This window comes from Nicotiana tabacum, chromosome 24 (genome assembly GCF_000715075.1).
Source record: "Nicotiana tabacum cultivar K326 chromosome 24, ASM71507v2, whole genome shotgun sequence".
Classification (NCBI taxonomy): Eukaryota; Viridiplantae; Streptophyta; class Magnoliopsida; order Solanales; family Solanaceae; genus Nicotiana; species Nicotiana tabacum.
Window position 1 is genome coordinate 61,965,935 of NC_134103.1, and position 59,473 is coordinate 62,025,407.

Here is a 59,473-nt window from a genome sequence, read left to right on the forward strand (position 1 = left end):
ACCATCCAAGAAATAAAGTTCCATGTGATTAAGGGTGACATGAAGTACAATGCCATACTCGGAAGGCCGTGGATCCATAACATGAGGGCAGTACCCTCGACCCTTCACCATGTTCTGAAGTTTCCGACATCGGAGGGAGTCAAAATAGTGTACGGGGAACAACCCGTCGCCAAGGAGATGTTTGCAGTCGATGAAGTGATACCGGTATTGGCGCTCTCATCAATGAAGGGATCAGATTTGAAGGGAAAACATGAGGCCAAATAGCAACCACAGATACCGGCCTCGACCCAATTAAAGAAGCAAGGGATCGACGAGGATGACGACTACTGGATCCCTCGATCCTTTATAATTCCCGATGACTTCGATGCCACCAAATCGACGGTCGAAGAGCTGGAACAAGTCACACTGGACAAGCATAAACCCGAATGAAAGGTATACCTGCGCACGAGGCTAACCCCCAAGCTCAGGAAAAAACTTATTCATTTCCTTAAAGCTGACATGGATTGCTTTGCTCGGTCCCACCTCGATATGACAGGGATCCCACCAGAAATTACCACTCACAAACTGAGCCTGGACCCTAAATTTAGCCCGGTGAAGCAAAAAAGAAGGCCCCAGTCTGAGGTCAAACATGCCTTCATCAAGGACGAGGTAACCAAACTTCTCAAAATAGGATCCATTCGGAAAGTAAAGTATCTCGAATGGTTACCAAACGTAGTGGTAGTCCATAAGAAGGGAAACAAACTTAGAATGCGTGTAGATTATAAAGACCTGAATAAAGCATGCCCCAAGGATTCTTTTCCTTTGCCTAATATCGATTGTATGATCGATGCCACAACTGTCCACGAGACTCTCAGTTTTCTTGATGCCTACTCCGGGTACAACCGAATACAGATGAACCCGGAAGATTAGGAAAAGACCTCGTTTATCATAAAGTACGGTACCTACTGTTATAACGTAATGCCATTCGGTCTAAAAAATGTTGGTGCAACTTATCAATGCCTAGTAAACCGAATGTTCGAAGAACAAATAGGAAAATCAATGAAAGTTTATATTGATGATATGTTAGCTAAGTCTTTGTGAGCAGAGGACCATTTAAAGCATTTACAAGAGACTTTTGATATACTGAGGAAGTACAATATGAAGCTCAACCCCGAAAAGTGTGCATGGGTTGGCTCGGGCAAGTTTCTTAGTTTCATGGTGTCCAATCGGGAAATCGAGATCAACCCCGATAAAATCAAAGCTATCGAGGATATCACGGTAGTAGATATGTAAAGGCCGTGCAGAGGCCGACAGGGCGGATAGCCGCCCTAGGACGATTCATTTCGAGATCCTCAGATAGGAGCCACCGATTCTTCTCGCTGCTTAAGAAGAAGAGCAATTTTGCATGGACTCCGGAATGCCAGCAGGCCTTGGAGTAACTAAAGCGGTATTTATCGAGCCCGCCGCTACTTCACACCCCGTAAGTGGACGAACAACTTTACATGTACTTGGCAGTCTCGGAGATAGCGGTAAGTGGAGTCCTGGTCCGAGAAGAACAAGGTACGCAATTCCCTGTCTATTATATTAGTCGGACCTTAGGTGAGGTGGAAACTAGATATCCACACTTAGAAAAATTAGTGTTTGCTTTAATAAGCGCCTCAAGGAAACTAAAACCATAATTCCAATGTCATCCAATATGTGTTGTATCAACTTATCCTCTTCGAAATATTTTGCACAAACCCGAGCTTTCGGGTCGATTGGCCAAATGGGCCGTAGAAATCAGTGGGTACGATATTGAGTATCGACCCCGAACTGCCATCAAGTCTCAAATCTTGGCGAACTTCGTGGCTGAATTTACGCCGGCCCTCGTACCCGAGGTTGAAAAAGAACTAGTGATAAAATCGGATACATCTTCAGGAGTCTGGACCCTCTTTACGGATGGTGCTTCGAACACGAAGGGGTCCGGATTAGGCATCGTACTTAAATCACCCACAAGTAATGTAGTTAGACAGTCTATCAAAACTACAAAACTGACTAACAATGAGGCAGAGTATGAGGCCATGATTGCAGGTCTCGAACTAGCCAGAAGCTTAGGGGCGGAGGTCATAGAGTCTAAGTGTGATTCTTTCTCTTCTTCTTCTTCTTCTTCTTCTTCTTCTTCTTCTTCTTCTTCTTCTTCTTCCCTTAGTCTTTGGACTGACTCCATAGTCAGCGAGATTGTGTTCCCCTTGGGTTTACGGGCTGTTCTCTTCTTGGGTTTTTGACCCTCGGAGTTCGAGGCCCTTTTCCTCTTATTCTCCTCGCCTGTTTCGAGATAGGTGGTGAAACTTCTTCATCACCGGGCGGGGGTCTCATAGTCACATCCTTTCCGAGACCTACAAAAGGAGAAAGTAAGTAAACTCATGTTTGAAAAGATGCTTGAACGATAGGCAAATCGGTAAGTCAGAAAGAAGGCTTACCATGAGTACGAGCCTCCCACCAGCCCTTTGACAAATCGCTCCATGCGCGCTCGGCATATGTTAACGTCGAAACCAGGATCCTAACCCAGTTCTCGAGGTGGGGAACCGCACCCGTCATCCAAGCAACGGTTGCCTCGAGAAAAACACTAATAAGAAAGGGTGAAGAAGTAAAAACAATGAACAGAAATTAAAGACGGAATCATGCTTACGCTTCATATTCCATTTCTCAGAAAATGGCATGCTCTCAGCCGGGATTATGTCCGTGGTCTTCACCTGAACGAACCGGCCCATCCAGCACCGACCTTTGTCTTCATCTATACTCGAGATGAGCGCCTTGGTGGCCCGACGTTGAAGATTTATCAGCCCACCTCGATATAGTCGAGAGCTATATAATCTTACGAGGTGGTCAAGGGTGAAGGGAAGCCCGTATATTTTGCTTACGAAGAAACGGAACAGTATCACGATCCTCCAAAAAGGGGTGAATTTGGCCAAGGGTCACCTGGTATTTCTTGCAGAAGTCTACGATGATCGGATCGAGGGGACCCATAATGAAAGGATAAGTGTAAACACTCAGGAACTCTTCCACGTGGGTGGTGATCGCTTCTTCTGGTGCCGGTATCACAACCTTTTTGTTTCCCCAGTTGCAATCTTTCTTCACCTGGTCGAGGAGGCTTTTGGGTATCGAGCATATATATCTCGATATCGACTCGCATCGACCAGGAACCGATGAGGTTTTCTCGACCTTAAAGTCGGAATCTATGACACACCCCCTGAGAATAAGTTCTTCAGGGCGTGGCTTCACCACTAGTTTTTCGCCGACCGACTGAGATGAGAAAGCAGCCTCTTTCTGCGGAACAATTTTAGATGTTTTAGCCATTTAGTTTTTGTGGGCAAAGAAGAATGGAGACTGAAGTATTTGGTGTTTTAGGAAGAACAAGTAAAGAAACTCAAAGATTCGAAGATAGGAAGCTTTGAAGAAGGCAAAGAACTATGGAGATTGGAATGAAAAATATTTGAAAGTAAAGTTTGAAATAATGAAGAAGGGAGCTATTTATCGTTTTCACAACGACGATTCAAAACTGGTAGTGGTCGACCGTCGAGTGACGCGCATTAAATACCTGGGAAACTGTACCGACGAGACGTTTCTGTCACTTCTACTGCTTATGTCACGACGATTACGTCATGATCGAAAGCTCAAATCGTTTCTTGTCACTACTCTCCAAAAAACTAGGGGACTATCTGTATACGGTCGAAATCGTACTTGCCCGATTTTGTATAATTAATCGAGACCGAGGTGGCAGACCGAGGTTCAATCCTAAGTTATATTGGATCGTTACATGAATAAATATTGCCTAGCTCGTGATTCAGGGATCAATCGAGATCGAGACTAGCTAAGGTCGAGACCGAGAAGGATAGGGATCTAGCGAGAATGAAGGAAGCCTGCTAAGTCGAATAACAGAAAGCCAAAGAATCTGTGACCAAGCGAGGATTGTGGCAGAGATTTCGGCATATATCAAGTCAAGACCGGTTGATTATCCAATCAGAAGACTTCCTTCTGTATTTAGAATTGTACCATATGTAGAACTCCTCTACTATATAAAGGGGGTTCCAATAATTTTGTAAAGGGATTCATACATAACAAAGCAATATATTACGTTTTTCTCTTAAGCTCTCTTATTCAGTTATTCAGTTCTTGCTTTTCAATAATATACTCAGTTGGTTCAAGGGCGACCTAGCTCAAGGGCCAAAGTTGCGCGTTACATTGGTTTGCTTCATTTTACAATTAATTTCTAACTTCAATTCTTATATTTCTCAGTTTGTGCCAAGTGAAATCACATATCCTTAAAACCACTTATAAATTTAATTGTTATCCAATTTTAAGGGTAAACATCCCCGAAGAGTGACTTTATTATTTTTATAAAATTGGCATGCATTTATGATTCGAGGTTACTGTTACCACAGTGTACGTTCCTTGGTAGCTTGCCTTCGGTACTCAAGTTTAAGTTGTATACTCGTATCTTCCATGTTATGTTGTCGGTTTACATGTATATTATCAGCTTTACATACTCAGTCCATTTTCCGTACTGACGCCTTCTTTTGGGCATTGTGTTCATTCCCACAGGTGCAGATAGACTCGGTGATGTCCCTCCTTAGTAGGGTGTTTGTTCCACCCGTTAGTCGTTGCACTCCACTTCTTCGGAGTAGCTGTTCAAAAGTCAATATGTACCGAAGCGTGCGTTCCATTTATAATGGGTATGGTGGGGCCCTGTCCCGACCAAGTTATGTGTTAAGGTACAGTTAGAGACTTGCGGACCAGTTTTTGGAAGTATATAAATATAGTAACGACCATGTTGGCAAACAGTTGTCTATGTATATATCTAATGCTAAGGTTCTCCCACAGTCAATGGTGTTCGTTTGAATATTTATTCGGAGGCCTTATTGGCCCAGATTTTATGTTGCAAGGTCTAAGTATGAATGTCGGTTCACACGGGCCTTCGGGCGTCGTGTGCCGGTCGCACCCCGAGGTTGGGTGTGACAAAAACCATCTAACAAAGGCACGGCTTGCACAATAAATAGCTTTTGGAACTCAGTACTGGCGACAAGTGGATAATTTTCAGATTTTACTTATTGCCATCATTGGCCCGAACAAATTAAGATAAGAGGACTAAAAAGGAAAATAAAATGCTTGACTTTCCTTTCACCATCAACTGGCTAAATGCACAAGGATTTCCACAAAGAAGTTTTGCCATTATATTCAAAATGATAGTCAACAAATATGTCCTTTCTGTTGGCTAGAAAAAAAAGTCTGGCTTATTCACACAGCTATATTTGGATCAACTGTTCCGCTGGCATTTCCTTGGCCTGTTAGAACGTGATTCGGATCCTGCACAAACAGAAGAGTGCCTTTGTGCTGCTGCTACACATGAATTATAAAGCAAATGGAACCAGTCTAGTACTTACCTCCATTCCCCACTGGATGTAATCCGGGGACTCACAGGCTTTGTACTCATCAACAAGACTCTCAATCACATCTCTAGATTCATCAAATTCTGATAGATCATTATCCTGTCAAATTACCAATTTTGTACAGACTATAAAAGTTAGGGGAATTAGAAATATATATGTTTACAATCCTACCAACAAAAGTTTAATAAAGTCTAGACAGTGAATGCTGCTAAAAGCTTGGGGGTTATAGTTATAGACCCGTCATTGACAATGCAATTCCTTTTGAGCCAGGATAAAAGGAGCTAAATTTTGAACAAATAAACAAAAAAAATACAACGAGAGATCTTAAAGAGTGTACATTCATTCATGATCTCCATATGGAATATTGACTGACTGATGCAGTCTGTTGTCTCGAGCTTTTCCCTGTTAACAGAGCTCAATTCTGATTTTGACCTTCAAAGAGACATAATTTTTGAAGTTCAAGCTTGCATCCCATCTCTCTTAGTCAAAAGGCATGACTTGAGATAAAATTTAAAAAGAGAAGTGAAATCAGTATGCCCATGTAGAATATTGACTGAATGATGCAGTCTTTGTCTCAAAACGTTTCGCCTGTTAAGAGAGCTTACAGATGATTATGACCCTCAAAGAAACATGATTTTTATATCTCAACTTTATATCGCATCCCGAGAAGTCAAAAATATGGTGTTTAAGTCACAACTTACTCCAAAAGAAAAAAATGAAACTTCAAAAGAAAACTTCAAAGTCACAACTTCTTGTTGTTACTCCACAAGAAAAAAATAAAACTTCTACTTCATTACACCTCATTATAGTACTTTTGAATTAAGTTCCTCTCACTATAATGCATACAGTTGCTTTTATTCTTTCAAGCGAATGTTATCTGATGACAAAGTCTGACAACTAGGAAATTTTACAGAAAACAGACCCATGTAATGCTTTCTCAACATGTGTGTTTGTATGCCTCATCGGATATATTTTATAATTGAATTTTTTTTTATAAGGTCATATATTTAATAAACCAACTGCTCCCTTTCGTTTTTCAAATGGCATTAATTGAGGCAGCACAAGTAAAGATAGGTTGTCATTAATAATCTTGTAACCTGCCTTGGCAATCAGTAGTCTTTGTTAGTTTATAGATATGTATAGTGTAGTCTTGTCCCACATTGGAAGAGGAGTAATATCTCCTTATAGTGTATAGCTATAAATAGGGACCTCTTGTATTGTATTTATCATCTAATATCAAAAACATATTTTCTCCCGTGCCTTTCTCACATGGTATCAGAGCATTAGTGAGAAAAGATCGATGTGCGTCATTCCAGCGTTAACCGGGAAGAAAGAACTTAGTCATCGTGCAATTTTTCCGGTGACCTAAGGCTTGTCTAAGTGAAAGTCACTTTCTGTCGGTGTTGTGCTAAAACCAACACCACCACGAGGTAGATCACCCTCCGACAACCAACCCCTAAAATTTTATACGGCAGAAAAGCCGCCACGCTCCTCCATGCGCCGGCAACAACTTTTCCGGCGAGGGTTCGGACCATTTTTTCGCGAAGCTTCTTCAGGACAGTGTGCTCTCCTCAAAATTCCGAGCCTACCCATCTAATTCAAATCAAATTCCGGTCACTTTTATATTTTTCCGGTGTGAACAGTGACCTTTCTGGCCATTTTTTGAAAATATTTTTTCAGGAGAGCTTGCTCGCAAAGGAATTCCGAGTCTATCCATCCTGGTTACAATAAATTCCGACAACTTTGGAATTTTCCGGCGTGAACAGTGTTTCCGGCACAGAACAATGTTCTGTTTTCCTGCTGTAAACAGTGTTTTTCAAGCTATTTCTTCAGTTTTCTCACAGGAGTTACTTATTTCCACTATTTCAAGTTAATCCTACTACTACAAATTGTAGCGACATGGGAACCGATGCTTTGAATAGTCGGATGGTTTCTTTAGCAGAGTATATTGAGTTCCTTCAGTATAAAGCATGTAAGCAGACATCTTCTGAGATAGCTTCTGTTGTTCAAACAGGTAATAGCGTGACTTGTTTCTCCCAATCTTCATCCTCTGAGTCTTGGGTCATTGATTCAGGTGCATCAGATCATATTTCTGATAACAAATCTCTTTTCACTACAATTTCGTATTCTCAATCTCTTCCAAAAGTCATAATGGCCAATGAGTCTCAAACCATGACAACTGCAATAGGTCAAGCAAGCCCACTTCCTTCCTTACCTTTAGATTCAGTCATTTATGTTCCCAATAGTCCTTTTAATCTCATAGCTGTTAGTCGCTTAGCCAAATCACTTAAATGCGCTGTTTTATTTCTTGATGACCATGTTTTTATACAGGAACGCAGTACGGGGCGGATCATTGGTACCGGGCGTGAATCAAACGGACTTTATTACCTTATCCTTGCTAAATCACATGGACTCACATCTTGTCTTCCTTCTACAACTTGTCCTATTACTGATTCACCAGATTTATTACATAAACGGTTGGGACATCCCACTTTGTCAAAATTTCAGAAAATGGTATCTGGTCTATCTCACTTGTCAGCTCTAGAGTGTGAGTCATGTCAGCTCGGTAAGCATACCCGCTCCCATTTCCCTCGGCGTCTTGATAATCGAGCAGAGTCACATTTTACTTTAGTCCATTCAGATGTTTGGGGTCCTAGTCGGGTCAGTTCCACCTTGGGATTCCGCTACTTTGTCAGTTTCATTGATGATTATTCCAGGTGCACTTGGATATTTTTGATAAAAAATCGATCTGAGCTGTTTTCTATTTTCCCGACCTTCCACGCTGAAATTCAAAATCAATTTGGGGTTTTTATTCGCACATTTCGTAGTGATAATGCCCGAGAGTATTTGTCTTCCCCATTTCAGCAGTTTATGAAATCTCATGGGATTATTCATCAAACATCTTGTCCGTACACATCTCAACAAAATGGGGTAGCTGAAAGAAAGAATAGACATCTTATTGAAACTGCTCGTACCCTACTCATACAATCTCATGCTCCGTTGCGTTTTTGGGGGATGCCGTTCTTACATCTTGCTATCTTATTAATCGTATGCCATCTTCAGCTATCCAGAACCAAGTTCCATTCTCTGTCATGTTTCCCCACTTACCTTTGTTCTCTCTTCCACCCCGTATCTTTGGAAGCACTTGTTTTGTCCATAACCTTACTCCAGGAATAGATAAGTTAGCTACTCGTGCTCTTAAGTGCGTATTTTGGGTTTCTCGAGAACACAAAAGGGGTATCGATGCTACTCACCTGACCTCCAGCGGTACCTTATGTCCGCTGATGTTACCTTCTTTGAAACCCTATCATACTTCACAGGTTCAGGTCATCACTTAGATATTTCTGAGGTACTACCAGTTTCATCTTTTGGAGATTCAGTCACTCCAGCTCCACCACCTACAGCTCCAGTTGTAGCTCCACCACCTATAGCTCCAGTTGTAGCTCTACCACCTATAGCTCCAGTTCCACCACCTACAGCTCCGGTTGTAGCTCCACCACCTATAGCTCCAGTTACTCCACATAATCCAGTTCAACCTTCTGTAGCTCTACCACTCTTGACTTATCATCGTCGTCCATATCCAGTATCAGGCCTAGGTGATTCACGCCCCGCATCAGATTCTGCACCTACTGCGGACGTGTCTCCTCTTAGTCAACCAATTGCACTCCGCAAAGGTGTACGATCCACACTTAATCCTAATCCCCACTATGTCGGTTTAAGTTATCATCGTTTGTCGTCACCACATTATGCTTTTATATCTTCTTTGTCCACTGTTTCTATCCCTAAGTCTACAGGTGAGGCACTATCTCATCCAGGATGGCGACATGCTATGATTGACGAGATGTCTGCTTTACATGCGAGTGACACTTGGGAGCTTGTTCCTCTTCCTGCAGGTAAGTCTACTGTTGGTTGTCGTTGGGTTTATGCAGTCAAAGTCGGCCCGGATGGCCAGGTTGATCGGCTTAAGGCTCGTCTTGTTGCAAAAGGATATACTCAGATTTTTGGGCTCGATTATAGTGATACTTTCTCTCCCGTGGCTAAAGTAGCATCTATTCGTCTCTTTTTGTCCATGGATGTTGTACGTCATTGGCCTCTTTATCAGTTAGACATTAAGAATACTTTTCTCCACGGTGATCTTGAGGAAGAAGTTTATATGGAGCAACCATCTGGTTTTGTTGCTCAGGGGGAGTTTAATGGTTGTGTGTGCAGATTGCGCAGGTCACTATATGGTTTGAAACAGTCCCCTCGAGCTTGGTTTGGTAAGTTCAGCACAATTATTCAGGAGTTCGGCATGACTCGTAGTGAGGCTGATCACTCTGTGTTTTATCGGCATTCTGCTCCTAATCTGTGTATTTATCTAGTGGTTTATGTTGATGATATTGTTATTACTGGTAATGATCAGGATGGTATTACTAATCTGAAGCAACATCTCTTTCAGCACTTCCAGACTAAGGATCTGGGCAGATTGAAGTATTTTCTAGGTATTGAGGTCGCTCAGTCTAGCTCAGGTATTGTTATTTCACAGCGGAAGTATGCCTTAGACATTCTTGAGGAGACAGGAATTATGGGTTGCAGATCTATTAACTCTCCTATGGATCCGAATGCTAAGCTTCTGTCTGGACAGGGGGAGCCTCTTAGAGGCCCTACGAGATATAGGAAGTTAGTTGACAAATTGAATTACCTCACAGTGACTAAACCTGACATTTCTTTTCCGGTGAGTGTTGTAAGTCAGTTTATGGATTCTCCCTGTGATAGTCACTGGGATGCAGTTGTTCGCATTCTTCGGTATATAAAGTCAGCTCCAGGCAAAGGATTACTATTCGAGGATCGAGGCAACGAGCAGATTGTTGGGTACACAGATGCTGATTGGGCAGGATCACCTTTTGATAGACGTTCTACGTCTGGATATTGTGTTCTAGTAGGAGGTAATTTGGTCTCGTGGAAGAGCAAGAAACAGAATGTAGTTGCTCGATCTAGCGTCGAAGCCGAATATCGGGCCATAGCTATGGCGACGTGTGAGTTAGTTTGGGTCAAGCAGTTGCTCAAGGAGTTAAAGTTCGGAGAAATCAGCAAGATGGAACTAGTGTGTGATAACCAAGCTGCTCTTCATATTGCGTCAAATCCGGTGTTCCATGAGAGGACTAAACACATTGAGATCGACTGTCACTTTGTCGGAGAAAAAATACTTTCAGGAGATATTGTTACAAAGTTTGTAAAGTCGAATGATCAACTAGCAGATATTTTCACTAAGTCTCTTACTGGTTCTCGTATTAGTTACATGTGTAACAAGCTCGGTACATATGATGTGTATGCACCGGCTTGAGGGAGAGTGTTAGTTTATAGATATGTATAGTGTAGTCTTGTCCCACATTGAAAGAGGAGTAATATCTCCTTGTAGTGTATAGCTATAAATAGGGACCTCTTGTATTATATTTATCATCTAATATCAATAATATATTTTCTCCCGTGCTTTCTCACAGTCTTAATCACTTTACATGTAGCCTCACTTATAAACATAGCAATTATTGTTGTAAACTGATTTCAAACATGTATTTTGATCCAGAATATTCTGGGTTTGAGCTTAGATTTTGTGGAAATGGCTAAGCAGAATGAGAATTGTCCAGTTTAGTTTACCCAACATTCTCGGCTACTCAAGCAGACAGTTGAGATGTAAAAACTTAACTCAAACCATGCACCATTTAATCTCTTTCCTGGGTAGGTTATATCTGAAAGGCAGAGCTGAGGACTTACAGCAAACATTGGATAATTCCTGTAGTTGTCAAGGAAGGCTTGTCTCTTTCTCAATTTATCCTACTGGCTCAAACACTTGGAAAATAAGTGGCGGATCCCCGTGTAGCTTGCCAGCATGAGACCACTAACCTGACCAATTGAAGCAGCACAAAATAATAAATTATACACCCAAAAATTTGAAGAATATACTATAGATGCAACATCACATGATTCAGATTTCTCCAATACAGACAAGAAAACAAACATTAAACTGAAAAGTTCCTAAGGCAAACCGATGTTGCTCAGCTTGCCTCAGCTGATATTTTATAATTCTCAAATCAGTTACTCATTGAAATATATTTGACAATAACAAGACATAGACGTTAGTCTCTAAAAGGTAGATGCTTGAGCTTAAGAAGCTTTTGGTCCACACCCTTCAAACATGAATAAATTACATTTTCAAAAACTTCTTGCAAATGTTCAATTCACCTTTTCAAAAGCTTCTTACAAATGTTCACCTCTTCAAAAACTTCTTATAAATTTCACCTTTTCAAAGTTCAAGTTATAAACCTTGTAGAACCTTTTACTGCAGCAACAATATCTAGTGGATAAGCATCAGCTTCTAGCTTTGGTTTTTACATACTGAGCCTATTTAATCTCAGCGAGTTGTTTAAGTATTTCCCATGCAGCACAACTAACAAAAAATCCTTGAAAGATGAACAGGTATTTTAAAAGTAAATCTCACCCTATGAGCTGTTTGGACGTATGGAGACTTTCTTGATAAAGCAACCTGCCAAGAATGTAGGAGTAAGAAAAATTTAACAGAAATAGCCTAAGCTGTGCGCTTATTATGGCGATTCAAGAAACAAAAAAGAAAAAAAAAACACATGCCTGAATGCTAGCAGGGCCCCATTCAATAAAATTAACAAGCTTTCTTTCCCGTATTCTCTGCAGGCTTTCATGGACCTGATTTCAGAAATATCAAATGAGTAAAAAAGGAGCTGATATGAGATCTTTTTTTCTGAAGTGAGACAATACTTGCATTTATGTATGCATATACTTCTGTTAGTGAGTACCGCAGGCTCAACAAAGTTGGAAGATACCCAACAGATCATCATTAGGTATGTTAGCAATCAAAATAGCTTTCTGCCAAATTGAAATGCCTCAACCAGTTCTTAGCACTCAAAGCAATTTGTTAAGCTATTGGCAACTTTTATTGCAGCAGCACTGAAGCAGCAAAGGGTAAAAAGGAAATACACTACAAAAGCTGTTAAGCTATTTTCAAGAATACCTGAGTAGGATCAACTTCTCCTTGAATAATGTTTAATATGGATATGTACTTTGCCTGACTGGATTCCTTCGTTCGGGTATAAGAAGATACCATGATATTCTTGGACTGCAAAGTGAAACATTTTTGAGTTATTCAGCGTATCTGAACGCACTTCCTACTTAACAATCTAAAGGAAAGTATTACTGACCGAAAGGAGTCTTCTCATCACATCAAGTACAGTTGTTTTCCGAATTACATTAGCCTGTAAAAAGGATTATCAGCACTTTGCATTAGTTTTCATTTCTTGTTTTCTTTTATTATATGAAACAAATGAAGTGGGCACCATTTCCTTTACAGGCTACATTTGCTCCTCCAATAAGTTTTAAATATAGAGCATAAATACAGGATGATAAAATCATAACTAGAAAGTTAAATTGAAAGAGCACTACTAAAATGAGGTCCCACTGCAATAGGATTCTAGAAAATAACAAGACCTAAAAACTGTGGAAGAACCAAAAAAAGTAGGATGGCTTGAACAAGTTTATCCAGTAACCTTACATTCTTAATGAGTTGACAGATATGATTTCACAATATGTTACAAATGCTAACAAGTTATCGGACAGGATTTACATGTAAACAGTACTTCTAAAACAAGTTAACAGATAGGATTTGGGATTTAATCCCTTAGTATCAGACATCAAACCTCACTAAAGTTCCTCCTATTTTTTTTTTCAAGTGATAGTTTTAGTATAATAACTCTAGCATGAAAATATAATTACTCCAGCATTAAATATGTCATAAATAATCAGCTGGCGGACAGCATGTCCATTGGCATTGGTTACTTAAGTCCATATTGGAATTGTTCTTCTTTCTTGAGAATAAACCAAATTCAGTTACTAAAAGAGCTTGTTCAAAGTATAATAATCAGCAACGACCAACAAGTTATATTTTCAATGCAACGCCAGCGAAATGTTACCACTTGATGAAATAGAAAGCTTACTTGGCACTCCACAGTGAGCGGTGTATATCCTGTCATCAGAAAATGGCATCTTGGTGTTGGAATTAAAGAAGCAAGGAGACCAACCAAGTCATTGTTCATGTATCCAGGATACCGTAGGGTAGTTGTACTAGCTGACATTACAGTAGAAACTAATGAATTTGTTTGAGCAAAGGTGGGAGTTGGAATATGCAGGCGATCCACAGCAATTCTGTTGAGTGCAGTATTGTCAAGGACAACTACACAATCCGCATTTAATGTCAGTCGCTTGAGTGTCAAAAGGGAATTGTAAGGCTGTACAACCACATCACTTGTCTCATTTTGGTTAGGAAACACACTGTATGTCTGAACAAGTTTTCTGCTGTAGCGATCATTCAGAGCCTCCAACAGATACGAGCCCATACCTGCACTAAAGACAGTCATTAGACAAACAAATAATTAGATATTCACACAAATTCTTACAGTTGGTCTCAGCAACCACTCATTTTTCGAACATTATCACATTTTTCACCAACTCAACAAAAAGAATCAACCTGAGCCTGTTCCACCAGCAATAGAATGACACAGAACAAAACCCTCAAGACTATCACTTCCATCTGCTTCCCTGTCAATCATGTCCATCAGATCCTCCTCATATTGCTTACCCTGATCAAACAAACGATTGTATCAAAACATTTAGAAACAACTATTCCAGGTCTTTTCGATCCAACTCTGAGATTAAGGTGCAGTTGTTGTTGATCCAAATCTTTTAGATGTAGGATAAAAGAAAGTTAATGCAAGCTTGGTATCCAAAAACAATAACTGCATCGGACAATTTCTTGCATTAATTAGTGTATATCCCAGTAAATGCATATTTTGAGTAATTCATACCCAAATACAGCAATAGGTAAAGTAGACACTTCTATTGCAATTTTCAGGTCTAAAAGATTTTAGGAGACAGAAAGAACTTCAAGAACATTTGCCGAACAGAGGTTGCTGGACACTGGAAGTACAGAACAAAAGAAGTATACTGAACCAGCAGAGAATTCAGAGCAGATTCTGAAGGTGGACAAAGAAAGAGGTCGATAACATCTACTGGCGTCTTCAATACAGTTTATCCAATTGAAAAATGTGAAGGCAGCGACATAAATGCATGTGTTTTTTTTCTTTTTTTTTGAAAAGAACATGGCTTCTGCATCTACTGACTTCTTTTTTTATCTGAGTGCCTTCACATTATTTATTTGCCGTGAGGTCATAAATGCATGTTCTATTAGTAAGATGTCATTATAATGAGGAATTGGAAGTACAAATTTTGATTCTAGAATCAATAAAGAGGCATTGCAGTTAAAAGAGCTAGATTTTTCTTTCATAAGCCAAAATCAATCCCGGTAATGATGTTAGGCTCCTTCATGCAGTTTGATAAGCCAGCCAATTGCAACCGAGAATTTAATCTGTTGCTTGAAACATTTATCGATCATCTATTGTCAAAGGCTCATTTAAGGCGCGCTTAAGCCTTGAAGCTCAGAAAAGCTCGGGGAGGGCGCTTTGCCTCACTTAAGTTGCGCTTCAGTGCAGGCAAGGCACTAAAGTGTAGGCACTCATTATCCATGAGTTCTATCTTGAATTTAGCGATACTAAACAACAAATATAATCAGCAAATAAGTATACTAGTTGTTAAGGAAAACATTATGAATGAGTTTGTTACTTTTTTCAAGTTACATAAATATTTTTTCATTTTTTCCTTCATTAAGCCTTTATTTACTAAAGCCCACACTTAAATTACGCTTCGTGCTTAAGCCCCAATAGACCTGGAGCGCTTTTCGCCTTTGACAAGGTAGAAATACTTAAGAAAGGTAACCTCAAAGCTGCAGAAGACTTGATACTTATGCAGTGGCATAGGATTCATGTCCATTCCAAAATAACTCCTTTTTCGCACATGCCATGTCTAAGATTTGGAAAGTAATGTGCTCACTACCAAACTTATTAAGAAAAAAAAAGAGCTAGCATGTGCGTGCATAATTATTTTGATAAAGTAATATGTGTGGTGTGTGTATACAAAATAACTGTCCAAAAGAAGTAACCTGATGATATCCGCTTGCCCAATTATTTCCAGCACCACCTCCATGATCAGCGATGAATACATTCTCGTGGTTATACAAATTCCTGTATTCACCATTTTGTATACCATTAATGACTCTAGGCTCTAGATCCATCAGTAAAGCTCGAGGTATATAGTGTTGGTCATCAGCTTGATAGAAAAACACATCTTTCCTATCACCTCCCTGAAGCAGTTGAAAGATAGAGAATAAGCACATTGAACCAATTTCAAACTTGTCTCTGTATGGCAAGAAGCTATCAATTTATTCATACATCACTTTTCCTCCATTCAAGTTTAGGTGCTTATTTTCAGCTGTTAAAATGAAAATATGGTTATTCATGCAAAATAAGAGACTGTAAAAATGCGAATACAAGCATGTAATCATAGACAAGCAAATCAACAACAACAACAACCCAGTATAATCCCACTAGTGGGGTATGGGGAGGGTAGTGTGTACGCAGACCTTACCCCTACCCTGGGGTAGAAAGGCTATTTCCGATAGACCCTCGGCTCCCCTCCCTCCAAGAACTCCCCACCTTGCTCTTGGGGTGACTCGAACTCACAACCTCTTGGTTGGAAGTGGAGGGTGCTTACCACTAGAGCAACCCACTCTTGTCTAATCATAGACAAGCAAATAACAATATAAAAGAGAATTTGAAACATTAAAAAATCTTCTTTTCTGAGTAGATGAGGGCAGTAGATCCAGACGTCATACACCATATACAAAGTGTTGCACCTTGGAATGTGAGTGTATATACACTATATTGACATCAGGAAACAACACTTCTATTATCTACAGAAATCCAGCACACAACAGAAATTCTAGTAACCGCCATGTGAATTTGCAAAAGTAACCAATCCTCACAAAACTCACTTATGAGCAAAGCAATAGCTGCTCAAAATAAGGGACGATCGCAATAGGTTGACGGCCACCGTAAATATAATCAGATTACGATAAGCCCATTGGATACAGAAGATTCATGTAGTTGAACGCCAACTGGCTTGGGATTGAGACACGGTTGATTGATTAATTGATTGAACCAATGTAACGACTCGACCGGTCGTTTCGAGCATTGGCATTTCGTTCGATGGTTTGAGATCTTGAAGAGCTTCTTATGATGTATTACGACTTGCGTGCATTGTGGATTTGGTTCCGGGAAGATTTCGGAGTGATTTAGAACACTTAGTTCCTAATTTGGAAGATTAAGTTACAAGTGTTGACCAAGTTTGACTTTAGCATATTTGATCTCGGATTGGAGTTTTGATGGTTCCGTTAGGTTCGGATGGTGATTTTGGACTTAGGCGTATGTCCGAATTTGGACTCGGAGGTTCCTAGGTTGATTTGGCTCAAATTGGCGAAAGTTGGAAGTTTGAGGGTTTAGAAGTTCATAGGTTTGACTCATAGTTGATTTGTGGTCATCGATGTCTGTCTGGGATTCCGAGCCTTGGAATAGATTCGTATGGTGATATATGACTTGTCTGTGAAATTTGGGGCCATTCCGAGTTGTTTAGGCATGTTCGGCGTAAGTTTGGAAGTTGAAATTTTGAAATAGTTCATTAAGCTTGAATTGGTGTATGATTCGTGGTTTTGATGTTATCTTGTGTGATTTGAGGCTTCGAATAGGTCTGTGTTATATTTTGAGATTGGTTGCTATGATTGGACGGGGTCCCCGGGGCCTCGGGTGTGTTTTGGATGGGTTTCAGACCATTTTCAGTCATAATGGAGTTGCTGATGTTCTAGCGTGCCGGTGTTCATCGAGATCGCGGATGTGGTATCATGATCGCGGAGGGTGTTCGGCGCTGGCATTCTTTTCTCCTTCGCGTTCGCGATAGGTGTGACGCGTTCTCGGCTTCGCATTCGCGACCTTGGAGTCACGTTCACATAGAAGGGGAGGTCGGGTAAGTTGCTATTCTTGTGGCCTTCGCGTTCGCGGGTGGTCAAACGCGTTCGCGTAGGCTAGCAGTGTTGAAGCACCGCGTTCGCGGGTCCCAGACCGCGTTCGCGAAGGGTATCTTTGAGGCCAGTCTCAGATTGTGCTTTGCGATCGCGAAGGGGACCACTGAGCAGTCATATTAAACATTTCATTTCGAGGGTTTTAGTTGTTTTATCACATTTTGAGATTGGGAGCTCGGATTTGGGTGATTTTGGAGGGAATTATCACGATTTGGATTGGGGTAAGTATTGTTTACTCGGATTTGGTTATTATTCATGATCTATACTTATTTTTAGCATTTAATTGATGAATCTAAGTGAGGGAAATTGGGAATTTTAGTAAAAACTTTTCTTAATGTAATTTAAGGATTTGAACTTCGATTCGGAGTCGGAATTGAATGAAACTTGTGTGGTTAGACTCGTATTGTGTTCAGAATTTGTGATTTTTGTCGGGTTTGGGGAGACGGGTCCGGGTTGACTTGTTGGATTGACTTTTTAATTTTTGTTCAAGATCAAAGCTTTATTGTTTAGAGTTGTTTCCTATGGCTTTTATTGATGTTATTAAGTTATCTTGGCTAGATTCGAGCCGTCCAGAGGTTGATTCACGTGGGAAGGGATTTTTAGAGTATTGATTTGGCTTGTTTGAGGTAAGTATCTTGCATAACCTTGTGTGAGGGAATACCCCTAGGATTTAGCCTTGATTGCTTATTCGTGTTATGTGAAAAACGACGTGTACATGAGGTGACGAGCGTGTACACAGGTGCTATGTGTAGCTTTGTGACAGGGTCGGACTGTAGGCTCTTAATATACCTTAATTTGATAAAGTAACTTATATGGAACATGCTTACACCACTTTGCGATTTCATGATCATGATAGCTACGCTTGACTTAGCCATGGTCATATTTTATTTGTTGAGCACCCCTCCGCACTTTTTTTTTTATTGTCATGTCCTTGTGCACCTTGTTGGAAAGTTGTGAGCTTATATCTTGATAAAACTTTGATATTATTGTTTTGTGATATTATGGCACATTTGAACATGTTGTGTAGATTGATTGTTGTTTGTGCGGATTGTTGATTGTGTAGAGCAATACGGGTGGCTATTGTGATATTGCCAGGGCGGAGTGATACGGGTGGCTATTGTGATATTGTCTGGGCGGAGCGATACGAGTGGCTATTATGATATTGTCAGGGCGAAATGATACGGGTGGCTATTATGATATTGTCAGGGCGGAGCGATACCGTGGCTATTATGACTTTGTCGGGGCGGAGTGATACAGGTGGCTATTGTTGTTGCGATAAAAATGTAGGCACAGGGTGCTATTTGTGTGAGTTTCTCTGTGATAACTTGTTAAAACCGAGCCTTTATTTGTATTGAACTGTTATCAGTTATCACTTATTCTGATGAGGTTATTGCTATTGGTTTTCTGCTATGCTTTTGTTGCCAGTCTTTGATCTATTGAACATGTTATTTTGACTAGTGAGTATCACATGACTTGAACCTTATCACTACTTCACCGAGGTTAGTCTTGATACTTACTGGGTACCGACCGTGGTGTACTCATACTACACTCCTGCACATTTTTGTACAGATCCAAGTGTTGGAGGTAGCGGACCCAGGCAGTGAAAGCTTCTTCGATCGCGAGGATTCAAGGTAGAGCTGTTTTGATCGTCGCAGTCCCTTGGAGTCTTTTCTTTATATTTATACTGTCAATTCACTATCCGAACAGTATTGTATTTTGAGATATTTCTATGTATTCAGTTAGAGCTCGTGACTCTGTACTACCTAGTTCTAAGGATATGTTTGTGGTTATTGCCGATTTGGCTTGTATTACCTTTATTTCTACAGTTGTGATAAACTCTGTTTCATTATACCATGTCTTTATTGATTTAAACTATTGTAAATGATCGGCTTACCTAGTTTTAGAGACTACGTGCCATCACGACCCCTATGGCGGGATTTGGGTCATGACAACCAATTCACACATTAAAGCATGAGGCATCACAAAAACAAATACCTCGACAATCAATAACATTAACTGCCAAAAACTGTAACCCGTTGAAGCTACCTTGCTAGACACTGTGATCTAATCATGTATCCTTGTGTTTTATTCTGATAAATGTGGTGTTCGAGTCAGCTTGTGTGCACCTCAATTACACCTCATAGTTTCCAATCCACTTCATTGAACTAACCACTTATACTGATTGCCACTTGCATATTATACGGAATGCAAAGTATATAGCACGTAAAAGTATTACAGAGCTTCAAAGGTCAACATTCCACAAAATTAGCCCAATTTAGAGCCAGATACTCAATTTTCAAGCAATATTATCATACAAACCCACTAATTCTACAGTCAAACCTCTCTTTAACAGCTTTATTTGTTCCGAATTTTTTTGGTTGTTATAGCGAATTGTTGTTATACAGAACATATATTATAACTTAGTATGAAAATTGGTTCCATAAAAAACTTAGCTTTTAAAGTGAATTGATGTTATATAGCGATGCTGTTATAGAGAAGTCTGATTGTACTTTATCTTATCAAAATAGGAGCTGAATCCAAAAACTTAACTCATGTCTTTCCTTCAAGAACATAAATTACAAAATTAACAAATGCACACAAAACGTGGAGAGCAGATTACTCTTAGTCCAGTCAGAGCAAAGTAGTAGTACCAATTTTAAGCAGTATGTATTAAGTCAAAATGTAGTACCTCATGCAGTAGTGATAGTACTTTGTAAAAAAAAAAGACAAAAGTTAGAAAACCTGAGTGGCAAAATCTTCGAGAATGCCGTCTTTACTGATACCATGTTCAAGGCATAGTTGTTTCCAGAACTCCATACCAATTTGATTCCCGCACTGTCCCACTTGCAATGTGATTATTTCTCGAGGCATCTTCCCTTTTTCCTTTGTCCCTTGTACTCTTACTTGCACAGTAATGGGAGTGAACTGCTAGAGAGAAGAAGAGTAATTGGTCTTTTGCTTTGATCTACGTGTGATTTTTTGTTGGCGCGAGGGGTTTTGAATTGAAAAAGAGAAGAGGGAAAAGGTGAGTCTTCGGAAATTATGAGCTCACTCTTTCTATAGTTGAAGTGGTGGGGCGCCCTGCCGGCTTAATTTTTGGATTTGATTTACATCTGCAGATAATGTAGAAAAACAACTTGTAATATCAGTTTAGTTTAAGGTGTTACTATCAAAAAACTTTTTACTTTATATTTTAAGCTATTATATAAATTTATTATAAATAATTACTTATTGTTGTAAATAATTTAACTTGATGATATAAAAACAATATACACTATTAGTACACATAAAATTGTTTAATTGAGGATAACATTTTTTAGAGAATTAATTTTCCTACATACCACACATAATAATTCTGAACATCTCTCTTCTTTACATTGTTCTGTTAGATAGCTTCCTTTTAATTCAGCAGTAGTTATTCTTTGTTTGGTTATATTTGTAAATACTTACATGTATCTAGTCAGTGACGAAACCAGTAAATTCAATAAGGATGTTCAAACATTTGTCAATGGGCTATGTAAGAGTGTTCAAAGTCTATTTTTAATCAATAACAAATAATATTTTACCTTATATATAGTATAATTTTTCCGACGAAAGGTGGTCAGTTGACCACCCTTGGTGGAACGTAGCTTCGCCCCTGTATCTAGTGCTTACACAAATCAATATATTTTACCATAGTTAAGTAATAAATGAAGTAGAAATGCACACTAAGTAACCATAGGAGTTAAGTGATAAAAAAGTATGCAAAAGACATATTTCATGTTATCTTTGATTTGATGTAAATATTTACTGCGAGAAAAAAATATTCATTTTTGAGAGTCCTGCAATACCTGTATTAAAACCAGCACGACTTATTTTTAATTGGTATATATTTGGATGTCCTATTTGAGGTATATATAGGTACCTTAATTGGAGTTGAGTTGGCTAGCTACAGTTGACATTGAAATGAAGACCAGCTCAAGATTCCTCTTCTAAACAAATACCATAACTGTTTTGCTTCTTTGAAGAAGCAAAGGCGTTTGACATTAATTCTAAGAGAAGCGATAGAACAGGACAATTGTATAAGTTGAAATTCAAAGGAGAGCACAATTTTGTTCGATGACAACTCCAATTATTAATTGCCGTGTCAAGACGCCATAAAATGGAAGCTGTAGATCTGTTTTTGGTGATATTCATGAGTTCTTTAGCTGCCATTTGCACCATAGTTGTCCAGCAGAATTCGCAACGCTTCTGTCTTAATGCATTTCTCCTAGTCCTCCTCTTGATTTTCTTTCTTACTTTTCCCGAGTCTCTCCTTGTCGTCCTTTACCACTGTTTTCTAATTACGGGCATTGCTATGTTTAAAATCTTGTGGACCGTCATGTTTTCTTGATTTTGGGTAATGCATTTTGCTGTGATTTTGTTTGAGAGTTAAAGGGAGGAAAGGGATGAGAAGAGGAAGTATTTGAAGATACACTTCAGCCTCCACTTGATCAACAAGGAGAAGACCGAAGACGCTAGCGTACGTTGTTTTTGTGTACGTTATTGTTTCCCTATTTCATTTGTGTTTTTGGTTTTTTTCTTCCCATGTATATCTCTTATTTCACTTTGTATAACGTATATACTGATCGCCTTTATTATATTTGAGACACCATTGAATATTTACAGAATCGAGGATACCATACATCTTCAGACATTATTGAGTGAATCAAAGTCAATTAAATTCTTACCATCGTCCCATTAAAGAGGAAATTGAGAGAAAATAGTATACGAGGGCCAAGACTCACCCCTATAGCTAGTAGATTTTGGTCATGTCTAGCTCGAAAAAGCCGCAAAGCAAGCAAAACGTGGGAACTTCAAAGGTACAACAAGCTCATGAGGAGAGTACTGACCTCGCATGCTAACTCATTCAGCACTTGAACATTACTTATCATAGTCAAAATTTAATGTTTACATCTAGTCAATAAATACATTTTAATCATGATTAATGAATATATATAGTTTTTCACCTTATTAAATGGCTTAACCATGGCAAGTAATTTGATATGATTTGTTGCAGCGGGTAAATTAATACTGAACATCTGATTTTGGATAAACCATCTGGAAATTGATACCATCTTAGCTTTATTTCATCTCCTTATTCCAAATTAAAACTTTACTGCCTTCTTTACTTTTTTTGCATTATTCTCCTTGTCCTATTTCTTGGTATTATCACGTTATTTTTGAATTATAATCAATTTATGTGCCGCTAGTGCCACACTCTCGTGATTATTGAATTTTCAAGGATTGAGCAACTTCGTTCGTATAATCGTTCTTTCTTTTTATTTTCAATTAAAATTTTAATTCTATTTGTTTAAAATATGGATAGTCCATTTTACTTTCAAGTGATAAAAACTATTATTCCCTCCATTTTAATTTGTTTAGACCTTTTCGGAGTATAATGGTCAAATTGGCTAAGTTGCAGCGTAAATTCGGACATAGATTCTTTAAGTTTTTTGAAATAAAATTTACATATTTAAAAATTACATAAAAAGTACTATAAGCCAGTAAGTCACAATAGTTAACTTTTCAAAATATTTAAAAATTATTTAAAAAAAATATGGTGAAAGAAAATCTTGTTTGACTACCACATTGTAATAGATTCATTCTTTTTTAACGGAGGGAATAGTAATTTTGTAACTTACTAGTAATAAATAAATTTTAGCGATCATGCGTAAAATTAACTTTTCTTTTATATTTTCAGACATGGACAATTGAATCGATTGTCAACCACAATTAGACCCATCGTCCAATTAAGAAAAAAAAGAGGAGAAAATTACGTTTGCTTGGGCCAAAGCTCACTCAGCGAACCAGAAAAGGTCAATTCCCCCCCCCCCCCCCCCCCCGAAAAAAAAAAACAAACACAACCAAAAGGAAAAAGGAAAATAATTAAAAAGGTTATACGGAAAAGTCCATACTCTTTCTTGTTTTCTTTTTTTTTGAACGTAGAGTTCTAGTTCCAGTTACATCAAAATGGAAATGCGAAGAAATAAAGGGTGGGGGTTTGTCAAAAAGTTGAACATCCTGAAGAGGAGATTGAGACATTGATTTGCCGTATTTCACTAGAGCATCTGCCACGCCGTTACCCTCCCGATACGTGTGGACAAGCTGTTGGACCTGGAGCTCATGTAGCATCGACCTGCATGCATTAAGTAAATGTGAGTGTTTGGGAGTGTCCCTATCAATGAGTTGGATCAATACTTGTGAGTCCGTTTCGACGAGTAATGGATGTAAATTTCGTATGAGTGCAATTGTGAGTCCATGGAAGAGGGCAAGAAGCTCTGCTTGAAGTACATCAGTGCTCTGAATATGTTTACTATACCTAGTGATACAGCTGCCCGTGTGATCTTGAAAGACCCCCCCCCCCCCCCAAGCTCCTCATGTGTTAGTCGCTGGATCGAAAGCACTATCAAGATTGAGCTTATAGCTCAGCGGTGGAGGGGGTGCCCAAGAGATTGTGTGAATACGTTTAGCACTTTTGATAGTGGGGACATATTTAAGTTAGTATATTTGGGTTGCTAGAGAGAGGAGTGAGGGAATGTGGACTGGGAGGTGGGTGTTGTCATAGACATTGCAATTTCTTGTTCGCAATATTTGCCAAAGAATGACAAGTATGAGTATAGAGAAGGGTAGGGAGATGTGAGAGGTTAGGTGAATTAATTTAGGAGAAATGCAATGAAGGTGCAACCAGGTTAAAAAATCATGGGAGGTGATTGGTATATTGAAATATTGCCATACTCTAGTAGCATTTTTACAGTATAGGAAGATATGCAGGATGTCTTCTAGTTGTTGGTGACATATTTTACAGGTAGTATCTAAAGGAATATTCCTATTGGCGAGCATGGAGGCTGTGGGTAATTTGGCATGAACTAGGAGCCATAAGAAGTATTGTATTTTTGGTAAAATGGTCAGTTTCCATAACGAGGAATGTTTGAAGTGGTTTGTAATATTTGATGATTGGCGGAGGAGGTTGAGAAGAATCCAGTTGGAGTATGATTCCAAAATGGCTGGTCGACGGTTTGAGGGGAGGCATGAAGTAATGTGTTATTGATAAGGTTGATTACGTGTGGGGGTAAGATGAAAGATAAATAAGATAGATCCCATTTATTGTTTCTGATGATGCGAGTGAGTGGTGAAAAAGTTTCATGGTGCGGTAAATACCCTTGAATGAGTTGGTGAAGGGAAGTGTTAGGAGCGATCCAATGGTCATGCCACATATGGATGGCGTGGCCCGTTGCAACATTCCAGCTTGTGCCTTGTGTACATAGTGTGGATACCTTTGTCATGCTCTTCCAAATATAAGAATCAGTGTTAGTTGAACGGATGTTATAAAGGAAGTATTGGGAATTAGTGAGATGAAAGTCATATTTGGAGGAAAGCAGTTGTGCCCAGAGGATATGTTGTGTGTATAACGCCATATGAGGTGGATAAGCACTGCTAAATTTTTACATTTTAATTTTGGTATACCTATCTCTCTTGTATGTTTTGGGGTAGTAACAGTAACCCAATTTATTAGATGAATTTTGCGTTTGTGTGGTGTAGTTCCCATAAGAAATTACATTGGATGCAATCTAGATGGTTGGTATTTTTGGTGGGATAAGATTAAGTTGCATAGCATAGACGGGGATTGAATTTAAGATAGAGTTAATAAGTGTTGATCGTCCAGCTAAAGTAAGAAATTTTGATCGCCATCCAGACAATTCAGTTTGAACTCTGTCTAGTAGATATTGGTAATCGGAGGATTTTGGGTGAAGGGTGGTAATGGGAAGACATAGGTATTTTCCAAAATTTTCTGCCTGAGGGATGTTTAGTAGATGGGTTATAAGGTGACGAGTAGTATTGTCTACATTTGCTAAAAAGTAAATTTTTTATTTTTGAAAATTTATACGTTGACCGCATTTGAAACTTAACTGGTTGACTATATTAATGATAGTGTGTGCAATTGTAGGAGTTTTCTTGGCTAATAAGATAAAGTCATCGGCAAAAAGTAAGTGGGAGAGTGGTGGTGTATTCCTAGTTATTTTAACTGGTGTCCAATAAGGATATCAACATGATATTCAATTAGTCGGGATAATGATTCCATGCATATAATAAAAAATACTAAGACGGTGGATTGCCTTGTCTTATACCTCTCGACGGTTTGAAGAAGGAGGTTGGTTTTCCATTGATGAGAATGGAAGTGGAGGTAGTTGTAACGCAAGACATTATTAGATTAATTAAGGGTTTTGAAAAATTTATCTGTTGGAGTGAAAGTCTGATGAAGGACCATTCTAAGCGGTCAAATGCTTTTTCTAAATCAATTTTGATTATGATGTTACCTAGTCTATCCGTATGTTTACGGAATAAATGAATTGTTTCTTGTACTAGGATGTCATTATCTACTGCTCTACGCCCAGGAATGAAGTTGCTTTGAGTGGGGTTTATGAGTTTAGGCAGGAGAGGTCTAATACGTTGAACAATAATTTTAGTAATGATTTTATAAATGGTGTTACAAAGACTGATAGGTCGATATTGGTGAATTGTTTCAGGGTGAGGTACTTTAATTATGAGGGTAATAAAAGTTGAATTGAGATTTTTCGAAATAGTAGATGTTGAAAAAGCAGTGTTACATATGTGGATTACGACATCTTTTGTTTGGTTACAAAATTTTGAAAAAAAATGGGGTGTAATCCATCTTGCCCTGGTGCCTTTAAAGATTTGAAAGATTTAACCGCGTTTAGAATTTTAGAATGAGACAGAGGTAGTTGAAGTTTTTGAAGATCTCCCTCAGTTAAAGTATTAGAATGTGTGGGGGGGTATGTTCTTGGGAGCTAGAGAGAAGTTGTGTTGTATACAAATTTTGGAAATGGGAAAAAATTATAGCATGAATGGTAGATGTATCAAAGGTCCAATTACCTACGTGTCATGGAGACCTAATATACGGTTTTGTCTATGCCTTTGAATAGTGAAAATTTAAAAGAATTTTGTATTAGCGTCCCCATCATTTAATCACTAGATCCTAAATTTTAATTTTCAGAATTCTTCTTCCTGTTGGAGGATTATATTAAAATCCGTAATGAGATTATTTTCTAAATATAGTGGAAAGAATTTTTCCGTGCATGATTCATACGTTGAAGTCCTTGTAGTCTAGATAGTAATACTTTTTTTATAGAATATATTGCCAAAAGTATTTAGATTCCAGTGTGTAATTGATTCAGTGAAACATTTTAGGCCAATAGGATAATTTGTTTGATTTAGCCATACTTCAATTACAATACGAGAAAAATCCGGATGTTGTAACCACATGGTTTCTAATTTGAATTTAGAATTAGATTTTTGAAAAGGTTTGGTAAGGTTGAGTAGTAACGGGCAATGATCTGAATGGGTACGTGGTAGGTGTCTGACATATGAATCTTGGAATAAATGTACCCACGCATTGTTTGCATAGAATTTATCCAAACGTTTGAATATTAAGGTATTTGTGGTGGAGTTGGATTAATGGAATTTAGGCTTATTTGTCCAAGTGAATCTACACAGCCAGAAAAACCTAAGTTCATCATATTGATATTATTAAGGCATTTATTAAAGGCTATATCATGATTTATTCGTATTGGTGATCCTCTAAATTTTTCGGAGGAGTGAGATGTTTCATTAAAGTGTCCACGGAGGAGCCATGCAGTGTTGATTTGTTTATTGAATTTCTCTAGGTTTTGCCAAAGAATTTTTCTATTTACGTAGGAAGTAATAGCATATATCAATGAAATAAACCAGGCCTGTGAGTTGTGTACCTGAACAGACGCATGGATCTCCTTGCTTGTGACAGCCACTGGATTAACCGTTAGATCATGTGATCGCCATAGCAGCACGATTCCTCCAGATTGGCTCCTTGCAGCAACTTGTATAAGATCAGTGGAATTGTAGTTATTGAGTAGGGAAGTATGGTCTTCCATTTTAGTTTCAGTTAAACATAAAATAAATGGGTTATTCCATGTTAGTAAAAAACTCAAATTCCGGCGGAACTCTTGACTGTTTGCTCCCCGACAGTTCCATAGCATGAACTTCATGAGGTTGTCATTGTGAGTTGTAGCCCCCCTGTGGCTAGTGCCAATTCCAAATGCATCAACATGTGTGGTGGATTGTAAAGAGCTGCAGGCAGTAGGTTGTCGTTGATGGTCTGTATCATGAGAATGACATACTTCTCCTCCAATAAGAAGGGGTCGTGGTAAATATTCAATGAAGTTTTCTTTAAGGTTAGTGGTATGAAGATCATATATTTTTTTTCTATATTTTTTGGCATGTATATCGTCAAAAAGTCGTTCAACACCATCGTCTCCATGAATGTTTTGGGAATGTCTTGTTCTTCTTCTTGCTGATCTATTTGAGGTGGGAGCTCCTGTGGTGGAGATAGTGGTGGTGAGAGCGGTGGTGGTATGCCTAACAGCTCCTGTGCTCCATCTTGTGGTGGTACTTGTGTTTGGAGTGCTTCCATCGGTTGGTTGTTGGTGGCATACCATTGCCAATTGTTTTGCCATGTGTGTGTATCCCATGCTAGTTGTTGTTGCTGGAGATTTGTTTGCCATTGTTGGTATTGTTGCAGATATATTTGAAGTTGAAGGGTGGTGATGTCTTGTTGATGGATCAACTGCATGACATTTTCCCGTTGAGCTGTGTTATGTAAGCCCTCCTGGATGAGCACCATCATTGCATCCATGGTATCCAGGAGCAGTGTGGTATGTTGCTGTAGCGTTGTGATGTCCAAGAACATTGGAGGTTGAGAGTGTGGATGTGGTAGTGGTTGCAGTGGGATTGGCTGGTAGTAATGGTTTGGATGTCGGTATACCAATGTTGCTGGTACTTGAGGAAGATGGTGGTGGGGATGATCATGGTGATAATGAGTTGGTGGGAAGTTGTAGTGGTTGATATGGATGGTGTTGTTGTATCGTCTCTGCCTGTGGTGATGGTGGTGATGATTTCTGGGATAATGGTTGTGATACATTTTGGGAAGCTGAGTTAGAGAAGTGGTTGAGTGAGTTGGTGTTATGTGATGGGGATATATTAGGGTTAGTAGTAGGAATATTTAAAGAGGAAATTGTGGGAGTAGAGATCATGTCGAAGTTAGTGTTGCATGGACTCAGACGATAATTATCAGTTTCAATCTGGTGCGGTTGAAGTATCAATATACATGCAATGTTGGTTGCGTGATTCAATGTGTTGGTTGCAGTGTTATGATGAGTTGAGGGTGAAGAATCGAAAGGGGATGTTATGCGATTTTTAGTGGCTATAGGGGTGGGAATGAGTGGTGTGGTTTGAGAAGGAAGGATATGGTGGTTTGTGATTGTGTGAGGTGGCTGCAGGGTAGACACATGTCATTGTTGAGGAAGTGATAACGTGTGTGGTGTTACTGGAGTGTCGTCCATAGAGTAGTCTAGGTTTTCAGGGTAGGCAGTAGTTATAAGCGATGGATGATGATGGCTAGGGTTTAGTGATGAGGTCCTAGGTGGTTCTTTCTTTACCAAATTTTTCTTTTGTTGTGCTTTACGGATTAGGGGATGTAAAGGTGGTGTAGTATTTTTATTTTTTGAAGATATAAAGGTGAAATCTGGTGAGTCATTGTAAGTAGGGAGCAGTGTTGGTGCACTGTGATTCGTTGTTAGTGACGGTGAGATGGAGCTATGTTGAGCGTTTGTAGTAGTAGATGTCAGTGTTGTGATAGTGGGGTATGCAATATCAGGTAGTGAATCATTAGTAGGGAAAGCAAATCTATTTTTTAGAGTGATATGATTTTGTGAAGGTTCTTTCATGTGGGTCCCATTTGTGTGAGTAGCGGCATGTTGTTGTTGCGTAGGAGTGGTTTGTGCTGTAGTGGTTTGGCCTTGGTTAGTGGTTTTAGAATTCTTTGGGTAGGACACTATTTTTCAAGGGCTTTGGGTTGATGTATGAGTAGTATTGTCTGCCACCAGTGTGGTATGGTGGGTTGATGTGGACGGAGTATTATTTTGCGGGCAATAGTGCAAATTATGCCCTAAACATCCGCACGTGGTACATAAATTGGAGGAGTCTTCGTATTGAATATATTGGTTATGAGTTCCTAATAGCACATTTGTTGGTAGTGGTTTACCTAGAGGAGCTAGAATACAAAGCCTTGCATACCGTCCTCTGGATTTATGAACAGTACATGTATCAATTTTCAGTAATATGCCTATGAAGTTTGCTATTTTACGTAGTATGTGGAGGTCATAGTATTTAGTAGGTAGTTTCTGGAGACGGATCCATACAGTAGAGTAATTCGTGTGTTCTTTAGAGGGGTTGAATTTAGGTTTCCATTGACGGACAGTGAGGTATTGAGATTCAATGAATCAAGGTTCTTTATGGAGCGCTTTGGTGTAATTATCAGTGTATAATAACGTAATAAGGTAATAATCAAATCCTAGATCGATAAGTTGTAATGTTTCATTTAGTTGCCATAAGGAGGTGAGTTTGGTCTTTAGGTTAGTATAAGATAATATTTTACCAAGTAACTTTATAATAATGGATTGGTCCCAATATTTGTATAATCTAGTTTTGTCATATGTAGAGATAGGAATAAAATGAGGATGATTTGATGGGTTATTTTTTTCATCCTCTAAAGATAACTTGCTTAAGAAATCACTTTCCAGTTCATTTGGTATGACGGACGGTAGGGGGATACTGTGTCATGAAAACTTACCTTGTTAGGCAGTGAAGGCTGCATTGGGATAGGTTCATCATTAGGCTTGTTTGTGCTGCAATCGAGTTGGTCTTGTTCCTGCTCAGTTAATTCCATTTTCGATGTAGTAGCCATAAAAAGTGGTGTTGGATTGGCTGGGTATGGCGGTTGTGTAAGGATTGTACTTTCTCACTCTTTCTTAGTGATAATGCTTGGAAGACTGAATCACAGTGTTGAGACATAATAATTAAATAATTAAAATTATATTTTTTTTCTTAACAATTTAAGTTTTTTAATAAAATGGATAATTTCATAGACTTCCCTTCATGTTTGATTTCGTAATACTAATATGTCCTGTGGTTTACGATATTACGCTTACGTCCCTTATTTTAATTTTGTAATAATTCTTTTAACCTATTTCTGTAAATTTTTTAAAACATGATAGGACTAATCTGCTCTTTTTAATATACACTTTTTGTTTAAATAATTTTGCAGACAAAAGAAATCATTTGTAATAATAGCAATAAGAAGCAGGAAAAAGGGAAAGAAAACGAGATGACGGGGAAATGTAATGAGGTAATAACTAAAGGAGAGAAAAGTATCCAGTAGAGAATAAGAACTGCTCCCCGAAGACAGCGGGTTTATCTGTTTGACAAGTCGGATTTAGGCCTCATTTGTTTGCACTTAATGGAGGTATGAATCTTAATCATTCAGATCTCAGACATTAGGTGTGTTTGATTTTTAAGTCTGAATCTTAATCATTAAGTGTATTTTTTTTACTTCACAACTACTTAATGAGTCTGAATAGGTCTAAGACTTAATTTTATTAAGATGTTGTCATCCACATTCATTACTAATTGCCACCACCGCCTACCATGATCAACTACCACTATCACCACACTCAACCACCACCACCACTACCATCCTCAACCATAGCCACCACCACTACCACCAAACACCATCCCCACCACCATCATCCTCAACTACAACCACACACTCACCCACCTCAACTACCACAACCAACTACCACATCGCCATCAATAATCATAGCCGGCACCGCCAACTAATATAAACTACCACCACCCACCATCACCTTCCTCAATCATAACCACAACCACCACCACCATCACCCACCATTATTAACTATTACCACCCACCACCACCATCATCAACCATAATCGCTATCGCTACCAATCACCACTATCTATCCAAAACCTCCAGCATCAACCAAAACCACCACCAACCACCGCCTCTAGTTGGCATTCATAAGCATATGCGTTAGCCATCATCGCCAACAACTATCATATTTTTAAATTTTATATATATATATATATATATATATATATATATATATATATATATATATATATATATATATTATTGATAGAATATTAGATTTATTTGAATTTTATGTTTAATAATTTTTAAATAAAGATAAATTTTATATATCCAAATGTTAAAAAAATAAATAATTTTATTCATTTAGTATTCAGATCTTAATACGCATTTTAATATTCACATGTGTATTCAAATTCAGATATCTTAATCTTAATACACATCTTGATATTCAGATTCATATGTCTTATTCTTAAAAAAAAACAAATGAGGCCTTACTGTCTTTCATTCAAATTTTTATTGTTGAAACTATTTAAATGTATACTTAGTAAATTCTTACTGATAATACAAAAGAATAATAACTATTAGTGGTGTTAAAGGGTGATCGTCTCATCTAAAAAGTTTAAGCAATTAGATAGAGTATGTATGGGGTAAATCTGGTTGATAACAAGTGGTCGAATGGTAAAATGACACGTGAAACCGAAAATAGGAAAGGATGAGTCGGGAAACAACTAATACCGAAATACGATGTGTGGGATTGGTACTAGATGGATTCCGAAAGGGACGTCGTTAGCAGTAGAAGTACAAAGGTTTACCACCGGACAACATTCAATGAGGAAATATTTGCTGGCGTTAAATAAGCAGCCGTTACAGAGAATATTTGTATCCAAGTCATGTCGTTATATATTCATCAATGACACTTTTATTCTCATTTAAGAGGAGCTTGATCCTAGGATCTTGTTTCCCTAGGTAGGGATATAAATAGCATGGTTAAAAGTCATTGTGGGGACATGAAATATTCTGCACACAAAAGCTAAACTTTACTATTTTACTCTCAATTTAACATCTTTATCATCGCATGATCACTATTTTCACTTCTGCTCTCGGAAAGGCTGAGTTCGGAACCAGACTTGTCTATAAACCACATAACAAATATAACTGTACTGTTTTACGGGTAAATAGTTTGGCGCCCAACGTAGGGCATAGACAGCTGCGTAATCACTTTGGTCCTTTCGTTTGGTACTAACAAGTTTAGGTTCTTTCCTTAGTAAAAACTAGATATGGCAGCCAATGACATCAACAACACGCACAATGCTGAAGCGCGCGTTGAACGGGAAGAATTGTCCCGGCGTGATGACTCAATCAGCATGACCCGCAATGAAGGGGACGAGACGACCCCAGTTTGTCAAGGTCAGTATCCTCGGCATGTGCAGGAACAAACTCCTGATAAGGCGGAGGAGGAACATGTCATGGAAACGGTCAAACTCCTGAGGGAACAACAGAAAGCAATCATGAATCCTCTCTTAAGGTAGGATCGGGTGATGACGGAGTTAAAACAAGCATTGTCAGGTGCCTCCAATAACGTGAACGGAAGGGGCTCAATTCTTCCCAGTGTTCCTACAAATTAAATGACTCACATAGTCGATAACAACACCCCAAGGGGTGAAGTCGGTTTCGACGAAGCCGGAGGGACCGATAGCAGATATGAGAATAATAATGGGAGTGATCCTTTCAAAGTCTAGCTCATGAGATTCATAAGAGAAATGAATGAACGGATGGATCAGAATGCGAAGGAGTTTCACGCACGGATGGATCAAATTCTGGGAGCACCTCCGGTGCTTATAAGTCTAGATTCAAAAAAGTACACACATTTGTCGTTTAATCCGAACGCAGTGCCAGAGTTAATTCCAAAGAGATTCAAGATGCTGGATATACCAAAATACGATGGGACTTCAGATCCACAGTAGAATATCACAACCTACACCGTGACAATGAAAGGAAATGATTTGGCTCAACATGAGATCGAGTCAGTTCTGTTGAAGAAGTTTGGGAAACCCTCACGAAAGGGGCTCTGACATGGTACTCCCTCATACCCGAGCATTCGATTGACTTTTTGAAATGCTTGCAGCTTCATTCTTTTAGGCCCATTCTGGAGCAAGAATGGTTCAGGCCAGAAAGGCAGACATATTCACAATTTCGCAGGGAGAATTTGAGATACTGCGAGAATTTGTGATCTGGTTCTATAAAGAAAGGATGCTGCTACCGGCGGTTCCAGATGAGTGGGCAGTGTAGGCATTCACGAAGGGTCTAAAACCACTGAGTTCCGATGCCTCCCGAAAACTGAAGGAGAGTTTGCTTGAGTTTCAGGAAACCACATGGGCGGATGTCCATAACCGCTATGAATCAAAAATAAGAATAGAAAACGATCATCTTGGATCATCGGTATCGACCAAGAGACGGGGTCAAGACAAAAGTCAGGACAGGTTTAAGAATGACTTTGATGCAGATCGGTGGTCCTCTAAAGGCCATTTTCGACCATATGAGAGGATCGATGTGCGTAACAACAAAGGTTTTCAGTCATTGGATAGGTCTGCTCCTGACAGAAGAGCCGATCGTGGCCGAAACAATAGATCATTGCAGGAGAAAGAAGTTTCAGTGGACTGAGACTCCGCATATCCCAAGTTATCAGAATATAACTTTAACATCAACCTGGCATGGTTGGTATCGGCAATGAGAAACATAAAAGAAGCACGGTTCTCGAAGCCAATTCGATTAGATCCAAGCTAGAGGAATCCCAGTTTATGGTGTGAATACCATGGGACTCACGGCCATAGAATTGAAGATAATGACATCTTCACGAAAAGGTGGTGAGATTGTTAAAGAATGGCCATCTTAGGGAGTATTTAAGTGACCGATCTAAAAATAATTATGGTCGAAGTCAGGATAATATTGTAATGACCCGGCCGGTCGTTTTGAGTGTTATAGTCACGTTCCCCCATTTACTGCTTATTCTTTGCTCAATTTATGTTATGTGACTTGCCGCGGTAGTTTGTTTGGTTCCGAGGACATTTCGAAATGAGTTGGTACGCTTAGTCCAATGGTTGGAATCTTAAGTTGAAAGAGATGATCGAATGTTGACTTATGTGTAAACGACTCTCGAATGGAGTTTTGATGGTCTGATAGCTCTGTAGGGTAATTTTGTACTTAAGAGTGTGTCTGGATATTGATTTAGAGGTCCGTAGGTGATTTTGGCTTGAAATGGCGAAAGTTGGAAAATTAGAAGTTTGGAGAGTTGAGAAGTTTGACCGAGAGTTGACTTCGTGGTTATCAGGCTCGGATTTTGGTTCTAGAAGTTGGAATAGGTCTGTTGTATCATTTATGACTTGTGTGCAAAATTTGAGGTCAATCAGAATTGATTTGATAGGTTTCAGCATCGATTGTAGGATTTGGAATTCATTAGTTTTCATTAGGCTTGAATTGGGATGTGTTTCGTGTTTTTGATATTGTTTGATGTGATTTGAGGCCTCAACTTAGTTCGTATCATGTTTTGGTATGTGTTGGTATGTTTGGTTGAGGTCCCGGGAGCCTAGGGTGTGATTCAGATTGAAATTGGATTAGAGTTTGGGCTTAATGTATGTTGTTACTGCTGATATCTGGTTCAATCGCACCTGCAGAGGATCGCAGAAGTGGCCAAGGGGTTGCAGATGCGGTTATAGGTGAGCTGGGGGATTTGTGCAGGTGCGAGAAGAGTTTCGCACCTGCGAGGTCGCACATGCGGAAGGAGCATCGCAGGAGCAAAGAGGAGGCTGGTGAGGCAGGTCCGTAAAAGCGGAAGTTTTCTCGTAGAAGCGCACCCGCAGGTGCGGGCTAGAGACCGCAAGTGCGCGAGGTCGGGTGTCAAGTGTAACTCCATAGATGCGGAGATTTGACCGCAAGAGCGGAACCGCAGAAGCAGCTAAAAGGTCCGCAGAAGAGAAAAGTTTGGCAATGTTTAAATTTGAAGGGTTCCGAGGTTTTAATCATTTTTGGACTTTACAAGCTCGGATTAAGGCAATTTTTTAGAGGGATTTTGTGAGGTAAGTCACTTTTGGTCATTTTTATTCAATAATGTTGATTACCCATTGAATTTCCCACCTAGTTTATGTATTTTTAAGGTGAAATTTTGAGAGTTTTGGGCTAAGGATTGGAGAGTGAAATTTGGGGATTTGACTGACGATTTGGTGTCGGAATTTGGTAAATTTGGTATGATTGGACTCGTGGTTGAATGGGTGTTGGGATTTTGTAACTTTTATTGGATTCCAAGACGTGGGCCTGGGGTTGACTCTTTAGGTCAACTTTTTGACTTTTTATTAAGAACATAGCATTTTCATATGGAATTGTTCCAATAGCTTGAGTTGATTGTATCGTATTGTTTGTGACTGGATTCGAGGCGTTCAGAGGTTGATTCGTGAGGCAAGGGCTCATTAGAGTAAGGATTCGCACGGTTTGAGGTATATAACACTCTAAACTTGGTTCTGAGGGTATGAATCCTTGAATTTCGTGTTATGTGATCAGTGTTAAGGTGACACACATGCTGGGTGACGGGCATGTGGGCGTGCACCCTAGTAATTATGACAAAGTTAATTTTGTGGGATTATTTAGTCACCTTATCTGAATATTATTACTGCACTCTATGTGTTAGAGTACTTGAGCTGTGAATTGTGTTAGAAATCATGTTTAGGCTATGAGATGGTACTATTGGGACCCATAATGGTCGTTCTTTAGAAGTTGAGATTATTTGCTTAATTTGCAGTTACGTACTTAGTCGCATTCATCATTGCATTTCATATCTGAGTCTCTGTATCATTTATTGTTACATCATGTATCATTGATTTAGGCTACTTAGCATGAGTGTGGTGAGCCCGAGAGACTGGATAGATTGATGACTGAGTTGGGGCCTGAGATCCGTGCTGTGAGTGAGATTTGTGGATTGGGTTGTTGCCGCAACAAGCCTTATGGCTATATGTGGACCGGGTTGTATGCCACAACAAGCCTTATGGCTATATGTTGAGCGGGTTGCACGCTACAACAAGCCTTATAGCTATATATGGACCGGGTTGCAAGCCACAACATGCCTTATGGCTATATGTGGATCGGGCTGCACGCCGCAATAGGTACTGTACAGTGTTGAGTGATTTAGTGTGACGAGCGAGAATTGGGACGGTCAGATTGAGTGCTCCGAGAGTGTGAGTACATGCTTTTAAATCTGGAAGCATGTCTACATTTTTTGTATTGTTAAACTCTGTATTCGTACTATATTAGTTGGGATCGTCAGTGCTTTTAGCTTAAAGGTTAGACTTGTTACTTATTGAGTTGGTTGTACTCATATTACACCATGCACTTCGTGTGCAGATCCAGGTGTTTTCAGGCACGGTGGTTACTAATCTTGGAGTTTTACCCATTCAGAGATCATCGAGGTAGCTACTTTGGCGTCTGCAGACCTTGACTCTCCTCCTCTCTCTTTTAGTTTTACTTATGTTGTTCTACCTTTCTAGATGGTATTTCAGACTATGTTATTGTATAGATGCTCATGTACTTAGTGACATCCGGATTTTGGAAAAAATTATATTCGAGTCGCAATTGTTTATATCGGCTATTTTTGAGAGTATTATTGTTAAACTTGCTTCATCTTATTTTTAATACAAAATGCCTAGTTTTATTGTGAATTTCGGCTTGCCTTGTTCTGTGATAGGCGCAATCACGACATGTCGAGTTTTGGGTCGTGACAAGTTGGTATCAGAGCCTAGGTTACATAGGTCTCACGAGTCATGAGCAAGTTTAGTAGAGTCTTGCTAATCGATACGGAGACGTCTATATTTATCTTAGAGAGGTTGTCGAACCCTTAGAAAAACTTCACTTTCTTGTATTCTTGTTATGCGAATTTGTTGCTTCTGGGAACTAAACTTATGTTATTCTATTCTCTCACAGATGGTGCTGACACATGCTACCGGATCGGGCGGACGGCTACTAGTGGGGTCTCATTTACTACTTTTCAGTTGATGGGGGCGGCCTTTAGATGGTGGGAGGCTTATGAGCGGAGCAAACCAGCCGATGTTGCATCACTTTCATGGTACGAGTTCTTTGTTTTCATCTTAGTGAAGTTTGTGCCACCGACCAGCATGGAGGAGTTGTGTAGGCGGTTTGAGCAGCTATGCCAGGAGGGTATTTCTATGACCCAGTACGAGATGAAATTTTCAAAGTTGGCTCATCACACGATCTGGTTGGTTCCCACAGAGAGGGAGAGGATTAGGAGGTTCACTGATGGCCTCAACTATCAGTTGCATTTTGTTAAGACTCGGGAGAATACATCAGGTGCTAGGTTCCACGAGGTGGTTGATATTGCTTGGCGGATAGAGTTGCCCTGTATTCAGGAGCAGGAGGAGAGAGAGGCTAAGAGGCCTCATGGTTCGGGTGATTTCAGCGGTGTTCTTTCTGGGGGTAGTCCTACCACAGTAGGGGTCGTCCTTATAGGCCCGCTCAGATGGCTTGTCAAGTTCATCGTGGTGCATTAGCTAGCCATGGTTTATACAATGCTCGCCCGGGGCAGTCATCTCTCAGTGCTCTCCCAACTCATAGTTTATCTTGTGGTCCTTCAGTTCAGGGTTCATCTGCACCAGGTTCTTCTAGCGGTTATTCTGGTTCTTGAGGTCCGATTCAGTCCCCACCACCATTGACGGATTGGGGTTGCTACGAGTGTGGGGAGCTTGGGCATATCAGGAGGCAGTGTCCCCATCTCTTGGGAGGTCCAGTTCAGCATAGGTGTCAGGCTATGACTTCTTCACCACTCACTTAACCACCCGCGCAGCCAGCTCGGGGTGGGGCTCAGGCAGCTAGAGGTCACCCTAGAGGGGGAGGTCGATCAGGTGGCGGTCAGGCTCGATTCTTTACTATTCCTGCCAGGCCAGAGGCCGTTGCTTCAGACACAGTGATCACAAGTATTGTCTCAGTATGCCACAAGGATGCTTCTATATTATTTGACCCCGGTTCCACTTATTCGTATGTATCATCATGTTTTGCTCATTATTTCCTGTGAGTTTTTAGTTTCACTTGTTCATGTATCTACACCGGTGGGTGATACTATTGTTATGGACCGCGTGTATCGGTCATGTGTAGTGACTATTGGGGGATTGGAGACTAGAGTTGACCTCTTATTACTTAGTATGGTTGAGTTCGACGTGATTTTGGGTATGGATTGGTTGTCTCCATGACATGCTATTTTGGATTGTCACGCTAAGATCGTGACATTGGCGATGCCGGGGTTGCCAAGCATCGATTGGAGAGGTTCTCTAGATTATGTTCCCAGCAGGGTAATTTCATATTTGAAGGCCCAACGGATGGTTGGGAAGGGGTGCCTGTCAAATTTGGCCTTTGTGAGGGATGTTGGTGTTGATACTCCTACTATTGATTCTGTCCCAATAGTGATAGCCTTTCCGGATGTGTTTCCTGTAGACTTGCCGGGAATGCCACCCGACAGGGATATTGATTTTGGTATTGACTTGGTGCCGGGCACTTAGCCCATTTCTATTCCTCCGTATCGCATGACACCATCAGAGTTGAAAGAGCTGAAGGAATTGAAGGAGCAACTTCAGGAGCTCCTTGATAATGGGTTTATTCGTCCTAGTGTGTCGCCTTGGGGTGCACCAATTCTGTTTGTGAAGAAGAAGGATGGTACTATACGGATGTGCATCGACTATAGGCAGTTGAACAATGTTACAATCAAGAACAAGTATCCTTTGTCACGCATTGATGATCTATTTGACCATCTTCTAGGAGCAAGGGTGTTCTCTAAGATCGATTTGAGGTCTGGGTATCACCAGTTGAAGATTCGGGACTCTAATATTCTAAAGACGGCATTCAGGACACGCTATGGACACTAAGAGTTCCTTGTGATGTATTTTGGGCATACTAACTCCCCAGCAACATTCATGCATCTGATGAACAATACATTTCAGCCATATCTTGATTCGTTTTTCATAGTATTCATTGATGATATCCTGGTGTACTCACGTATCCAGGAGGAGCATGCCCATCATTTGGGGATTATACTATAGAGGTTGAGGGAGGAGAAGCTTTATGCCAAGTTCTCTAAGTGTGAGTTTTGGCTTACTTCGGTGGCGTTCTTGTGGCATGTGGTGTCCAGTGAGGGATTAAGGTGGATCCAAAGAATACAGAGGCGGTTCAGAGTTGTTCCAGACCGTCTTCAACTACTGAGATTCAGAGTTTTCTCGGCTTGGCAGGATATTATCGTCGCTTTGTGGAGGGTTTCTCATCCATTGCAGCGCCTTTGACCAAATTGACCCAGAAGGGTTCTCCATTCAGGTGGTCGGATGAGTGTGAGGAGAGCGTTCAGAAGCTTAAGACTGCCTTAACCACAACTCTAGTTCTAGTTTTGCCTTCAGCGTCTGTCTCTTATGCAGTGTATTGTGATGCTTCTCGGATTAGTATTGGGTGTGTCTTGATGCAGGAGGGTAGAATGATTGCTTATGCTTCGCGCTAGTTGAAGCCCCATGAGAAGAACTACCATGTTCATTAGTTGGAGTTGGCAGCCATCATTCATGCATTGAAGATTTGGAGGCATTATCTCTACGGTGTGTCTTGTGAGATATTTACGAATCATCGGAGTCTCCAGCACTTGTTCAAACAAAAGATTCTAAATTTGAGGCAGTAGAGATGGTTGGAGCTGCTAAAGGACTATGATATTATCATTCTGTATCATCCCGGGAAGGCCAATGTGGTGGCCGATGCATTGAGTAGAAAGGCAGTGAGTATGGGTAGCATTGCATTCATTCCTGTTGGTGAGAGACCACTTGCGTCAGATGTTCAGGCCTTGGCCAACCAATTCATGATAATAGATGTTTCGGAGCCCAGTTGGGTTCTAGCTTGTGTGGTTTCTCGGTCTTCCTTATATGATCGCATCAGAGAGCATCGGTATAATGATCCCCATTTTCTTATCCTTAAGGACACGGTTCAACACAGTGATGCCAAGGATGTCACTATTGGAGATGATAGGGTGTTGCGGATATAGGGTCGGATTTGTGTGCCCAATGTAAATGGGCTACGTGAGTTGATTCTTGAGGAGGTCGACAGTTCGCAGTATTCCATTCATCCGGGTGAAGCAAAGATGTATCAGGACTTGAGGTAGCACTATTGGTGGAGGAGGATGAAGAAAGACATAGTTGGGTTTGTACCTTGGTGCCTAAATTGTCAACAAGTGAAGTATGATCATCAGAGACCGGGCACAATGCTTCAGAGTCTTGAGATTCTAGAGTGGAAATAGGAGCGTAAGACCATGGATTTAGTAGTTGGACTCCTACGGACTTCGAGGAAGTTTGATGCTATTTGTGTGATTGTGGATCGGTTGACCAAGTCTGTGCATTTCATTCCAGTTGGGACTACCTATTTTTCAGAGCGGTTAGCTGAGATTTACATCTGCGAGATTGTTCGCCTTCACGGTGTGCTTGTGTCTGTCATTTCAGATCGAGGCATGTAGTTTACATTGTAGTTTTGGAGAGCAGTACACCAAGAGTTGGGCACACGGGTTGAGTTGAGTACGTCATTCCACCCTCAGACGGACGGACAGTCTGAGTGCACTATTCAGATATTCGAGGATATGCTCCATGCTTGTGTCATAGATTTTGGGGGTTCTTGGGATCAGTTTCTGCCGCTTGCCGAGTTTGCATACAACAACTACCAATCGAGCATTCAGATGGCTCCGTATGAGGCTTTATATGGGAGGCGGTGCCGATCTATGATGGGTTAATTTGAGCCGGGCGAGGCTAGGCTATTGGGTACTGACTTGGTTCAGGATGCTTTGGACAAGGTTAAGTTGATTCAGGATCGGCTTTGCATGACGCAGTTTAGACAGAAGAGCTATGCCGATCGGAAGGTCCGGTATGCTGCTTACATGGTGGGCGAGGAGGTACTGCTCAGAGTTTCACCCATGAAGAGTGTTATAAGGTTCGGGAAGAAGGGCAAGTTGAACCCTCGGTATATTGGCCCGTTTGAGATGCTTGAGAGGATTGGGAAAGTGGCTTACAAGCTTTCATTGTCACCTAGTCTATCTAGTGTTCATCTAGTATTTCATGTATTCATGCTCCGGAAGTATATTAGTGATCCGTCTCATGTTTTGTATTTCATCACGGTTCACTTGGATTGTGATTTGACTTATGATGTAGAGCCAGTGGCCATTTTGGGTCGGCAGGTTCGAAAGTTGAGGTCAAAGAATAAAGCTTCAGTGAAGGTGCAGTGGAGAGGTCAGCAGGTCGAGGAGGCTACTTGGGAGACCGAACGGGAGATGTGGAGCAGATATCCACACCTGTTTGAGGCTTCAAGTATGATTCTAGGCTCGTTCGAGGATGAACGTTTGCTTAAGAGGGGGAGGATGTAACAACCTGGCCGGTCGTTTTGAGTGTTATAACCATGTTCCCCCATTTACTGCTTATTCTTTGCTCAATTGATGTTATATGATTTTCCGGGGTAGTTGGTTTGGTTCCGAGGACGTTTCGGAATGAGTTGGGACACTTAGTCCCAAGGTTGGAAGCTTATGTTAAAAGAATTGACTGGATGTTGACTTATGTGTAAATGACTTCGGAATGGAGTTTTGATGGTTCCGAACTTCCGATAGACCCGTAAGGTGATTTTGGAGTTAAGAGTGTGTCCGGATATTTATTTGGAGGTCCGTAGGTGATTTTGGTTTGACATGGCGAAAGATGGAAAATTAGAAGTTTGGAGAGTTGAGAAGTTTTACCGAGAGTTGACTTTGTGGTTATTGGGCTTAGATTTTGGTTCCGGAAGTTAGAATTGGTCCGTTGTGTCATTTATGACTTGTGTGAAAACTTTGAGGTCAATCGGAATTGATTTGATAGGTTTCAGCATCGATTGTAGGAGTTGGAATTTATTAGTTTTCATTCGCCTTGAATTGGGGAGCAATTAGTGTTTTCGATGTTGTTTGATGTGATTTGAGGCCTCGAATAAGTTCGTGTCATGTTTTGGGATGTGTTGGTATGTTTTGTTGAGGTCCCCGGGGCCTCAGGTGTGATTCAGATTGAAATCGGAATGGAGTTTGGACTTAGGTGTATGCTGTTACTATTGATATCTGGTTCAATCAAACCTGCGGAGGATTTGTCGCAGGTGCAGAGCCGCAGAAGTGGCCAAGGGGTCGCAGATGCAGTTAGAGGTGAGCTGGGGGATTTGCGCAGGTGCGAGGGGAGTTCCGCACCTGCGAGGTCGCAGATGCGGAAGGAGCATCGCAGGAGTGAAGAGGGGGCTGGTGAGGTAGGTCCATTAAAGCAGAAGTTTTCTCGTAGAAGCGCACCCGCATGTGCGGCCTAGAGACCGCAGGTGCACGAAGTCGGGTATCAAGTGTAACTCCACAGATGCAGATATTTTACTGCAAGAGCGGAACCGTAGAAGTGGCTAAAAGGTCCGCAGAAGCAAAAAGCCTGACAGTGTTTAAATTTGAAGGGTTCCGAGGTTTTAATCATTTTTGGACTTACAAGCTCGGATTAAGGCAATTTTGTGAGAGGGATTTCGAGTGATTTCTTGAGTTAAGTCACTTTTGATCATTTTTATTCAATAATGTTGATTACCCATTGTATTTCCCACCTAGTTTATGTGTTTTTAAGGTGGACTTTGGGAGTTTTGTGCTAGGGATTGGAAAGTGAGTTTTGGGGATTTGAGTGACGTTTTGGTATCGGAATTTGGTAAATTTGGTATGATTGGACTCGTGGTTGAATGGGTGTTCGGAATTTTTAACCTTTATTTTGATTCAGAGATGTGGGCCCGTGGTTGACTCTTTGGGTTGACTTTTTGACTTTTGATTAAGAACTTAGTATTTTCATATATATAATTAATTCCAATAGCTTGAGTTGATTGTATCGAAATTTTTGTGGCTAGATTCGAGGCCTTCAGAGGCTGATTCGCGAAGCAAGGGATTATTTGAGTAGAGATTCGCACGGTTTGAGGTAAGTAACACTTCTAAACTTGGTTCTAAAGGTATGAATCCCTTAATTTCGTGTTATGTGATCAGTGTTGAGGTGACACACATGCTAGGTGACGGGAATGTGGGCGTGCACTGTAGTAATTATTACATAGTCGATCTCGTGGGATTATGTAGTCACCTTATCTGAATATTATTACTGCACTCTATGTGTTAGAGCACTTGATTTGTGAATTGTGTTGGAAATCATGTTTAGGCTATGAGCTGGTACTATTGGGACCCATAATGGTCGTTCTTTTGCTGTTGAGATTATTTGCTTAATTTGCAGTTACGTACTCAGTCGCATTCATCATTGCATTTCATATCTGAGTCTCTGTATCATTTATTGTTACATTATGTATCATTGATTTGGGCTGCTTAGCATGAGTGTGGTGAGCCCGAGAGACTGGAGAGATTGATGACTGAGTTGGGGCCTGAGAGCCGTGCTATGAGTGGGATTTGTGGATTGGGTTGTATGTCGCAACAAGCCTTATGGCTATATGTGGATCCGGTTGCACGCCGCAACAAGCCTTATGGCTAATGTGGATCGGGTTGCATGCTACAACAAGCTTTATGGCTATATGCGGATCAGGTTGCGTTCCGCAACATGTCTTATGGCTATATATGGATCGAGCTACATGCCGCAGCAGGTACCGTACAGTGCTGAGTTACTGAGTGTGACAAGCGAGAATTAGGACAGTCAAATTGAGTGCTCTGAGAGTTGAGTACGTGAGGTTTTCATTATGTTGCATCACATACGGTATTCATATTGGCATATAGATATAGAGATATCATATTAATCATATCAGTCACACTTGGCATATTTTATCTGTGTTGAACTTAACATTTATACCTGGAAGCATGTCTACATTTTATGTATTGTTAAACTCTGTATTAGTACTATATTGGTTGGGCTAGTCACTACTTTCAGCCCAAAGGTTAGACTTATTACTTATTGAGTTGGTTATACTTACGCTACACCCTGCACTTCGTGTGCAAATCCAAGTGTTTCCGAGCACATTGGTTGCTGATCTTGGAGTTTTACCCGTTCGGAGATCATCGAGGTAGCTGCTTTGGCGTCCACAGACCTTGACTCTCCTTCTCTATCTCTTAGTGTTACTTATGATGTTCTACCTTTCTAGATGGTGTTTCAGACGATGTTATTGTATAGATACTCATGTACTCAGTGACACCCGAGTTTTGGAAAAAAGTTATATTCGAGTCACATTTGTTTATATTGGCTATTTGTGAGAGTATTACTGTTAAACTAGCTTTATCTTATTTTTAATACAAAATACCTAGTTTCATTGTGGATGTCAGCTTGCTTAGTTCTGTGATAGGCGCCATCACGACATGTCGAGTTTTGGGTCGTGACAAATGCGGAGCCTTTGAAGGTAGCAGAAGGGTCATCTCGGATGACTATCAACATGATCTTCGGAGAAAACAAAGTCAGTGGGGTAACCTTTTCAGTAGCGAATAAAATGAGGATATCGGTGACCCACATAAAGAGGTTACGGGAAGTCACGGATGATGATATTACCTTCACAGAGGAGGAAGCTGATGGATTTCTTCTGCCACACAATGCCGCGTTGGTAGTTCTCTCAATGTTTTAGATTTTAAAATTAAACATGTTTTGGTTGATCCAGGAAGTTCAGACAACATCATCCAATGGAGAGTTTTGGAGCAAGCGAAATTGACCGGGAATATCATTCTTGTAACAAAAGTCTTAGCTGGCTTCAAGTTGACAAGCATGACAACCCGAGGAGAGATTTTTCTTCCACAAATGCAGAAAGAGTAACGAATACCACTCAATTCGAAGTGGTTGATGGCGTTAGGTTACATTGTAATCCTCGGAAGGTCATGGATACATGAGATGAAGGTTGTACCCTCAAATATCACCAGTTGTTGAAATTTCCAACACCGGAAGGAATCAAGCAAATAAGAGGAGACCAACCGGCGGTGAAGGAGATGAACGCGGTAACTATTTCCAGTAGCTAGGGTAAAGAGTCTAACAAATAGCAATTACAGGAACCGATGCCTTTTCCCTTTCCGAATGAAGACGATAAAGGCGAGGAGCCATCAGAATCCTATCATGTTTTGAGATATTTTCAGGAACCAGAGGAGACGGATGCGACCAAGTCAACCACGAAAGAACTCGAGCAAGTGGCTTTGTTCGAAGAGTTTTCGGAAATGAAGTTTCATTTGGGAACATGGTTACATCCCGAGCTCAAGTTAGAATTTATAAATTTTCTTAAAGCTAACACTGACTGCTTTGCATGGTCGCACTCGGATAAGACAAGTATCCTATTGGAAGTAACGGTCCACAAGCTCAGTTTGGATCCGAACTTCCCACCGGTTAGGCAAAAGAAATGCCCGATAGTAGGGGTAACTCGACTACTCAATATCGGTTCAATCCGGGAGGTAAAGTATCCAAAATGGTTAGACAACGTAGTTGTAGTGCCTAAAAATAATAACAAATTTAGGATGTATTTAGACAATAAGGATTTAAATAAGGCGTGCCCTAAAGACTCATTCTCGTTGTCGTTGATCAAATGATTGATATTACGGCCGGGCACGAGCTAATGAGTTTCCTTGATTCTTTTTCCGGGTACAATCAGATCAAGATGAATCCGGAGGATCAACAGAAAAGTTCTTTCATAACTAACTTTGGCACATATTGCTATAATGTGATGCCTTTTGGGCTTAAGAACACCGGAGCCACTTATCAGAGGCTCGTTAATAAGATGCTCAAAAATTAGATAGGCAAAACAATGGAAGTATATATTGATGACATGTTAGTTAAGTCTTTAAATGCAGGAGATCATCTAAAACATCTCCAGGAAACTTTCAACATCTTGCGGAAGCACAACATGGAACTCAACCCGAAGAAGTGTGCATTCGGGGTTGGTTCTGTTAAATTCTTGGGATTCCTAGTCTCACAAAGAGGGATCGAGGTAAATATCAATAAAATAAAAGCTATCGAGGACATCTTGGATCAATTGACAAGAGTGGAAGAAGTGTTGAGACTAACCGGAAGGTTGGCGGCTCTAAGCAGGTTCATCTCAAGGTCCTCAGAAAAGTGCCATCACTTTTTTTTGCTTCTTAAAAAGAAGAACGATTTCGTATGGATTCCAGAATGCCAACAAGAATTGAAAGACCTAAAAGGTTACCTTACTAGCCCACGTTAATGTCAAAACCGGGGGAGGGCGAGCAGTTGTTAATATATCTAGCGGTCTCGGAAGTAGGGGTAAGTTCCGTTTTGGTTTGAGAGGAAGAAGGTACACAATTTACTGTTTAATACGTTAGTAAAATATTGTTGGGAGCGGAGACTCATTATCCGCACCTCGAAAAACCGGCCTTAGCTCTCGTAGTTGCCTCTCGAAAGCTTAGGCCTTATTTTCTATACCACCCGATAGCCGTTATGACAACCTTTCCCTTAAGGAATGTCCTTCACAAGCTTGAGTTGTCGGGCCATTTGGCTAAATAGGCAGTTGAACTCAGTGAGTTCGACATTAAGTACAAACCTAAGACTGCAATCAAGTCGCAAGTTTTGCCCGACTTTGTGGCTGACTTCAGTCTTGGGTTAATGCCCTTGGCTGCTAAGGAATTAGTGTTGGTGTCAGAAATGGCATCAGGAGTTTGGACCTTATTTATGGATGGAGCCTCCAATGTAAAAGGATTCGGTCTCGGGGTAGTTCTAATAACGCCCTCAGGGGTAACCCAAATGTAGGCCATTAAAACTGTTCTGTTAACTAACAATGAAGTCGAATATGACGCTTTGGTTGCAGGACTAGCATTGGCCCAGGGATTAGGCTCCAGATTCATCGAAATAAAATGTGATTCCCAGCTGGTAGTCAACCAAGTGTATGGGATTTTCGATGCAAAGTAAGAGCGTATGCAACGATACTTAAACAAGGTTCAAACATTGCTTGCACTATTTAGAGAATGGTCGACCGTTCACATTCCGATGGAAGAAAATGCGAAAGCAGACTGTAATGACATGACCGGTCATGTTGAGCTTTAGCGATACGTTCAGTGGTTTGGGGTCTTAAATGGCTTGATATTGTGTATTATGACTTGCGTGCAGGATCAGATTTGATTTTCGGATATTTCAGGATGAATTTGGATGAGTGATTCTCTCTCTAGAAGCTTAAGTTGAGTATGTTGACTGAGGTTTGAATTTTTGTGGAAACAACCCCGAAATAGTGTTTTGATGGCTCTGATAGGTTCGCATCGTGATTTTGGACTAGAGAGTGTGTCCGGAATCGAATTCGGAGGTCCGTAGTTTGATTTGTGTTGTTCAATTTGAAGGCGTAGGATTTTGATAAGTTTAACCGTAGGTTGACTTAATAGCTATCGTGTTTGGATTTATGTTTCGGGACTTGGAATAGGTCTGTTTTGTCATTTGGAACTTGTCCGCAAAGTTTGGCGTCATTCTGAGTTGATTTGATAGGAATCAGATGCGCCGTTGTGTTTTTAGAAGTTCTTAAGTTTCATGTTGATTTCATGTGTTTTGGAGGTCCAATTCATGGCTTCAGATGTTATTTTGATGATTTGATCGCGCAAGCGAGTTCATGTTATGTTTTCAGTCTTATATTGATGTTTGGTTTGGAGCCCCAAGGGCTCAAGTGAGTTTCAGATGCGTTCCGGAGTGTTTGAAAAAGTTTTAGTTTTGCTAGTTTTGATTATATGTTGTAGTTCTCGCAAATGCAAGAATATGTCCGCATTTGCGACACTCGCATTGCGAGGTAGGAGGTCACATTTGCGAGAATGGCTGGAGTCTGCTAGGTTTGCATTTGCGAACCCAGAGTTTGAATTTACAATGAGGGGCCTGGGTGAGCTTGGTCGTATTTGCGATCAGGAAGGTCGCTTTTGCGAAGTGTCCTTGGTTCGCATTTGTGAACTTAATGTCGCATTTGCGACGATAGGAGGGGTATGAGGGCCTTCGCCTTTGCGATCATTTTCTCGCGTTTGCGGGGTTCGCACTTACGACTAGACATAAAAGTTGAGGGACGTGATTTTGGTCTCATTTTCATATTTTGGAAGTTCGTGCAGATATGAGATATTGCTATTATTAGCACGTGAGTTGTCCGTGCGGATATGAGATATTGTTACTGTTAGCACGTGAGTTTTTCGTGCAGATATGAGGTATTAATGGTATTGGCACGTGAGTCGTCCGTGCAACACGTGAGTTATTCGTGGGGTTTTGATTGGTAATGTGGGCACAAGATTCCAAGTGATTAAAGACCCGTGCTTTGTGATGACGAGGTGTAGTACCTCGGGGTAATTCTCTTATAAACCTTACGTGCGAGCGATTGATTATTGAGTTGTTACTTGGTTTTCCTTACTTGGTTTCATTGGACTTAAACTCTATTCTGCTTACTATAGGGTTGCTTAATTTTGTTCCGGGAAGCTTTCGGGTTGATTTGGACCCTTTGATTCTTGACTTTAAAGCCTAAGATAGAAATGTTGACCAAACTTTGACTTTTGTGAAAATGACCCCGAAATAATATTTTGATGGCTCGGATAGCTTCGTATCGTGATTTCGGACTTGGGCGTATGCCCGAAATTGAATTCGGAAGTCCGTAGATTGACTTATATTGTTTTGTCGAAATTTGGCAATTTGAAGTTGAAAAGTTTGACCGTGGGTTGACTTTTAGCTATCAATCTCGGAACTAATTTTGTGACTTGGAATAGGTCCGTTGTGCTATTTAGAACTTTTCTGCAAAATTTGGCATCATTTGGAGTTGATTTGATAGGAATCAAACGTTTAGTTGTATTTCTAGAAATTCTTAAACTTTACTTGGAAATTCATGCGTTTTAGTGTTCGATTCGTAGTTTTAGATGTTATTTTTATTTTTTGATCATGCGAGCGAGTTCGTATGATGTTTTTTGACTTGTGTGGATGTTTGGTTTAGAGCCCCAGGGGCTCGAATGAGTTTCAGATATATTTTGAAAAGTTTTGAACTGAAATGCAGAATCTGGTGTGTTGTCGCTTCATGTATCGCATTTGCGAACACCAGGTTTGCAATTGCGAGCTTAGTAGGGGGCCTCAGGTATTGCAATTGCGATTCTTGGCTCGTAATTGCAAAGTGACTTAGGATTTTGGGTAGCTCGCATTTGCGACTAATCTGTTGCTTTTGCGAAGGGACAGGGTTCACATTTGCGAACCCATATCTCGCAATTGCAAAGTCCCTATAGGTTGGTCAGAGGCCCATTTGTGATGACTTCTTCTCAAATGCGACGGTTTGCAATTGCAAACCCATGTCGCAATTGCGATGTTTGTAGCTGATCAAAAGGGCTGGAAGTCGGGATTTCATCTCATATTCTCTCATTTTAGAACCCTAGACTCGGTATGAGGCGATTTGGATAGGGGATTTCATCTACAAACTTTGGCTAAGTGATTGTAATCTATTTCCAATCATATTCGATCAATATATCTTAGATTTTTACATCAAAATCATGTCAATCAAAGTGAAAATTTATCAAGTTTTTGAAAAAGAAGAATTTGAGATTTGAGAGTCGATTTGGACTCAGATTTTGAAACTAATCACATATATGCACTCGTGGGGTCATGGGTAGTCGGAATATACCACTGGACCCGAGTTTTGACCAGGCGGGCCCCGGATTGACTTTTATTAACTCTTTGGGAAAAGTGTAAAGATCATAGCTTTATTTATTGTAATTGATTTCCCTTGCATTGTTTGATGATATTAAGTCGAGTTTGGTTAGATTTGAGTTGTGTGGAAGCTAATTTTAAGGAAAAATCTATTTTCGAGGGTTGAGTTGGCCTAGTTGAGGTAAGTATCATGTCTAATGTTGTGTGGGGGAACTACAACGTAGGATTTGGGATTGATTGTATCATTCATGTTATGTGAAATTAGTGAGCGCAAGGTGACGAGTGGGTACACAAGTTGTATGTGGTAATTGACCAGTTTAGGCTACTTAGACTCTTTTCATGCCTTAATTGAATTGTCATATCATGTTCTAAATTCTCATAGTCAATCTATTCTTACTTGTGTTAGTCTATCCTTACATTCCTTAAATGACTTTGTTAACACCTGTTTTACATCCTACTTGATAATTTGCTCTTATGCCTTAGTTGAACTTGTTGCCTCTTTTATTGTTACATGTTATCTCTTTCATTATTGATCATCATTATTTGAAGTTATTGTTACATGCCATCTCTTTCATTGTTAATTATCATTATTTGAAGTTATTGTTACATAATATCTCTTTCATTGTTGATTATCCTCATTTGAAGTCATCGGTATATGTGATCTCTTCCATTGTGAGATATTCTTATTTAGTTTCGTAGTTACACATTATCTTTCTCCTTGTTGATTTATTGGTGTTGATGTTGTGGAAGCCGTTATCACATTGAGGTGAAGTGTTAATTGTTGAGACATCTTCCTTGTTTATATTCTTGTACATGTTATGGTGGAGCCATGTGCTAATATTGTCGAAACATTGATATTTGTTTTATTATTGGCAAGTCGTGACATATGGGCACTTGTGGCGCGAATTGTTATTGTGATTTGATATTGATGTGCGTGTGACGGTATAAGGATAGGGGTTAATGTGCATGCAGCGGCATAAGGTAGAACTTATGTGCGTGATGCTTGTAAGAGAATTATGTGAAGCCACACAATGTCATAAGGTGCGCTAAAGTGTGTGTAGCTATTTCAGGAAAATATTTTTAAAACTATTAAGTGTAAGGCTCACGTGGCGGTATAAGGAAAGATTGTGATTGAAATTGAGAAATGTGAATATGAGGCGGTACCTCAGTTGTGATTCTTTTTATATACAAGGCGGTACCTCGATTGTGATTCTTATTATACACGAGGTGGTATCTCATTGGGATTCTTGGCATTTATCTCATGTTGCAAAGAGTTATTTGGTGGGGGCACTTCTTGTTGTTTTGATCTTTCTTATTCTATTAGTTTTTGTCCGTATATGATCATTGTGGTTCTTTTCAATTGTTTCATTTATGTTATTTCTATGCTTACAACTCTTTCATTGGCCTGTGTTATTGACTTGTTTCATATTACGTATTTCTTCGCTTTCTGGTACTTACTGTTATTATGTTTTCATTCTGTTTATTATATCATAGTATGTATCTTGACCTGGCCTCGTCACTACTCTACCGAGGTTAGGCTTGATACTTACTGGGTACCGTTGTGGTGTATTCATATTATGCTTCTGCACATCATTTAATGCATATCTAGGTATGTCTGCTCATGCCGGACGTAAGTGATCGACTGTTAGCTGCTTTTCGTAGACTTCAAGGTATACCTGCTCGGCATCTGTTGGCATCGGAGTCACCTTCCATTATCTTTACTTCCTGTTATATTTTCATTCAGACAGTGATGTAGTAGACACTCTAGTATTACTCTGTAGAGCTTATGACTCAGTTCCACCGTTTTTTGGGAAAGTGTTTGTTGAGATTCTATTTTGGAAGATTATATGAGTTTATTAGACTTGCTTTAGTATTTCTGTTAATTATTTTTCAAGTTAATATTAAATATTAGGCTTACCTAGCCGTAGAGACTAGGTGCCATCATGATATCCTACGGAGGGAAATAGGACTGTGACTAGTTGGTATCAGAGTTCTAGGTTCATAGGTGTTACGAGTCATAAGTAGGTTTAGTAGAGTCTTGCGGATCGGTACATCAGTACGGAAACGTCTATACTTATCTTCGAGAGGTTACAGAACTGTTAGGAAAACTTCACTTCTTTGATTCCTTATCGTGCAAATTGGTTGACTTCGAAACTAAATCTTTGACTTTCTATTCTTTCACAGATGGTGAAGACACGCACTGCTGGATTCGATGATTAAACACCCGCTCCCCCTACTAGAGCCGCGAGAGGCCAGGGCCGGGGCAGAGGCCGAGGCCGAGGCCGAGGAGGGGAATGTGGTGCAGTTAGAGCACCTGCCCGAGCTGCGACAGAGGAGCCACTAGTAGCTCCAGTTGGGGGACAGGCACCCGAGGCGCCTGTTGCCACCCCTGAACTCCAGGGGACCCTCGCACAGTTCTTGAGCATGTTCGGTACCTTTGCTCAGGCAGGGTTACCTTTGCTCAGGCAGGGTTGATTCCACTGGCACCAGCCACATCTTAGGTTGGGGGAGGAGCTCAAACTCCAGCGGCCCATACCCCAGAGAAGCGGGTCCATATTGATCAGGTCCTAAAGGTTATACCAGTACAACTTATTATTCTGGTTCGGCCTGAGGTTAGAGCAGCAACATCTGAGGAAGTGCAGCTTAGACTTGAGAGGTTCAAGAAGTATCACCCTCCTACCTTTAGTAGTTTGGCTTTAGAGGATGTACATGATTTTCTAGAGTAGTGCCACCCTATTCTCCGTATCATGGGTATTGTGGAGATGAGTAGGGTTGCTTTTACTATATTCCAACTGTCAGGAGCAGCGTATCAGTGGTGGCCGGTTTACGAGGAGGGTAGCCCAGCCGATGCAGCTTCACTTACATGGACTCGGTTTTCAGAGTTGTTCCTGAGAGAGTTTGTTCCCTAGACCCTTCAGGAAACATGGCGCGCGGAGTTTGAGCAACTGCGCCAGGGTACTATGACAATGTCAAAGTATGCTGTTTGATTCGGTGAATTGTCCAGACATGCACCTGCCTTGGTTTCTGCAGTTAGAGAGCGAGTCTGTCGATTCATCGAAAGGCTCAACTATGGTATTAGATTCAGTATGGTTTGAGAGTTGGAGATAGATACCCCATATCAGCAGGTGGTAGAGATTGCATAGAGGTTGGAGGGTATGAGGGTGGATATGGAGGCCAAGAGGCCTCGAGGTACTGAGGGATTTAGTGGTGGCCATGCCGCGGCTACAACTTGTCATTGTCACGACCCAAATCTCACGTGTCGTGATGGAACCTATCATAATACTAGGCAAGACGATAATCACAATAAACCACGCAATTTTAAATTTGGAAACATAGTAATATAAATTCAAGAGTAAAATCTCATAATAACTGGATGAAAACACCGCAACTCAATACAGAATTTCCCAAAATTCGGGTGTCACTGAGTACATGAGCATCTATACAATAACACGATCTAACAAGTGAAACACTATCTAGGAAGGTAGAACAGTATAAGCAAAAATAAAGATAAAGGAGGAGAGTCAAGGTCTGCGAATGCCAAGGCAGCTACCTCGATAATCTTTGAACTGATAAAGCTCCAAAAATCAGCAACCACCGTGCCCGAAAATACCTGGATCTGCACACGGTGTGCAGAGTGTAGTATGAGTACAACCAACTCAGCAAGTAACAAAACTAACCTTTAGGCTGAAAACAGTGACGAGCTCAACCAATAAAGTCCAAATATAGAGTTTAACAGTATGGAAATGACAGGAATATGACAATAATATCACAGAGAAACTCATAATTTGTTGGTACACAGTACAAGAATGTAGACATGCTTCAAGGTTTAACAGTTAAGCTCAATATAGAAAAAATATTCCAAGTATGACTGATATGAGGAATGTTACATCTCTATATCTACATGCCAATGTGCATATCACATGTGATGTAACACAATGAAAACCTCACATATTCACACTCTTAGAGTACTCAATCTGACTGTCTCAATTCTCGCTCATCACACTCAGTCACTAAGCATTGTACAGTGCCTGCGCTCACTACTAGTATGTTAGACTCCGGAGGGGCGGATCCTGCCCAAGCGATAATAATAAGCCAATATGGCCCGCTGCGGCATGCAACTCGATCCCATAATGATAAAGCCTAAAAGGTCTGTTGCGGCATGCAGGTCGATCCACCAATCTCACTCAACAACAGAAAGGACCACGGTGGGTCGCAACAGAATAAGCATATAGTCTAACATGAATTCTAACATGAATTTGCAGCTCAATTACTCACACATAGAGATTACATGAATATCTACAAGGTTTGATGACTACACAGTACCACAGAATCGACCGGATCACAATTACTACGGTGCACGCCCACACGCCCGTCACCTAGCATGTGCGTCACCTCAACACCAACCACATAACACAAAATTCAGGGATTTATACCCTCAAAACTAAGTTTAGAAGTGTTACTTACCTCAAATCGTGCGAATCTCTACTTCAATAAGCCCTTACCTCGCGAATCGACCTCCAAACGCCTCAAATCTAGCCACAAATAACTCGATACAATCAACTCAAGCTATAGGAATCAATTCCATATGAAAAGGCTAAGTTCCGTAACAAAAGTCAAAAAGTCAACTCAAAAGGTCAACCCCAAGCCCACGTCTAGGAATCCAACAAAATTGCAAAATTCGAACATCCATTCAACCACGAGTCCAACCATACTAAAATTACTCACATCCGAACCCGACCTTCAAATCCTCAAATTAAAGCCTAGGAAGTTTCTACAATATTTTCCAAAATTTTTAACCCAAAACACTAATTAAATGATGAAAACAATGATATATTCATGTAATTTAGCCAAATTCGAGTTAAAATCACTTACCCCAATCACTCCCTTGAAAATCCCTCCAAGAATCGCCTAAATCCGAGCTCCCAAAACCAAATTGTGAAATATAACTCAAACCCTCATTTTTGAAACTTATATTCTGCCCAGGTGTTTCTTCTTGGCGATCACGGGAAATGCTTCGCGATTGTGAAGCACAAATTCACAGGATTCCCAATTTACTCTATGCAAATGTGGAATCCCACGCGTGAACGCAATACGCAGACTTCCCAGACCTACACGATCACGATCCTCTTCACGCGATCGCGAATAACAAATTCGTGTGAACCCAGTCTCCTACTTTCCTCTTTGAGAACATGACTAGACCCACGCGTTCGCGATTCTCTGCCTCTCCAGCATACGCGATCGCAAACCCAAGCTCGCAAACAAATATAACAAAATCCTAGATGCCACAACAACACTTCGCAATCGCGATCCTCCTCTCGCGATCGCATACAAGAATACCACCACCAACAAAATCAGAAATCTTCCAAGGTTATAACTGCACCAAACATGATCCGAATCATACCCGAGGCCCCTAGGACCTCAACCAAACATGCCAACTAGTCCTAAAACATCATACAAACTTGTTCAAAGAATCAAATCGCATCAAACAATACTAAAACCACGAATCACACATCGATTCAAGCTTAATGAACTTCTAACTTCTACATTCGATGCCGAAACCTATCAAATTAACACAAATTTACCTCAAATTTTGCACACAAGTCATAAATGACACAATGGACCTATTCTAACTTCCAGAGCAAAAATCCGAGCCCGATAACCACAAAGTCAACTCTCGGTCAAACCTCTCAACTCTCCAAACTTCTAATTTTTTAACTTTCGCCATTTCAAGCCAAAATCACCTACGGATCTCCAAATCCCTATTCGGATATACTCCTAAGTCAAAAATCACCATACGAAGCTATTGGAACCATCAAAACTCCATTCCAGAGCCATTTGCACATAATTCAATATCCGGTCAACTCTTTCAACTTAGGCTTCTAACCTTGGGACTAAGTGTTCCAATTCATTCTGAAACATCCCCGGAACTAAACAACTACCTCGGCAAGTCACATAACAGAAATTAATCATAGAATAAGTAGTAAATGGGGGAATGAGGCTACAACACTCAAAATGACCGACTGGATCGTTACATCCTTCACCTCTTAAACAAACGTTCATCCTCGAACGGGTCTACAATCATACCTAGAGTGTCGAATAGGTGTGGATATCTTCTCCGCATCTATCGCTCGGTCTCCCAAGTAGCCCCTCGACTGGCTGACCTCTCCACTGAACCTTTACTGAAGCTATGTTCTTTGACCTGAACTTTCGAACCTGCCGATCCAAAATGGCCACCGGCTCCACATCATAAGTCAAATCACCGTCCAACTGAACAGTGTTGAATTCCAAAACATGAGACGGATGGCCGACATACTTCCAGTGCATGGAAACATGAAACACTAGATGAACACTCAACAGACTAGGCGGCAATGCAAGCCTGTAAGCCACCTCCCCAATTCTCTCAAGCACCTCAAACGGGCCAATATACCGAGGTATCAACTTTCCCTTCTTCCTGAACCTCATAACAACTTTCATGGGTGAAACTATGAGTAATACCTTCTCCTCCACCATGTAGACAACATCGCAACCCTATTTCCCATACAAAGCATCCTAAACCAAGTCAGTACCCAATAGCCTAGCCTCACCCAGCTCGAACCAACCCACCAGAGACAGATACTATTTCCCATACAAAGCCTCATACGGAGCAATCTAAATGCTCGATTTGTAGCTGTTGTTGAACGCAAACTCGGCAAGCGGCAGAAACTGATCCTAAAAACCTCTGAAATCTAGGACAGAAGCATATAACCTATCCTCTAATATCTGTATAGTGCGCTCGGACTGTTCCTCTGTCTGAGGGTGAAATGCTTTACTCAGCTCAACCCGTGTGCCTAACTGTCGCTGCACTACATTCCAAAACTGCGATGTAAACTGGGTGCCCCAATCTTAAATGATGGATACTGGGACACCGTGAAGGAAAACAATCTCACGGATGTAGATCTCAGCCAACCGCTCCAAAGAATAAGTAGTCCCAACTGGAATGAAATGCACAGACTTGGTCAGCTGATCCATAGTCACCCAAATAGCAACTACAAAATCCCTGGTGATACGCTCCCATTTCCACTCCGGAATCTCAAGCCTCTGAAGCAATACGCCCGATCTCTGATGCTCGTACTTCACTTGCAGACAGTTTAGGCACCAAGAAACAAACCCCACTATATCCTTCTTCATCCTCCACCACAAATAGTGCTGCCTCAAGTCCTGATACATCTTTACGGCACTCGGATGAATGGAATACCACGAACTATGGGCCTCCTCGAGAATCAACTCACGTAGCCCATCCACATTGGGCATACAAATTCGACTCTACATCCTCAACACCCAATCATCCCCAATAGTAACCTCCTTGGCATCATCGTGTTGAACCATGTCCTTAAGGACAAGCAAATGGGGATCATCATACTGACGCTCTGTGATGCGATCATATAAGAAAGATAGAGAAACCACAAAAGTTAGAACCCGGCTGGGCTCCGAAATATCTAACCTCACAAACTGATTGGCCAAGGCCTGAACATTTGATGCAAGCGGTCTCTCACTAACAGGAATAAATGCAAGGCTACCCATACTCACGGCCTTTCTACTCAAGGCATCGGCCACCACATTGGCCTTCCCGAGAGGATATAAAATGGTGATATCATAGTCCTTTAGTAGCTCTAACTATCTTCGCTGCCTCAAATTTAGATCCTTTTATTTGAACAAGTGCTGGAGACTCATATGATCTGTAAATACCACAAGATACACCGTAGAGATAATGCCTCCAAATCTTCAATGTATGAACGATGGCTGCCAACTCCAAATCATGAACAAGGTAGTTCTTCTCATGGGACTTCAACTGGCGCGAAGCATAAGCAATCACTCTACCCTCCTGCATCAAGAAACACCCAATACAAATTCGAGAAGCATCAGAATACATTGTATAACAGCTTGACGCTAAAGGTAAAATTAGATCTGGAGTTGTGGTCAAGGCAGTCTTGAGCTTCTGAATGCTCTCCTCACACTCATCCAATCACTTGAATGGTGCACCCTTCTGGGTCAACTTGGTCAAAGGCGCTGCAATAGATGAGAAACCCTCCACGAAGCGATGATAATATTCGGCCAAGCCGAGAAAACTCTGAATCTCAGTAGCTGAAGACGGTCTGGGCCAACTCTGAACCACCTTTATCTTCTTTGGATCCACCTTAATCCCTTCACTGGATACCACGTTCCCCAAGAATTCCATCGAACTAAGCAAAAACTCACACTTGGAGAACTTGGCATAAACCTTCTCATCCCTCAACCTCTGTAGTACAATCCTCAAGTGTTGGGCATGCTCCTCCTAGCTACGTGAGTACACCAGGATATCATCAATGAATACTATGACAAACAAATCAAGATATGGCTGAAATACATCATTAATCAGATGCATGAATGTTGCTGGGGCGTTGGTCAGCCCGAAAGACATCATAAGGAACTCATAGTGACCGTAGCAGGTCCTGAATGCCTTACTCAGAATATACGAGTCCCGAATCTTCAACTGGTGATACCTAGACCTCAAATCAATCTTAGAGAACACTCTGGCTTCCTGAAGCTGGTCAAGTAAATCATCAATGCGCGACAAAGGATACTTGTTCTTGATTGTAACTTTGTTCAACTGCCTATAGTCGATGCACATCCTCATAGTACCATACTTCTTCTTCATAAACAGAACCGGTGTACCCCAAGGCAACACATTAGGCTGAATAAACCCCTTATCAAGGAGTTCCTGAAGCTGCTCCTTCAATTCCTTCAATTGTACTGGTGCCATACGATACAGAGGAATAGAAATGGGTTTAATGCCTGACACCAAGTCAATACCAAAATCAATATCCTTGTCGGGTGGCATGTCTGACAGGTCTGTAGGAAACACATTCGAAAAGTCTCGCACTACCGGAACATAATCAATAGTAGAGTATCAGCACCAACGCCCCTCACAAAGGCCAAATACGACAAACACCCCTTCCCAACCATCCGTAGGGCCTTCAAATAAGAAATCACCCTGGTGGGAATGTAATCTAGAGAACCTCTCCACTCGATCTTTGGCAACCCTGGCATCGTGAATGTCACGGTCTTAGCGTGACATCCAGAATAGCATGACATGGAGATAACCAATCCATACCCAAAATCACGTCGAAATCTACCATACTAAGTAATAAGAGATCAACTCTAGTCTCAAATCCCCCAGTAATTACTACACACGGCCAATACACACAGTCCACAATAATAGTATCGCCCACCAACATAGATACATGAACAGGTGAAACTAAGGACTCACAAGGCATATCCAAATAACGAGCAAAATATGATGATACATATGAATAAGTAGAACCAGGGTCAAATATATAGAAGCATCCATGTGGCATACTGAGACAATATATGTGATCACTGTGTCTGAAGTAACGGTCTCTGGCCTGGAAGGAATAGCATAGAATTGAGCCTGACCGCCACCTGATCGGCCTCCCCCTCTAGGGTGATCTCTATCTTCCTAAGCACCACCCCGAGCTGGTTGAGCGGCTGGTGAAGTAACTGGTGCAGAAGTCATGGCTTGACCCCCTACTGAATTGGACCTCCCAAGAGACGAGGATAAAACCTCCTC

General features: G+C 40.6%; 1 protein-coding gene across 1 annotated transcript; it reads right to left on the minus strand.

Annotated features, from left to right (window-relative positions):
* Window positions 1–5,114: 5,114 nt before the first annotated feature.
* LOC107771703 (tubulin gamma chain) lies at window positions 5,115–20,546 on the minus strand. The gene is made up of 11 exons (XM_075248326.1): window positions 20,176–20,546; window positions 15,463–15,663; window positions 13,936–14,047; window positions 13,406–13,806; window positions 12,614–12,667; window positions 12,427–12,531; window positions 12,027–12,101; window positions 11,881–11,925; window positions 11,157–11,285; window positions 5,400–5,504; window positions 5,115–5,322 (listed from the first exon to the last, which is right to left on the minus strand). Exons 1-9 carry the CDS (start codon window positions 20,302–20,304, stop codon window positions 11,217–11,219), a joined length of 1,191 nt encoding a protein of 396 aa, XP_075104427.1. The 5' UTR covers window positions 20,305–20,546; the 3' UTR covers window positions 5,115–5,322; window positions 5,400–5,504; window positions 11,157–11,216.
* Between the last annotated feature and the right edge of the window lie 38,927 nt (window positions 20,547–59,473).

What these genes read in the sequence shown, in the direction of transcription:
- LOC107771703 (XM_075248326.1), bottom strand. Translation starts at nt 20,304, where the DNA reads ATGCCTCGAGAAATAATCACATTGCAAGTGGGACAGTGCGGGAATCAA. An exon ending in CGCTCACTGTGGAGTGCCAA is followed by an intron (nt 12,668 to 13,405) that starts GTAAGCTTTCTA and finishes TCCTTTTTACAG; the next exon opens with GCTAATGTAATTCGGAAAAC. An exon ending in GGGGCCCTGCTAGCATTCAG is followed by an intron (nt 11,926 to 12,026) that starts GCATGTGTTTTT and finishes CATTCTTGGCAG; the next exon opens with GTTGCTTTATCAAGAAAGTC.